We start from the raw sequence: 72,089 nt of genomic DNA, 5'->3' as shown, positions 1-72,089 counted from the left end.
CTTAGGAGGAATAATCACCCTTGTTCCATACATCAATGTTCCTTGACAGACGGACAGCTGTTCTCGTCTTGCTGAGAATGCCGGTAACAGTGGATCACCATGTGCTGGCCATCCCTTCACTGTCACTTCGTAGACCCGGGACAGTGTCGGGTCATTCCTGGTTTCTCTTTCAATACTTGCATTGGTGACTGGTAAACATTCGATGATGGTCGAGTGAAATAACTCAACAGGGTCAACCGTCGGTGCCTCCTCCTCTGTAGGTAGTGGCAGGCGCGACAGCCCATCAGCATTACCATGCTGCTTTGTACCTTTGAATTCGATCTGATATTGATGTGCCCCTAGGAAAAGGGACCATCTCTGGAGTCTCTGTTAAGTCTGTGTGTCCCAGTTATGCTTATTATAAATCACTGGACACAGACCACAAGAATAACTTTAACAGGTCTTTACTATTCGGAGGTCAGGGCTGAACTGCCCAGCAAATCCCTACACAACGTTTATATACTGGTGTGGTCACCACCAGTATTACAGTATACAGCAGCCAAGAGAAAGTAATACATCTCTTAAGGTAGTTCTCTTAAGGTGGAACAGGTTACATACACCACAGGTGGGTGTGTGATGGGTGAAGAGGGTGATGGGAGAGGTGCCTGTGAAGATCAGCGATCTTTTCACAGCCCAATGTGTGGCCAAGAGGTGCCTCTCACAATTGGAGTAGCTCCTCTACACATCCGTGAGTATCCTGGTGGAGTAGACCACCGGCCTCAGCCGGCCATGCCGCTCTTGGAGCAACACAGCACTCAGGCTGTCCCCGCTGGCTGCTACCTCCAGGAAAACTCTTTCCCCCCATCTATGGCCCCTAGAGCTGGTGCGGTCTGCAAGTCCTTCTTGAGCCTGATGAATGCTGCCTGGCAACCCTCATCCCAAGCCCACTCCACTCCCTTGTGTAGGAGTCGGAGCAGAGGGGCTGCTGTGGCTGCATAGTCTCCAATGAAGTCCCTGCAGTACCCGGCTAGCCCTAGAAACAACCTCACACCCGTGACTGTGTTGGGGACTGGTAACTCTTGTACCGCTTCTCTCCTAGCCTTATCTATGGCCCTTTCTCCAGCGCGTACGGTCAGGCCCAGGAATTTCACCTCCTGCTGGCCATAAGACAGCGCAATATGCTAAAGCCACAGCAGTACGATATGCTTTAGAAAATGCAGACCCTATTAAACCCACATTAATCTGTACGGATAGTGACTACTGTAAAAGAGGATATAACCAAGATCTCGTTTTCTGGAAAGAAACAAACTTTACCAATCATAAAGGTAAACCCATAAAACGTAAGTCATTGTGGGAAGACATTCTCCGTTCGAGAATGGAGAAACAGAATTGTCAGGTGATTCATTTAAATGTGCATACCACTGGGACAGTACACTCAAAAGGAAACAGTCTTGCAGATGAACAAGCAAAATGTTCGGTCTGCATGGCACCCCCTTGAGAGTGGCCTGCCAATATTAGTGTTATCACTCGGGCAGAATGGGCAGCTAATCAGGATGAGGAACTATTAGACCCAACAAAAGAGAATCCACTAGGATATCCATCAAAGTACTTTTACTCGGAAACCCTTACTGCTATTGTGCTAGTTAAGTTGCCCAAGGGAAACCGAGAAGTACCCCCGAGACACAAACGAGAACAGCTTGTAAAAGAAGCTCACGAGGGCATAGGTCAAGCACATTGTGGTGCCAGAACAATATTCTGCAAATTGACTCCCTTATATTGGTGGCCAGGCATGCTTAAGGCCTGTAAAACATACATGGCAAATTGTGAGCCATGCAATATAACCAATAAGTCAACACTAATTAAGCCACCACCATTGGCTTCTGTGAAAGCTGATGAGCCAATGGGAAAATTCTTTATTGACTTTATTGGACCACTTCCCCTGTCTTTGGGATATAGACATTGACATGAATCGGTCATTCATGGAAAGAAAGACTTGTGAAGTGATGCTGAGTGGCCTGCGGGTGGCGCTGTCCAGGGAGAGTATAAATACTCGGGCACGGGCCCAGCTTGCGCAGGGACATTCTTAACAGGAACTAGTGAAGGACACAACTAGACCTCCATGTTGTAAAGCAGTTGATTAAAGCTTTGTTCAACGCTTAGACCAAGTGCCTAGTAGTTTTCTTACATCAATTTAATCAACTGAAACTTGCTCCACGCTCTGAGTGATTTTAAGAACAGACAGCTACGAGTCAAACGGTAGAAGGGAACCAGACGTAGTAATCAATCCATCCTGGAGAAACTACTCAGACCCGTCCGTCTTGACCTGGACCCGAATTCACCTACAACTGCTAAGGTATGGAAACACAGGTATCGTACCTTCAGCAACTTCCTTGGGGCTTGTGGTGAGAATGTTCCTGATAAGTTACAAATGCTTACCAATTATGTATCTCCTCATGTGTTTGACTATATTGAAGACTGTGTAGACTATGACTCCGCTGTCCAAATACTGCAGCAACTATATGTTAAGGCCACAAACAAAATTTTTGCTCGGCACTTACTGGCCACAACTCGACAACAACCCAGGGTATCACTTGACGCATTCCTTCAAAAGCTTCGTAGGCTCAGCAAAGACTGTAATCTCAAAGCTGTCTCAGCTGAGCAGTACCAGGAGGAATTAATTTGTGATTCTTTTATTAATGGAATTGCGTCTCCCTTCATACGCTAGTGTCTGTTGGAGAATAAAACCCTCGAGTTACAAGCTGCCTATGACCAGGCATGTTTTCTGGACTTAGCAAAAAAAAAATGCAGATGCCTTTCTTTTACCACATGCACGGACTGCTGCTATCACTTTTAGTGACTCCTCCGATTAGCCTTAGGCAGAAGCCCTCACTGAGGATGACTCTATCCTAGCTGATGATGACCCGACCCTACCAACATCTTGGCAATCTAAAAAGAAGTGTTTCTTCTGTGGAGGTGCATTTCACTATAGGAAATTTTGTCCTGCTCGTAATGCAAACTGCAATCATTGCAGTAAGAAAGGTCACTTTTCTAAAATATGTCAGTCAGAAGCCTCCCCTGGGGTTACAGTTGCTGTCTATAAAACTGCTCCTTCCCCAAGAGCCACTACTAATGTTACAGCTGTCATCTATAAAACTGCTCCTCCCCCAAGAGCCACTGCTAATGTTACAGCTCTCAAGTATAAAACTGCCCCTCCTCCCATCACAGCTGTTTTTCCCCAAAGCCTGTCTCATGCAGTCATGAAGGTTTCGGTAAATGGACACATTTTGAGTGCACTAATCGAATCATGTAGCTCTGACAGCTTCATCAGTGAGCTGGCTGTCAGTAAGTTAAAATTGCGTATTTACCCCTCGGACAGGGAAATTGCAATGGCTCTGACGACACTGACCACCAACTCTTCTGGCTTTTATCTTGTCGACCTTATTCTCAATGGCCACACTTATTTTTCCACCCGGCTTGGGGTGCTCAAAAACCTATGCAGTGATGTGCTCCTGGGACAGGATTTCCAGAAGCAACACAAATGACTCACTTTCGAGTTTGGAGGGTCAAAGCCGGAGCTTACTATTTCCAAAGTATTGTTTTGTGCGCTTTCGGCGGCTTTGTTCGACAAGCCTTCCTTGTTTGCCAATCTTTCCTCCCGATGTAAGCCCATAGTCACTAAATCACGACGTTTCAGTCAAGATGACCTATCCTTTATCGAGGCAGAAATCTCTCACCTTCTAGTGGACGGTATCATTGAGCCATGTTCATCTCCCTGGCGGGCTCAAGTCATCATTGTTAAAAATCCTCTGAAGCAACACAAGAAATGTCTTTGCATCGATTAGTCGCAAACTATTAACCAGTATACCGACCTGGATGCCTACCCACTACCACACATCGATGACATGGTCAATAACCTTGCCAACTACAGGGTATTTTCAACTTTTGACTTAAAGAGCGCATACCATCAAGTACCATTAAAGGACTCTGACAAAAAGTATACGGCCTTTGAGGCCAATGGTCGGCTTTACCAGTTTTGTCGCCTTCCATTTGGGGTCACCAATGGGGTGGCCGTCTTTCAACGGGCAACAGGTTAAACAGGAGAACTTAATGGACACTTTTCCATATCTGGATAATGACCCAGAAATTCGGCTCTCCCCGGGTGAGTACGCATGGGGTACTCACCCGTAGGCCGAATGGAATTGCCGGTTTCCTGCATGCACTGCGCATGTGCGGGAAACAGGCACTTCCGATCCTCTGAACGAAGAGGTTCAGAGGTCGAACGCGCGCGCAGGGGAGTCCGCGCGTGCGCTTTGAACTTAGTTTTTTTTTACAGGTTTTCCCGGGAGGGTAAGCCTGCAGGATTTACACATTTAAAAAGCAGGCGTAAGGCTTGCTTTTTGCAAGGTAAGTGGTCAATTAATTAAAATTAAAAAAAAATTTCCACAGGTTTATTATTTTTAAATACTTTAAAGCAAGGTAAGTTTATTTTTAGCCCCGTTATAATATAAAATTATTTTTTTCAAAAATTTAAATTATTGTTTAAAATAGTTATTTAATGTAATTTATAGTTTATTTAAAAAGTGTGATTTAAAAACAAAAATTATTTGAGGGTTTACTGCTATTTTGGGCCCGTAGTATTTATAAGTTTTGACAGGTCTACCTGTCAATCTTATGAATGGGCTTTTCCCTCCTCCGATTGGCTGCCCATGGCTTACGTGATCCCAGGGGATGCATCGCACTAACTACGCCCCTGGGACATGCAAGCAGAGCGCGTCGGCAGCTGGGCCAGGCCCCGGAGCGGAATTCCACGGGGCCCTACAGCTCAACTGCCGGCGCGCAATGTAAGTGCAGGTCGGGGGCTTACACCCACGGGAAGCCCCCGACCCGAATTTCTGGGCCAATATCACCATTGCTGATCATGACCAGAAGGAGCATGATGCCAACCTCCAGAAATTTCATGACGTTCTTCGTCGCCGCAACTTAACCTTAAATGAGTCCAGATCTGTGAAATCAGTACCATCAGTCAACATGCTTGGCTACTGGGTGGGCAACGGTGTCATCAAACCAGATCCGGAGCAACTTCATCTGCTTCAGGAGCTCCCTCCTCCTATGAATCTCAGCTCTCTTCGTCGGGCACTTGGCATGTTAGCCTATTATGCGAACTGGATACCCCACTTTTCCGACAAGATCCAGCCCCTGCTTCACGTGAAGTCATTTCCGTTGGACGCGATGACTATTTCAGCTTTCAACCTCAAGCAACAACTGGAAAAAGCCAAGCTTCGTTCTATCGATGAAAACCTTCCTTTCGTGGTCGAGTGCGATGTGGCGATCTCGGCTACCTTGAATCAAGGTGGTCGACCCGTTGCATTTCTGTCCAGAACTTTGCAGGGTAGCAAGCTCCATTATCCTCCTGTCGAGAAGGAGGCTATGGCTATCATGGAAGCAGTACGTAAATGGAGTCATTTTCTCGCTCGTCGCCATTTCACGCTTATAACCGATCAGCGCTCCATGGCCTTTATGCTGGATAACCGGAAATGCATTAAGGTCAAGAATAACAAGATACAGCTCTGGAGAATGGAATTGGCTGCCTTTGGCTACACCATACATTATCGACCCAGCAAAGATAATGTGGCCCCGGATACCCTCACGCGTGCATTCTGCTCTTCCATTTCAACTTCGACTCTTGCGGATCTTCACACTGACTTATGCCATCCTGGCGTTACCCATATGTTACACTTTGTGCGCTCTAAAAATCTCCCATTTTCTACGGAAGACGTGAAAAGAACATGCTCCACTTGTAGAATTTGCACGGAATTAAAACCGCAATTCTTCCGTCCGTCAGATGGCTCGCTTATACATGCTTCACAGCCTATGCAGCGATTCAGCATTGACTTTAAAGGGCCACTGCCTTCTTCAACGCGAAACACCTACTTGCTTACTATAGTGGACGAATATTCACGCTTTCCCTTTGCTTTCCCCTGTCCCAATATGCTTACTTCCACAGTGATCAAATGCCTCGATCAGGTCTTTTCCCTTTGCGGTATGGCCAATTTCATCCACTCTGATCGGGGTCCCTCCTTCATGTCAAGCGAACTCAAAAAAGTTATCTTTCCCAATGGGGAATCACCACAAGTAAAACGACACCGTATCATCCTATTGGAAATGGACAGGTTGAAAGATACAACGCTATCATTTGGAACGCTGTTCGTCTTGCACTGATCTCACACAACCTATCAGACCAGCAGTGGGAAACTATGCACCCTGACGCGTTGCATTCCATCAGGTCTCTCCTTTCTACAGCCACCAATGTTACTCCTCACGAACGATTCTTCGGGTTCCAGCGCCGCTCCACTCATTGGACGTCCCTACCATCATGGTTGGCAACTCCTGGCCCCGTGCTGCTCCGAAGGTTTGTCCAATCCTCCAAGAGTGATCCCCTCGTCGACGAAGTGAAACAACGGATGCCAATCCTACATACGCGTACATGAGGTACCCTGATGGCCGGGATTCCACAGTTTCACTTCGGGATCTGGCTCCCTGCCCAACTGGTCCCACGGACCCAATCGATAGAGGGATCCATATTAATGAAGCCGATACTCTGCATTCCTCCGAGGATGACGCCCTACCTGGGACATCAAGGGATCTGCCAGCCACTCTGCCAGATCAACCCGGGGAACAGAGCGCTCCCCGCGGGATGACCACCCGAAGCCAGGACGCCAGTCAATCACCGACTACTGAGCAGGATGAAGCCAGCTCTGCACCTGTGGGGACCCGCACCCGGAGTCACGATCTCCCCAGTCCCCCTCAGGTCGATCAAGGCGACACGGGCTCTGCCAGCCCGCAGGTATGAACCACGAATCAAGCGACCCAGGGACCAAGACACAGTCTGAGGAGACATGTCGTCCAGCAACAAACGGAGATCCAAACGACTGCGGCTATTCGTAGTCCGATTAATCCGATAGAAGTGTTAGATCCGTGGTTCAGTGGATAAAGAATTACACGGATGCTGTACTTAAACAAACAACAGGTCTTTACTGGAGGAGGGTCATCTCTAGACTGGAGTACAGAGGCATGCGAACAGCTTATATACCGGTGTGGTTACTGCCGGTACTGTTGAGTCTGTGTGTCCCAGTTATGCTTATTATAAATCACTGGACACAGACAACAAGAATAACTTTAACAGGTCTTTACTATTCGGAGGTCAGGGCTGAACTGCCCAGCAAATCCCTACACAATGTTTATATACCGGTGTGGTCACCACCGGTATTACAGTATACAGCAGCCAAGAGAAAGTAGTACATCTCTTAAGGTAGTTCTCTTAAGGTGGAACAGGTTACATACACCACAATCCTCCCTTTTTAGCTTAACAGTTATATCCCCATTTAACATAACATAATAACATATAGATATATATATATACAACTTCATGCAAAACAGTTCAAAGATTCAGTCTCTGAGGAGGCCTCCTGATCCGAGTTGGATAACGCCTTTCAGGGGTCTCTAATTCTCGTTGCTGGGGTGACTCATCTAGTTGATCTCTTATGGATTGGACATCATCCTCAGGTACATTCACTTCTGAGGTAGATGCTTCAGGTTCACTAACTTCTTCCACGGTTGTCTCTGCCGTAACCATGGGTTCGACCCTTGTTCTCGATTCTACCAGTTGGTCAGCATGACGTCGTATTACATTTTCACCAATATCTACCGTGTACATCAGGGGTCCTTGTCTGGCCCGAATTGTTCCAGATTGCCATTTCTCATTTTTATAGTCCCGGGCTAACACTGGTTGTCCTATTTCGAAACTCCGAGTGGTCTTGTTATTTATATGCTGGAACTGTTTGTTTTCGACTTCCCTCCGCACATTTGGTTTTAACAAGTCCAACCTGGACCGCAACCTCCTGTTATAGAACATCATGGCAGGACTTTGGTTTGTCACTGCATGAGTGGCATTTCGATATGCCAGTAGGAAATTGTCCACCTTGTGTTGTAGTGGAATCTGATCTTCGCTCATGGCCTTTATTGCTTTTTTGAACGTTTGTACAAATCTCTCGGCCAACCCGTTTGTAGCCGGATGATATGGGGCAGAGGTATAATGTTTCACCCCATTCTTCATGAATTTCTGGAATTCTTCTGACACGAACTACGGCCTGTTGTCTGAACATATTTGTTCTGGCAATCCATTTCTTGCAAATATCGTTCTTAGCACCGCGATCGTCTTTTCCGAGGTAGTGGTAGTCATCTTAATCACTTCTGGCCATTTAGAATGTGCGTCCACCACAATTAAAAACATGGAGTCCATGAATGGACCAGCAAAGTCAATATGTACACGTTGCCATGGGGCTGAAGGCCATTCCCAATGATGCAGCGGTGCAATCGGAGGTGCATTTTGAACTTTTTGGCACCCTGAGCAGCTTTTCGTCAGATCCTCTATCTGTTGGTCGATACCCGGCCACTACACATAAGCCCTAGCAAGGCTTTTCATCTTGACTCCCCCAAGATGACCTTCATGCAGTTCCTTTAGAACTCTCTCTCTTAACTTAGGAGGAATAATCACCCTTGTTCCATACATCAATGTTCCTTGACAGACGGACAGCTGTTCTCGTCTTGCTGAGAATGCCGGTAACAGTGGATCACCATGTGCTGGCCATCCCTTCACTGTCAATTCGTAGACCCGGGACAGTGTCGGGTCGTTCCTGGTTTCTCTTTCAATACTTGCATTGGTGACTGGTAAACATTCGATGATGGCCGAGTGAAATAACTCAACAGGGTCAACCGTCGGTGCCTCCTCCGCTATAGGTAGTGGCAGGCGCGACAGCCCATCAGCATTACCATGCTGCTTTGTACCTTTGAATTCAATCTGATATTGATGTGCCCCTAGGAAAAGGGACCATCTCTGGAGCCTCTGTGCTGTCATCACCGAAACACCCTTCTTAGGGTTAAAAATGGATACCAACGGCTGGTGGTCTGTCAGTAGCGTAAACTTTTGGCCCTGCAGGTAATGATTAAACTTCTTTACTCCCCACACAAGGCGGAGAGCCTCCCTATCTATCGGAGCATAGTTGCGCTCAGTGGAGGTCAATGATCTGGATGCGAACGCAACTGGCCTCTCCAAGCCATTTGGCAACTTGTGTGAGAGTACTGCCCCAATACCATATGGAGAAGCATCACAAGCCAAACGAATAGGCAGCGTTGGGTTGAAGTGAGCCAACACTTCCTGAGGTGATCAATGCCTTGCTTTTGCAAAAGGCCCTCTTACAGTCCTCGCTCCGCTTCCATGGTACTCCCTTCTGCAAAAGAGCGTTCAGCAGATGCAGCACCGTGGATAAATTTGGCAGAAACTTATGGTAATAGTTAATCAACCTTAGGAACGACCTCAACTGGGATACATTATCCGGAGCGGGAGCCTTCACAACAGCTTCGATCTTGTCAGGAGACTTATGAAGCCCCTCCTGGTCAATGACATGACCACAGTACAAGATCCGCTTCTGAAAGAACTCACATTTCTGGCGATTAACTCGAAGTCCATATTCTTTCAATCTGGTGAGCACCAGTTCCAAATTTGCAAGGTGTTCCTCATCATCATCTCCTGTAATCAGAATATCGTCCAGGTAACATTGTGTGCCTGGAATTCCCTGTAATACCTGCTCCATGGCCCTCTGCCAAATTGCTGGAGCCGATGCCACTCCAAAAACCAGTCTATTATACCGATGCAAGCCTCTATGCGTGTTAATCGTGAGATACTGGCGTGACTCTTCCTCAACTTCCGTCTGTAAGTACGCCTGCGCCAGGTCTATCTTGGTGAAGTGTTTCCCGCCAGACAACGAAGCGAAGATATCCTCAATCCGCGGAAGCGGATATTGCACCGTGTGAAGCACCGGATTAACAGTGATCTTGAAATCTCCACAGATGCGAACCTTCCCCGGTTCCCCCGGCTTGTTGCTCGATGAACGCTTCATGACGGGAACAATGGGCGTGGCCCACTCACTCCAGTCCACCTTAGACAGTACTCCTGAACGTTCTAGCCCTTCCAGCTCAGCTTCCACAGCAGGTCGTATCGCATAAGGTACCGGTCTGGCTTTGAAAAATTTCGGGTTTGCATGTTCTTCAATCTTGATGTTTGCCGTAATTCCTCTCAGTGTTCCCAGTCCCTGTTGGAACACCTCTTTAGCATCGTCCAATATTCTGGACAATCGTTTAGGTTTGACATCTTTTTTACCGGAATCTACCGTTAGTGCTTTTAAGGAATGCCAGTCCATATTTATTTTCCTAATCCACTCCCGTCCCAGTAGTGGTGGACCTCCCTCAGGTAGCACATATAAGTCCATTCCTCGGCTTTCTTTGCCCTTGTGGACCACCTTTACCTTTATCTTTCTGATGGGGTATACTCTTTGCCCCGTGTATGTTTTCAATACAATCTCCGTATCCCGTAGGGGAATATGTGGGAATAACCTTTTGTAATCTTGCTTATTCATGACCGTCAATGCCGATCCAGTGTCCAATTCCATCTTCACTTGGACTCCTGCTATCTGAAGTGTGACCCAGATAGTTTGGAGGTCTGCTTCATTACCCACATTGTGTACTCTTAGACAACCCAGTTCCTTACTGCTGGAGTCTGAATCTGACTTCTGTTCATCCGAACTGTTCTCTGTCACCTTGTGTACCTTTCTGCACTTTTCCTGCGGTGACTTTTTGTTGCTGGTCTTCTTTCCTGACCGGCATACTTTAGCTATGTGACCAAGCCTGCCACATTTTCTGCATTCCTGATTTTTGAACCAGCACTGGTTCTGATCGTGCGTTGTCTTTCCACAACGATAACACTTTACTGCACCCCAGGCCATTTGATTGGTGCTGAGTTCGATGACCTTAGCTGCTTTTCCGCAGTGCCTCTCGTTGCGGCTTCGTGCGATGCTGCAATAGTGACAGCTTTATCAAGCGTAAGATCATTCTCCTCTAGCAGTCGCTTTTGAGTTCCTTCTTTTAACAATCCACACACAAATTTATCTCTCAGCGCATCTGCTATTCCTGTTCCAAACTGACAGTACTTTGATAGCTTACGCAGTTCAATTAAGAATTTAGCGTTGCTTTCTTCTTTCAGCTGCGTTCTTCTGTAAAATTTAAATCGTTCCGCTATCAGCAGCGGTGTGGGGTTTAAATGATTTTTCAGGACAGTAACAATATTCGCGAAAGTCTGATCCGCCGGTTTATCTGGTGATACAAGGTGCTTCAATAGCCCGTACGTCTTCGCACCCATTGAGTTTAATAAGGTTAGTGCTTTCTTATCATCTGGTACCTCATTTGCTTTACAATAAACTTCCATGCGTTCTACATACGTGGCCCAATCTTCGACATCGCTATCAAAAGCATTGATGTTACCATGTTTAGGCATCCTTGCAAGTTTCTTTAAATTCTCTTTTTCCCAAAATGGTGGCTTCCCGCGCTTGTCTTCTTCCCCCGCCTACTAAAATGGCGGCTTCCCGCGCTTGGCAGTTTTTCCCACGCTCGTCATCTTCCCCCGCTGGCTGCAATGGCGATTGCCGTGCTGCTGCTGTTCTCGCCTCCCCAGTGGTTCTCAATTCCCTGACGCTGCTTTTTGCTCTCCCGCGGTTCCCGTGGGCATTCACGCTTCCCCTGCTGTTGCGCCTCTCAGCCCCGCTTGCAGGCCGGTCCTTTTCACCGGCCGCGGTCGAGTTCTCCGCCCTTATTCCTCCGTTTTCCCTCCCCTACTCCACAGCCAATGCGGCCAACTTTCTGCTCGTGTCGCTGATCGGCTTACCCACCACCATGGTAGAAGGGATGATCACTGCCTGTCGCTGATGGAGGGCTTCGTGGTCAGAATTTTTCTTTTTAATCCGGGTTCTCGATGCCTCCCGTGCGATGTGGTGCTCAGCAGGATGATGAGGGCGGATGCCTCTTCTCGATGCCCGTTCTGAGGACGAAGCTGCCTTGGATGTAAAACTGCCGCAGGGTAAGATCGGACTCGTCGCCACTGTTGAGTCTGTGTGTCCCAGTTATGCTTATTATAAATCACTAGACACACAACAAGAATAACTTTAACAGGTCTTTACTATTCGGAGGTCAGGGCTGAACTGCCCAGCAAATCACTACACAATGTTTGTATACCGGTGTGGTCACCACCGGTATTACAGTATACAGCAGCCAAGAGAAAGTAGTACATCTCTTAAGGTAGTTCTCTTAAGGTGGAACAGGTTACATACACCACAGGTACTACAGTATACAGGAGCTGTAAAAAGTAGTTCTGACTTAAAGCACATACACTACAATTCCTCCCTTTTTAGATTAATAATACCCCCTTAATATTCAAACAACAATTACATTTTTACATTTACATTCAATTACAAAAAGTCCATTTATAGATTCAGTCTTTGGGGCGGCTTCCTGACCCTTTCGGGATAGCGCAGAGGCGATTCTGACCCCTTTTCATCGGGTAGTTCATCGGGTTCCACTGCTACTGGGTCTGAAGTAGATGCTACCGGTATGTCGGGTTCATCCCCAGGTACTCGAGACATCGGGTTGACGCCTTCCTGTGACGCCAAGATCTGATCGACGTGGCATCTCACAATGTTCTCCCCGACATCCACTGTGTACATTAATGGCCCCTGCCTTGTACATATCGTTCCGGGTTGCCACTTCTCTGTTCGATAGTCATGGGCCAAGACTGGTTGCCCTACATTGAAGCTCCTTGTCGGCTTCTCGTTGATGTGCTGGAATTGTTTGTCCTCAACATTTCTTCGCACATTTGGTCTGAGCAAATCCAGATGAGATCTCAACATTCTGTTAAAGAACATCATGGCCGGGGTCTGGTTGGTAACTGCATGTGTCGCGTTTCGGTAGGCTAATAAGAAATTGTCCATCTTATGCTGTAGTGGAATTTCCTCGTCGCACATGGCCTTTATCGTCTTCTTAAAGGTTTGTACGAACCTCTCAGCCAATCCATTGGTGGCTGGATGATGCGGGGCGGATGTGGAATGCCTTACCCCATTCCTTTTCATGAATTTTTGGAACTCTTCGGACACAAACTGTGGTCCATTATCAGAGCAGATCTGCTCTGGCAAACCGTTTCTGGCAAATATGATCCGTAGGACTGCAATCGTTTTCTCTGTAGTGGTTGAAGACATCTTTACCACCTCAGGCCACTTTGAATGAGCATCCACTGCTATTAAAAACATTGAGTCCATGAATGGACCAGCGAAATCAATGTGCACCCGTTGCCATGGAGAGGAGGGCCACTCCCATGGGTGTAGAGGGGCATGTGGTGGTGCATTTTGGACCTTCTGGCATCCTAAGCAGCTCTTAGTTAGGTCTTCGATTTGTTGATCGATTCCCGGCCACCACACATAAGCCCTAGCAAGGCTTTTCATTTTCACTCCCCCCAGCACTCGCTCCCTTAACTTGGGTGGAATCACCACTCTGAATCCACACATCACTGTCCCCTGGCATACTGACAGCTGTTCTCTTCTGGATGAGAATGCTGGCAACAGTGAGTCGCCATGTGTTGGCCATCCCCTCACCGTCAATTCATATACCCGTGACAGTGTCGGATCATTGTGGGTCTCCTTCTCTATATCCGCGTTTGTTACTGGCAATTGTTCAATTATCGACGAATAAAATATTTCGATAGGGTCCACTGCTGGTGCTTCCTCCACCGTAGGCAGTGGCAGGCGCGATAGCCCATCAGCGTTAACATGCTGTTTCGTGCCTTTATATTCTATTTCATATTGATTCGCCCCTAGAAACAGGGACCATCTTTGTAACCGCTGTGCAGTCATTACTGGCACGCACTTCTTAGGATTAAAGATGGAGACAAGTGGTTGGTGGCCAGTCAGCAAGGTGAACTTCTGCCCATGCAGATAGTGGTTGAATTTTTTTACTCCCCATACTAGGCTGAGGGCCTCCCTGTCAATCTGGGCGTAGTTGCGCTCGGCTGAGGTTAGTGACCGAGATGCAAAGGCCACTGGCCTCTCCAACCCGTCTGGGAATTTGTGCGACAGCACCGCTCCAATGCCGTAGGGTGATGCATCACATGCCAAACGAATTGGTAGTGCTGGGTTGAAATGGGCCAACACCTCTTTTGATGTGATCAATTCTTTACACTTCTGGAAAGCTCATCTACGTTCGTCATCCCACTTCCATGGTACCCCTGTTTGCAGTAGGGTGTTCAGCGGGTGTAGTACCGTAGACAAATTTGGTAAGAACTTGTGGTAATAGTTTACCAGCCCGAGGAACGACCTCAGTTGTGACACATTTTCCAGTGCTGGAGCCTTGACTACTGCCTCAATCTTGTCAGGGGACTTATGTAACCCCTCTTCATCGATGACGTGGCCGCAATACGAGATCTGTTTCTGGAAAAACTCGCACTTGTGGCGATTAGCTCGTAGCCCATATTCCTTTAATCTGGCGAGCACCTTCTCCAAGTTAGCGAGGTGATCACCGTCATTTTTGCCCGTGACCAAGATGTCATCCAAATAACACTGGGTCCCTGGAATCCCTTGCAGGACCTGATCCATCACCCTTTGCCAGATAGCCGGAGCTGAGGCTACTCCAAACACCAGCCGGTTGTATTGATAGAGACCTTTATGGGTGTTGATCGTAAGGTAATGTTTCAAAGCTTCTTCTACCTCCATCTGCAAGTACGCCTGGGCTAGATCAATTTTGGTGAAGCGTTTACCACCAGATAGCGAGGCGAAAATATCCTCAATTCGTGGAAGCGGATATTGCACCGTGTGAAGGACTGGGTTCACTGTCACCTTAAAATCCCCACAGATGCGGATCTTCTTTGGTTCCCCAGGCGTATTACTCAATGACCTCTTCATTACAGGGATGATGGTTGTAGCCCACTCGCTCCAGTCCACTTTGGACAGTACTCCTGAACGTTCCAACCCTTCCAGCTCTGCTTCAACTGCTGGTCTGGCCTTCAGAAACTTTGGGCTTGCATTATCCACTATTTTAATTGTTGCTGTTATTCCTTTTAGTGTTCCGAGCCCCTCCTGGAACACTTCTTGTGTGTCAGTTAGCATTTTTGACAGTCGTCCAGGTGTGACGTCGTCATCCTTTTTGGCGTTCTCCTTCAGTGCCTGTATGGAATGCCAATCTAAATGTATCTTCCGGATCCATTCACGTCCTAGCAGTGGTGGTCCTCCATTTGGCAATACATATATATCCATTTTAGGTATTTCCTGACCTTTATATGTCACGTTCACCCTTATTTTTCCTTTGGGGTAGACTTTTTGCCCCGTATACGTCTTCAAGACAATCTCTGTAGCTTTCAAGGGTATGTGTGAAAATAGCCACTTGTAGTCTCTTTGATTTATGACTGTTAGAGCTGACCCTGTGTCCAATTCCATTTCCACTTGGACTCCGTCTATCTTGAGTGTAACCCAGATAGTCTGGTGATCCTCTATTTCGGTTACATTATGTAGTTTCAGACAACCCAGCTCCTTGCTTCCGGAGTCTGTGTCACTTTTCTGTTCGTCTGAACTACTGTCCATCACCTGGTGTACCTTTTTGTACTTCTCCTGTGGAGATTTCTTACTGTTGGTATTCTTCCCAGACCTGCAGACCCTTGCTATGTGTCCTGCTTTCCCACACTGTCTGCACACTTGGTCCTTGAACCAACAATCTTCTTGGTCATGTGTTGTTCTGCCGCAGCGATAGCACTTCCCTGTTCCATAGGTCATTTCGTTGGTGCCGTATTCTTGCGGTCTCTGTTGTATCTCTACAGCACCCCTTGCGGCTGCTTCGTGTGACACTGCCATACTGAAAGCTTTGTCCAGATTAAGGTCCTTTTCTGATAGAAGCCATTTCTGGGTTCCTTCACTTTGTAGCCCACACACAAACTTGTCCCTAAACGTGTCTGCTAGTCCCGCTCCAAACTGGCAGTATTTCGATAGCTTGCGCAGTTCCGTTAGGTACTCAGCATTGCTTTCATCTTTGTGTTGGTTCCTTTTATGGAACTTAAATCATTCTGCTATCAGCAGCGGTGTGGGGTTTAAGTGGTCCTGTAGGATTTCTAGTTTGCTTTCAAAATTCTTGTTTACCGGCTTCTCTGGGGTTATTAGATTTCGCAGTAACCCATAAGTTTTTGCACCCATGGAATTTAACAGAACCAGTGCTTTATTAGCATCTGGCACTTCATTCGCCCTGCAGTACACCTCAATACGTTCCACATGTGTCGCCCAATCTTTGACTTCATTGTCAAATGTAGAGATACTGCCACTCTTCGGCATCCTTGGTTGTGCGTTAACTATCACCAATGGCGCCTCCCGCGCTTCCCCTTCTTCTCCGCTGGCACAGAATGGCATCTCCCGCGCTTTCCTTCCTTCCCGCGCTCGCCCTTCTTCTCCGCGGCTCAATGGCGTCTCCCGCGCTCTCCCTGCTTCTCTGCGGCTCAATGGCATCTCCCCTTGCTTCGCCCCGCGGACCCTGATCAGCCCGTGATCCCTGGCTGTGCTCTGCGCGTTCTTCTCTTGATATTTGTCGACGCCGCTCGGTCTAGAACCCGGCTGTTTCTTACCCCCTCTCTCTCCGGTTTTGCAGTATTTTTCCACGACGCCGCTCGGTGATCAACCCCCGGCTGCGCCCTGCTCTCTTCACCCTTTTTCGTACCCCACCGACGCTGCCCAGCTCTCTCTCTCTGCCGTCGGTCGGCTCCAGCCGCCACTGCTCGGGAAGGGTCTGCTCAGGACCTGTCGTCGGTCTCTTACTGCTCGTTGTGGCTGGGGAACCAAGCCCGGCTCTCCACAGCCTGCCCAGCGAAGTTGGATCTCTGCCTGACTGCTGGGCGGTTGCTCGCGGTCGACACCCGTGTTCCTGGACTCGACTATTTAAAAAAAAATTTTTTTTTAATGTTGCAGGTAGATTCGCATCAACACTCGTCGCCACTGTTAGATCCGTGGTTCAGTGGATAAAGAATTACACGGATGCTGTACTTAAACAAACAACAGGTCTTTACTGGAGGAGGGTCATCTCTAGACTGGAGTACAGAGGTATGCGCACAGCTTATATACCGGTGTGCTTACTGCCGGTACTACAGTATACAGGAGCTGTAAAAAGTAGTTCTGACTTAAAGCACATACACTACAAGAAGGAAGTCACCGGGCTAGCAATCCTTCAGGCGGGAAAAAAGTCATTCATGGAAAGAAAGACTTGTGAAGTGATGCTGAGTGGCCTGTGGGTGGCGCTGTCCAGGGAAAGTATAAATACTCGGGCATGGGCCCAGCTTGCACAGGGACATTCTTAACAGGAACTAGTGAAGGACACAACTAGACCTCCATGTTGTAAAACAGTTGATTAAAGCTTTGTTTAACGCTCAGACCAAGTGCCTAGTAGTTTTCTTACGTCAGACATGTTCTCGTTTGTGTAGATGGATGCACTTCCTTCTGTTGGCTGGTCCCCACAAAAACTGTTTCGGAAAACGCACTTGTCAATGCTATTACTGACATAATTACTGTAGTTGGTGCACCCAAAATCTTACACACCGATCAAGGCAGAGCCTTTGTCTCCAAGGTCTTCAGAGACTACTGCGAACAAAGGGTTAGAGCACAGCACGCCACATCATCCGCAATCAGCGGGGCTGGTGGAATGTAAAAACAGGGAAGTAAAAAAGCTATTGGTCAAACTGTTGAGAATCAGGGGAAATAAGTGGACCGCCGTCATTCCGGAGGTGCAGCTATCACTTAATAATGTGTCCGCATCAGCATCAGGGACAGTGTCCCCTAAAACTCCATATTATCTGATGTATGGGGTTGAGATGCATCCACCACTTACCCATAGTTCTTTTATTGCCTCTACACTCTCTGATTCCTTGACCCGACAGCAACAGTTAGATTTTTAAAAATATATAACAGAGGAGATTCATCAAATTGATCAGAGGATAAGGGAGGCAAATAGGCAGAAAAAATTGACAAGCAAAGCATGGCAACCCCTAGCAGGAGAATGGGTACAGGAAAAGAAGTTCGAGCAAAAACCTGGTTTAAGACCGAAGTGGAAAAAACCTGTTCAAATACATTCCGTTATTAACAAAAGAACAGTTAAAATACATATTAATCAGCCAAATGGCAAGCATATTCTTAAAACTGTCTCCATAGACAATCTCAAAAGATGTCCTGCGGGATACCGACATGGAGGAACAACACAAGGTGCAGTTGTACACTGTCTTTCAAGACCCAGCTTGGAGCACGACACAGGAAATTGATGCGATCGAACTACTGATGATGGTCAGCCAGACGGTGTCGCCGACTCTTCCACACGATGCTTGGCAATGCCTCAGGAATTAGATTTGCAAAAAGCCACAACCAAAACAAATAAAGATCAACGAGTTACTTGAACGAAGGAGGAAGACACCGCGGATGGAGAAGGAATCAAACTGAGCTCCTGGCAAGGCCGTTACGAAAACAAGAATCTGTCCTCATGCTGGATCAATGATACAGTGTGTCAAACTTCAGCCAGTTCTAAATGACGTCTCCTTGACTCATATGAATAACTCACCTCTACGGAATGTACATCTGCCAATTGGACATTCTAAGTACATGTTGTTTCACTAATTACATGACAATGTACCTATCATCCTTTTAATTTGTGTTCAATTTAAAATAGGGCAAAACATTGTCCTGGGATGACTTAAAAGGAATTTTCATGTAGCACATGATTAGGCTCTTGATTAACATTGACCAAACTCTGCCCTGATGTTTGAGCTCATTTTTTGGTCAAGAGGGGGGAGTGAAGGAATAAGCCATATAACCTATTCAGAAAAATACACCATTCTATGAAAGAATTCTGGCCTTACTAAAACATGACAAACTGGATCTAGAAATCTAGAAACCGAACTATGAAAAAGCTGTGAAAGCATTCTGGTTATAGAGACAAGATAGTTGTTGACACTGAATCAATAACCTTATTGAAACAGAAGGTTAAAGGCTCTGGTAGTCTGAACCTTTCGGAATCAAACAATGGTTCACCCTGTACAAGGTGTCTTTGTAAAGAAGCACATAAAAGTAAGAAACATCTGCCTTTGTAAAAATGACATCAAGTAAAACAGACTTGCCGTTACACTGTTTCTTATGGTAAATTTAGAACACCTAGAGAAGAGACATAATTTTGTAATGCTACCAGCTGAGGTGACTAAGAGTTGCAGGGGTCAGCAGAAAAATGACTAGAGATAATGATCTTACATCAGCAGAAAACCTTAAACGAAATACCACTGGAAAAGGGTATAAATATTTGTAGTGTATGTGCCTTTAAGAGCCCCCTGTGTACTGTAATGCCGGTAATGGCCACTCAGGCTATATAAGCCTGTATATTGTGTTGTATCAGTTAGTTCCCCTCCAGACTTTGTTCAGTAAACACCTGTGAAACCAACTCCTGTCTTCAGTGTCTCTATTAACACACAGACACAACAGTGGCGACGAATTGGAAACGGACTTACCTGCAATTCGGCAGCACCTCAAGGACATCGATTCCTCTGACGTCCAAAGTCGAAGAAAAGCAAGAAAAAGAAAAAAGCTGTGGTTTCACCAGCTAGCCGAGCTGGTGGCAGGTACTGCAATAATCCTTCCTGGGCATCGGGCTGGGGCTCCAGCGGCTGGCTCTGCAGCGAGGCCAAGCAGCGAAGGCGGAGGCAAGCAGTAACAGATGGGGAGGGAGCACTCGGCCGGCGCTGCAAGCAGGTCGGCGTTCAGACCTAGCAGAGAGAGTCCAGCGGGAACGAGTCTGCACCTGTAAATAAATAAATAAAAAAATAAAAAGCCGCAGAAAACAGCGTTGTCATCAGCAGCAGCGGCGGGGAAGCGCCATATCTTTTCTGCAGAAAAGAAAGAAAAGCGCGGGAAGCGCCATTTTTTTTCCAGGATGCCTAAGGCTGGCAATATTGATGCTTTTGATAACGAGATAGAGGATTGGACCACATATGTGGAAAGAGTGGAGGTATATTGCACCGCAAATGGAATAGAAAATGATAAAAAAGCATCAGTACTTGTAATCTAATGGGCGCAAAGACATACGGGCTGTTACGAAACTTAATCACTCCAGCCAAACCAAAAGACAAGAATTTTAAAGAAATTGTTGATACCCTACAGGAGCACTTAAACCCAACACCGCTGCTGATAGCGGAACGATTCAAATTCTTCAAGAGGAATCAACACAAGAATGAAAGTAACGCTGATTACCTCACCGAATTAAGAAAGCTATCAAAGCACTGCCAATTCGGGGCAGGACTAGCAGATTATCTTCGAGACAAATTCGTCTGCGGTCTACTAAGTGAAGGAACACAGAAAAGGCTGCTTTCTGAGAAAGATTTAACACTGGACAAGGCTTTCAGTATGGCTGTATCATACGAAGCAGCAACAAGAGGAGCTGCAGAGATACAGCAAAAGCCACAGGACTTCAGCACCCATGAAATGACACAGGGTTTCGAGAGATATTATCGCTGCGGCAGGTCCACCCATGACCAGAGGGACTGCTGGTTCAAGGACAAAGCACGCAGGCAATGCGGAAAGATTGGACACATTACACGGGTATGCCGATCTGGACAAAAAGAATCCACGGACAGGAAAAAAAAAATCAATAAAGAAAAGTATAGAAAGGTACAAATGATGACGGACAGTAGCTCCGAAGACCAGAAGAGTGATAGCGACTCCGAAAACAAGAGACTAAGCTGTCTCAAATTACATAATGTAATTGCCAAAGAAGATTACCAGACCATTTGGGTTACCCTCACGATAGCAGGGTCCCCAGTTAAAATGGAGCTAGATACAGGATCAGCTCTGACCGTCATAAATCGACGGGATTACGAGCAGCTATTTCCGCATGTACCTTTAAAAGACACATCCATTATCTTGAAAACGTATACGGGGCAGAAAGTATACCCCAAGGGAAAAATAAGGGTGCCTGTTGTATACAACGGCAAGGAAATACAAAAGTTGTATTTATACGTTCTACAAGATGGTGGTCCACCGCTGTTGGGACGTGAATGGATCAGGAAAATACGTTTAGACTGGCACTCCATTCAGGCACTGACGGTGACCAGTAAGGAAAAAAATGACGATGACGTCATACCTGAACGATTAAAAGACATCTTGGCCAACGCCAAAGAAGTGTTTCAAGAGAAACTAGGAACCTTGAAAGGCATCACCGCCTCAATAAAAGGTGGAAGATGCGGCAATTCCCAAGTTTTTTAAGGCAAGACCGGTGCCATACGCAATTCGTCCAGCAGTCGAGGCAGAGCTGGAGAATTTGGAAAAGGCAGGCGTATTATCCAAAATAGATTGGAGCGAGTGGGCAACACCCATCGTCCCAGTCATGAAGAAAACGTTGAATAATGATAAATCTGAAGAACAGAGAAAAATTCGCATCTGTGGAGACTGTAAGAGTTTCGCAAAATTCCCCTGAAAACAAGAGAAACATTGGTCCACATCGTGGATGAAGATTTATGTGGTTTTGAATTGCCTCTGGGTCAGATCAATGTTTTGAATCATGCTCAGAGCCATGAAAGACTGCTGGACTAGACTACAATGGAGTCGAGGAAATTCATGGAAATATTCACAAACATTGAGAAGGAACATCTTTTAAGGCTTGTGCTTTTGAGCCCGGTCAAACACAGAGGTTTACAGCTTGTAATGTGTTTGTGTGAAAGACCTGTCAATTAAACCAGGGAGGTCAGGAGTTACCTACTTGACCCGAGGTCGATTATGGCTGGCTTTGTTTAAACAAGCAATTCAGCAGCCAATCACAGTCCTTTTGTTTGTGGACTGGAACTTTAGGCGGGAATTTTTCCAGCCAGAGCGGCAGCAGCACAGGTATAAAGATAGCTACTGAGAAGCTATCGGGCTCTTCTCTTTTTACTTCGCTGGATCAGGTGAGCAGAGTGTTTTGACTCCTAAACAAGACAACCTAACAAGGACTTTGGGGTGGTGATTTAAGGGAATTGCTAAGATTGTTTAAATAACATTGTAGCCACTGTATCCCTCGTTTTTGCCGTGTGTACCCCTTGTTATATACTTTTATTTATTTACTGTGTTCGTGTGGTATAGTTTATATTTGATGATGGTTCCTTAGTTTAATAAATTTTGACTTTGCTCATATCCAAACAAATTGTCCGCTTTAACATCATTAATTGTAAGTCCTCCAGTCAGAACTGAAAGATGGGGTAGCGATTCGGAACCACTGTTAAAATTGGTTTACAGTGCAGCAGGCAAAAAGGCTGCTGGCCAGGTATGTTACCATAAACCAGGAAATAGATGCCCCCCCTACAAGACTTCAAGGTGACTGTAAACCCGGTCCTTCACACGGTACAGTATCCTCTTCCGAGGATAGAAGATATTTTCGCCTCACTATCCGGAGGGAAACGTTTCACAAAAATTGACTTGGCACAGGCATATCTACAGATGGAGGTTGAAGAGGCCTCTAAAAAGTATCTCACGATAAATACACACAAAGGCCTGTACCAGTACAATCGACTGGTTTTCGGAGTAGCATCCGCTCCAGCTATCTGGCAAAGAGCTATGGAGCAAGTCCTCCAAGGGATTCCGGGGACTCAATGCTACCTAGACGACATCCTTGTAACAGGAGAAAACGACAACGAGCACCTTGCCAATTTGGAGCAGGTGCTCACTAGGCTGAGAGAACGGGGCCTACGAGCAAATCGCCCCAAGTGCGAATTTTTCCAGAATCAAATATCACATTGTGGCCACATAATTAATAACGAAGGGCTGCATAAGTCACCTGAAAAAATTGAAGTGGTCATAAAAGCACCAGCACCTGAAAATGTCTCACAATTAAGGTCGTTCCTGGGATTAATAAATTACTTTCATAAATTTTTACCGAACTTATCAACTCTTCTGCACCCTCTTAATGAACTGCTACAAACAGGAGTAATTTGGAAATGGAGCGAAGACTGTAAACGTGCCTTCCATAAATGCAAAGACTTAATCACGTCCAAAGAAGTTTTGGCTCATTACAACCCATCACTGCCAATCAGACAGGCGTGCGATGCATCCCCTTACGGCGTAGGTGCGGTATTATCGCATAAATTCCCTGATGGCTCGGAACGGCCGATAGCTTTTGCATCACGCTCATTGAACTCAGCTGAGCGTAACTATGCCCAAATCGACAGGGAAGCACTCAGCCTGGTATGGGGAAGTGAAGAAATTCAACCATTACCTACACGGACAAAAATTTACCTTGTTGACCGACCATCAACCCCTCATCTCCATATTCAACCCTAAAAAGGGTGTTCCCATTATGACAGCGCAAAGGCTACAGAGGTGGTCCCTTTTTCTAGGGGCACACCAATATAACATAGAATACAAAGGATCAAAACAGCATGGGAATGCTGACGGTTTATCGCGCCTACCGTTGCCAACGGTAGAAGAGGCACCTACCGTAGACCCAGTGGAGATTTTCCACTCTACCATAGTCGAATGTCTACCAGTAACAAATTCTGCCATTGAAAGGGAAACTAGAAATGACCCGACTCTCTCACGAGTCTACGATTTAACAGTGAAGGGATGGCCAGCACATGGCGAACCACTGTTGCCAGCATTCTCGCAAAGAAGAGAACAGCTGTCAGTGTGCCGAGGAACCTTGATGTGTGGATCCAGAGTGGTGATTCCACCCAAACTCCAGGATAAATTTCTAAAGGAGCTTCACGAGGGGCATCTGGGTGGAGTAAAAATGAAGAACCTAGCCAGGGCGTTTGTATGGTGGCCAGGTATCGATGGAGACATCGAAGAAATGACCACGAGCTGCCTAGGATGCCAGAAGGTCCAAAACGCTCCACCACAAGCCCCTCTACATCCATGGGAGTGGCCCTCATCTCCATGGCAAAGGGTACACATCGACTTTGCTGGTCCATTTATGGACTCAATGTTCTTAATCGCGGTTGATTAACACTCCAAGTGGTCGGAGGTAATAAAGATGTCCTCCACCACCACGGAAAAAACCATCACAGTATTAAGGACCATATTTGCCAGGAATGGGCTGCCTGAACAGATCTGTTCTGATAATGGACCGCAATTTGTGTCCGAAGAATTCAGGAAGTTCTTAAAATACAATGGGGTTAAGCACTACACGTCCGCCCCATACCATCCCGCCACCAATGGATTGGCTGACAGGTTTGTCCAGACCTTCAAGAAGGCCATAAAGGCCATGGGTAATGAAGACATAAAACTTCAGCATAAGGTGGATAACGTCTTGTTTGCATACAGGAATGCAACACATATGGTTACAAACCAAACTCCCGCCATGATGTTCTTCAATGGAAGCCTAAGATGCCGGCTGGATTTGATCAAGCCAAACATCAGAAGGGATGTGGAGAACCGACAATTTCAAGGCATGAATGAAAGGCCAACTAGAACCTTCCAGATAGGTCAACAAGTTTTGGCCCGGGACTACCGCACCGAGAAATGGCAGCCTGGAACTATCTGCACACGACTAGGACCGCTGATGTATACCGTGGACATTGGAGAAAGCATAATAAGGCGTCATGCTGGCCAAATCATAGAGTCAACCGAAAAGGGACAACCTACACCACAACTCTATACGCCTAATGATGAAGTAGAGATACCCATAGTATCTACCTCCAATCCGGTGATACTGGAACCCGATGAACCCGACACTGGCATTCAAGCCGAATCAGCCTTGCCAAAAGTACCTACTACACCACCAGAAACTACTACACCACCGAGGCGTTATCCGGACTGTGTCAGGAAGCCTCCAGAGAGACTGACTTATAATTGATTAACTGCAGCAATGTGTAGATTATTTTTCTTGTAACATGTAATTAATGATTACTTAAAATATTATGTACTGGTTGGCTAAAAGGGGAGGAATTGTAGTGTATGTGCCTTTAAGAGCCCCCCTGTGTACTGTAATGCCGGTAATGGCCACTCGGGCTATATAAGCCTGTATATTGTGTTGTATCAGTTAGTTCCCCTCCAGACTTTGTTCAATAAACACCTGTGAAACCAACTCCTGTCTTCAGTGTCTCTATTAACACATGGACAACAATATTGAACTCTCAAATGGGATAGGAGACTTGCTTTAAAGGGGTAAAGCAATTCTCAGCTTCAGAGGTGGCTCTGTAAGTCTCCAACTCTTTGTACCTCAGGGGTCAAAGGCATTTGATTTTGGTGGATATCCTGTAGAAAACGAAGAACTGTAAAACTGTAGTGAAGTTAAGATTTGAGATTAAGGTTCTCTGATAATAGAGTTGTAAGCTCTCTCTTTTTGGAACTGTTAATGTTGCGATTGACTCACCAACTGTAAATTACATGTCAGTTCTTTATTAAATCTATATATTTTTAGAATTGTCTCACATAAGACTTCTGTATCAAACTCACAAACTCAATCTCTGTACACTCTTTGGTGAGGAGTTGCAGAATTCTGAGGGAGTTTTCCGGACCATCATAATATCCGGAATGTTAAGTCTAGCTAAACTTATTAAAAGTGCTATCTGGAGGATGGTAACATTTTCAGGTTGTTCCTTTCCTTTAGAGAGAGATAGTCCGGACCTCTAGACCCAATTAAGCGTCCTTAGGATTCAGTTACCTCAAACTTTAGTTGAAAATGAACGTCTGAGGAATACGCCTGATCTGGGGTAGCCCTAAAGGGGCTAGGACTAGTAATTATCCCTTCATGCCTTCTTGGACGGATCTGTGTGCACCTTTGGAAGTGTCTTAGTGATTTCCAGTGATTGGTGAGACATAACATTCCCCCCCCCAACCTCCGCCCCCCCCCAATGGCGATAAGCGTGAAAGGAATGGCTTGGACATTGTTAGGGATGCTTTGTGGTGCTGGTGCCAACCTGATACATCATGTGGCAGCAAGGGTGTACAGCGGCAAGTGAAGTAAATCTGGCCATAGTGAGGCCATCCCTGGCATCCCAGGCAGCAATGTGGTCGGGTGATGATGCCCTGTGTCCAGTGCAGCATCAGTTGATTGCGGAGAAGGTTGGTATGGATGTTGGTGCTGCTGGTGTGCCCAGTGATGCTGGTGTTGGGGCTGATCGTGTTGGGTTTCTGATGACCAAGGTGATATTTTTTCAAGGGCACCGATGCTGATGGAATAGATGACAGGTGAGGTTGAGATGACAGAAATAATCTGTCAATGTTGAGATAGGTTGTTCGAAGGAGGTGACACTGGATAAAGAGGTTACTCCAAACACTTCAAAAGTGCATAAAGCTCAAAAGTAGGCTCCAAATCATTAATGCTCCAGCTTCTAAGATTGGGAAGTGTATAGCTGTGAAATGGTAGGTTTTAGACCACTTTTGCAGCTTTCACCTATTCACAGCAATCCACAGTCATTGAGAACCCGACATACTTACCTGACGTGATAGCCGCTCTCCGGGAACCTCGTTGAAAACCTGGGAAAATGGTAAGTACATGGGAAAATGGTTCTTAACTACCTATTAAGAAGCTTTTAACTATCTAAATTGGCTGACCCGCCGCTTGGTGCCGGGTCTGTTCAGGGTTGACAGCCCCGACACTTGGGAAACTGACAAGGAGGCGGGTTTACAGCAGGATACAAACCTGTTGTCAATCTTTGTGATTTTGACAGTGGACCCGCCTCCAAACCCGCATGCTTGAGCGCCGGCAAAATTCAGCCCGTAAGTTTTCTAAATGATCTTTTGGGGCTAGGAGGAGCACGAAGCCTACTCCTGGCCCCACAAAAATCTTCTGGCTCACTGCCAGTCCTTCCATGCCTCCATGCCTCACCATGAAAATAGTCTGTATCTCCCACTGGTGCTATTGGTCAGAACATAGCTGATGCCTCATCCACCACCTGCCCAATTTGCATAAGACTTGAAAATCGCCCCCATTGTCTTTTATGCTGTCCTGGTCAGATATTGTTGATTTTCTCTCTTCTATCTCAGTTATTGCTTCATTTAGTCAGTCACCACAATACAACTTCTTAGTATCTACAACATCCACTTTTCTTCTATCTCCATTCTCGTTGCTCTTTTCATTTTGTTCCTGTTAGTCCACCAGTGCTTTAACCTTTCAGCTGATTGTCTTTAATTACCAAATCCATGTACATGTATATTTGTTTTTGTATCTGCTTTTCCTTCTACATTTCACTTCACAACCAGATCATGGTTGTTTCTAAACTCCTGTAAGACTCGTTTAAAGCTTATGTTGTTTATTCATGTTCTCATAGAAACCTAGAACATAGAAAAATAGGAGCAGGAGTAGGCCATTCGACCCTTTGAGCCTGCTCCGCCATTCAATATGATCATGGCTGATCCTCTATCTCAATACCATATTCCTGCTCTCTCCCCCATACCCCTTGATGCCTTTTCTTGCTTTTTTTTTTGCATTTCCCACAATTTGATTTACTTCTTATAATTAGAATTCTCCAATCCATTCTCCAGTACTAAATTTGTTCCTTGACATCACCAATTGCATTCAGCTTTAAGCCAATGCTTGAATCTTTTCCATGTGGCTTTTTCAACTCTATGTATCATTGTAATAATCAGGACCCTTCACGTTCCACAATTCCCCAGCCTTTTTTGCTTCTTCCCCCCTCTGTTGAACAGATTTCTTTCATTACCAATTCTCCCCATTGTAATTGTATTAGAATTAAAACCTGGGGTCGTGTTCTGAATCCGAGCCTTTTCATTCGTTTGCAGCTCATTAAATCCACATGCAGTGCACACCTTTAACTGCTAAAGATATCTTTGTAACCCCCCTCCAGCCCCACAGAGCTCCCAGATCTCTGCTCACCTCCAATTCTTGCGCATCCCCGATTTTCATCGTTCCACCATTGGCGGCCGTGCCTTCAGCTGCCTAGGCCCTAAGCTCTGGAATTCCCTCCCTAAACCTCTCCTCCTCTCCACTTCTATATCCTCCTTTAAGATGCTCCTTGAAACCTACCTCTTTGACCACGCTTTTGGTCACCTGTTCGATTATCTCTATGTGGCTCACTTATCCATTTGATAGCGATCCTGTGAGGGCGTTTTATTACATTAAAGGTGCTGTATAAATGCAGGTTGTTGTTGTTGTAAGGATACGACTGAATTATCTAACCCCATTGATCTGACTAGTTTTGCAGAAGCCCCGAGTGCAGCTTCTGAGCCTCAATGCTCTGCTCAATCTTTGATGTAAAAGAGCCAGTGCTTACAAGTTGTATCTCATCGTACAGGGAGCAAAGCCTCGGCATTAAGTGTTTCCTGTTTAAAATTGCAGCAATGTAGCTGATAGCTTGTTCAATGTGCTGGTGAGCTTAGTGTAAAATGTCTGCCAGTAACACTCGCTGGTCTCACCATCACTTTAAACACAGTGGGAGATAAAACATTGTAATTTTAAACTCTCATTTGAAAGAAGCCACAGTGCTTTGAATGTGCTGCTCACCACACTAGAAATACAGCACTTAAAACAAAACACCAAGTTTAGCTCCATGTTATTTAACACCGAGCTGTCTCACTTGGCTAAGTGAAAAGCCAGTTAGGTGTCAAGTGACAACCATTACTATAAGCAGCTGAGCAGCACATTGGGAGCAGAAAACAGTGAGTACAGTAAAAAAAAAGAAAGATTTGCCTTTATATAGCGCCTTTCACGACCACCGGACGTCTCAAAGCGCTTTGCAACCAATGAAGTACTTTTGGAGTATAGTCACTGTTATAATGTGGGCAACGCGGCAGCCAATTTGCACACAGCCACGTCCCCCAAACAGCAATGTGATAATGACCAGATAATCTGTTTTTGTTACGTGGATTGAGGGATAAATATTTGCCAGGACACCGGGAGAGCTCCCCTGCTCTTCTTCGCAATAGTGCCATAGGATCTTTTACATCCACCTGAGAGAGCAGACGGGGCCTCAGTTTAACATCTCATCCGAAAGACAGTAGACTACTTTTAAATAGTATATAATGACTAATCTTGCAAATAAAAAACCACCAATTTAGCACTGTTTTATGCCACATCTTTAAAAAGTATTTATTATATCAAAGTTCCCCAGCCCGAGGATAGAGTGATTACTATATAAATGCAAGCTGTTGGTGTTGATTGTGGAATCTCCATTTCTCATTCTCATGCCGTGGTAGGTTTTGCCACAGAAATTGGTCTTGATTTTGCTGCAGATTCCTAGTGTAAGGTTCAAAAATTTCTGCACAGCCCCAGAACACAAGGAAAGTCATTTTTTAAATGATTTTGGGAACATCACAGAAGGAATCTGGAAAAGGGGTAAAAGTGTGGTTGGGCCAAACAGAAGGATTTCAAGGAGTTTAATTTCAGGAAGAGATTTTTGGACTGTTTTCAAGGTTATTGGGCAAAAGGGATTTAAAATAAAAATCCCAGGAAGAGTTTGGCTGGTTTTAAAAGACATGTTCAGGCTTGCAAAAGGCTGGAACAGCGGGGAGGCGGGGTGGGCCCCTGAGGTTTGGATATTGGACTGTCTAAGGAATGTCCAGGGCCGCCCTAGTTTTACATAAGGACAATGAAGCCTGTTTTCCCGCCAAGCCAGGTATCGAGTAAACAGGACATGTCCCCAGCCATACAAAAGAAAGAACATTAGCCTTACAGGTCACCATAAACAAACCACAGTCCAGAGTCAATTAAAGAGATTGACAAATGTTTTGCATTTTAAAACTGGTTTCAAGGCAATCCCAAAACCCATTAAAGACCAATTAAGCCTAGATGAACCATCCCCTAAACTCGTTAAGTTTGGATGGGTCATCCCCGAAGCTCATTAAAGTTTTAAAGGACATTAAAAATAATTAGCCTGCCAAATTTAACAAAGGAAACCAAGATTTGGTGGTCAGATAAGCCAGGCCCCAAATTAGTATAATTGAGGCCTGCCTTTTCAGTTCAACAGTCGAGTGCAGTACAGGCAGACAGACGAGACCAGCAGAGACAGTTCAAACGGACAGCCAGTCTGAGTTCAAGTTCAGCCAACCAGCTCAAGAGAGAGATCATCATCGGAGACTCGAAGGAAGAAAGAAGAAAAGGAGATCGCGGCAACCAAAGGCCTACAGAAACCAACAGGAGCCAATATTACCACCAACCAGGTAATATTGGGCCAGCGCGACCAACAAGGAACCCACCACCGAAAAACTCACGAACCAAAGACTTGTTTCCACTCTACAGGCTAGTCTGACTTACCCCTGGGTAAGATTTGGACACAAAAGACTCAAAAACTAGCCCTAACCAAAGAAAATTGGGTACTTACCCGATAGATCCAACAGCGCGACTAACCGCATCAGCGGACCAAACCAAACTGAAGACCCAACGCAGGTGCAGTCTTCTACCACGTCCGAGGTATGGCAGGCCCCAACTGCCACAACTTAAGAGAACCCCAAAATCGCGAACATCTACAACTGTCAAGAAAGTCATTTTTGGTGAGCATTTGCTGGTCCTCTGGATTCCAGCCTAGCTAGTGTAGTGGGGTTGGGAGGGAAAGGGATTTTGTACATTGTAATTCTCCCTCGCTTATTCCATGTGTTCCCCACTCTTTTAAAGTGTAAGTTTTATTGTATTGTATATCTTCCTGTCTCAAAATAAAGATCTGAATTCTTTTTGACTAACCCAGGTGTCTGTTGCAAGTTTATTACGACCCCCAAATAAGTCCAAAGTCTAGAACAAAAGGGAGTGGGAGCAATTCAAACCGCTCAAAGGAATCAGAGGTGAAGCTGACAAACAACACCCACACACCACCCCCTACACTAGGGAGCTTGATAATTACATTTGAATCCCGTCTTGCGTACATCTATTTTTTTTTTTGCTTGTTTTTTTCAGTTATTCAGCCTCGGGGATTTTGCAGTTATTATTGCCATTTTCTTAAAGTTCTCCCCCATCGGTTATTAACGTACAGCTATGCACATTGCCAATTTCCAAAATTGTTGTCACATTTGTAGGGGGTGGTGTGTGGCGCGTGCACTCAGTCAGCTTCGCCTCTGACCGTCCCTTGAGTGGTTTGAATCGCTCCCACACTCCTGGGTTCTAGACACCGGACTTAGGTACAGGCGGCGATACAGAAAATCAAGTAGACAAGTAGTTTGGTGTAAGAAAACCAAGATTTTATTAAAAGCAGAATATAACAATGTTGTATCCGTGTGTTAATAGAGACACGGAAGGCAGGAGTAGGTTTCACAGGTGTTTACTGAACAAAGTCTGGAGGTGAACTAACAGATACAAGACGATATACAGGCTTATATAGCCCGAGTGGCCATTACCGGCATTAAAGTACACAGGGGGGCTCTTAAAGGCACATACACCACAATTCCTCCCCTTTTAGACAACCAGTACATAATATTTTAAGTAATCATTAATTAATATGTTACAAGAACAATAATCTACACATTGCTGCAGTTAATCAATTATAAGTCAGTCTTTCTGGAGGCTTCCTGACACGGTCCGGATAACGCCTCGGTGGTGTAGTAGTTTCTGGTGGTGTAGTAAGTTCTTTTGGCAAGGCTGATTCGGCTTGAATGCCAGTGTCGGGTTCATCTGGTTCCAGTATCACCGGATCGGAGGTAGATACTATGGGTATCTCTACTTCATCATTAGGCATATAGAGTTGTGGTGTAGGTTGTCCCTTTTTGGATGGCTCTATGATCTGGTCAGCATGGCACCTTATTATGCTTTCTCCAATGTCCACGGTATACATCAGCGGTCCTAGTCATGTGCAAATAGTTCCAGGCTGCCATTTCTCAGTACGGTAGTCCCGGGCCAAAACTTGTTGACCTATCTGGAAGGTCCTAGTTGGCCTTTCATTCATGCCTTGAAATTGCCGGTTCTCCACGTCCCTTCTGATGTTTGGCTTACATAGAAACATAGAGATAGGAACAGGAGTAGGCCATTCGGCCCTTCGAGCCTGCTCCGCCATTCAATGAGATCATGGCTGATCTTCGTCTGAGATCATAGCTGATCTTACCAGTTCAGTACCCCGTCCCCGCCTTTTCTCCATAACCCTTAATCCCCTTAGCCTTCAGAAATATATCCAATTCTCTCTTGAAAATATTTATTGAATTAGCCTTCACAGCCCTCTGTGGCAGGGAATTCCACAGGCTCACCACTCTTTGAGTGAAGAAATTCTTCCTCATCTCTGTTTTAAATGATTTGCCCGCTATTTTTAGACTGTGGCCCCTGGTTCTGTGCTCCCCGGCCATTGGAAACATTCTCTCTGAATTCAGCCTGTCCAGGCCTGCCATAATTTTATATGTTTCGATGAGATCCCCTCTCAATCTTCTAAACTCCAGTGAGTACAAGCCCAAACTATTCAATCTCTCCTCGTAGGTCATTCCCGCCATTCCAGGTATCAGCCTGGTGAATCGCCGCTGCACTCTTTCCATGGCAAGAACATCCTTCCGCAGATGGGGCGACCAAAACTGTACACAATACTCCAGATGCGGTCTCACCAGCACCTTGTACAGCTGTAGTAAGGTATCCCTATTCCTATACTCGAACCCCCTTGATATGAAGGCCAACATACCATTTGCCTTCTTAATCGCCTGTTGCACCTGCATGCTCTCCTTCAGTGACTGGTGCACAAGAACACCCAGGTCCCTCTGCACTTCCCCATCTCCCAATCTATTGCCATTTAGATAATAATCCACCCTCCTGTTTTTACCCCCAAAGTGGATAACCTCGCATTTATCCACATTATAGTGCATCTGCCACGTATCCGCCCATTCCCCCAACCTGTCCAAATCGCACTGTAGCCTCCTGACATCCTCATCAGAGCCCACCCCTCCTCCTAGTTTAGTGTCGTCAGCGAATTTGGAAATATTGCATCCAATTCCCTGATCCAGATCATTTATATATATTGTGAACAGCTGGGGTCCCAGGACAGATCCTTGCGGCACCCCGCTGGTCACTGCCTGCCACTCCGAAAATGAGCCGTTTATTCCAACTCTCTGTTTTCTATCCGCCAGCCAGTTCTCTATCCACGTTAATACTTTGCCCCCAATCCCATGAGCCTTAATTTTGCATGATAATCTTTTGTGTGGAACCTTATCGAAGGCTTTCTGGAAGTCAAGGTACACCACATCCACTGGCTCTCCCCCATCTATTTTACCAGTTACTTCCTCAAAAAATTCCAGCAGATTAGTCAAACACGATTTACCCTTTGTAAATCCATGTTGACTCTGTCCGATCCTTTCCCCATTTGTCAAGTGCTCCGCTATTTTATCCTTAATAATGGACTCTAGCATTTTGCCCACAACCGATGTAAGGCTTACTGGTCTATAATTCCCTGCTTTCTCTCTACCCCCCTTTTTAAATATTGGGGTAACATTAGCTACCCTCCAATCCACGGGTACTGTTCCCGAGTCAATGGAGTTCCGGAAGATGATCCTTAGAGCATCTGCTATCTCCAGGGCCACCTCCTTAAGTACCCTAGGATGTAGTTTATCAGGCCCCGGGGATTTGTCGGCCTTCAGTCCCCTCAACTTACCCAACACCATATCCCTAGATCAAATCCAACCGGCATCTTAGGCTTCTATTGAAGAACATCATGGCGGGAGTTTGGTCTGTAACCACATGTGTTGCATTCCTGTATGCAAACAAGAAGTTATCTACCTTATGCTGAAGTTTTATGTCTTCATTACCCATGGCCTTTATGGCCTTCTTGAAGGTCTGGACAAACCTGTCAGCCAATCCATTGGTGGCGGGATGGTATGGGGCGGACGTGTAGTGCTTAACCCCATTGTATTTTAAGAACTTCCTGAATTCTTCGGACACAAATTGCGATCCATTATCAGAACAGATCTGTTCAGGCAGCCCATTCCTGGCAAATATGGTCCTTAATACTGTGATGGTTTTTTCCGTGGTGGTGGAGGACATCTTTATTACCTCCAGCCACTTGGAGTGTGCATCAACCGCGATTAAGAACATTGAGTCCATAAATGGACCAGCAAAGTCGATGTGTACCCTTTGCCATGGAGATGAGGGCTACTCCCATGGATGTAGAGGGGCTTGTGGTGGGGCATTTTGGACCTTCTGGCATCCTAGGCAGCTCTTGGTCATTTCTTCGATGCCTCCATCAATACCTGGCCAGCACACAAACGCTCTGGCTAGGTTCTTCATTTTCACTCCACCCAGATGCCCCTCGTGAAGCTCCTTTAGCACTTTATCCTGGAGTTTGGGTGGAATCATCACTCTGGATCCACACATCAAGATTCCTCGGCACACTGACAGCTGTTCTCTTCTTTGCGAGAATGCTGGCAACAATGGTTCGCCATGTGCTGGCCATCCTTTCACCGTTAAATCGTAGACTCGGGAGAGAGTCGGGTCATTTCTCGTTTCCATTTCAATGGCAGAATTTGTTACTGGTAGACATTCCACTATGGTTGAGTGGAACATCTCCACTGGGTCTACTGTAGGTGCCTCTTCTACCGTTGGCAACGGTAGGCGCAATAAACCGTCAGCATTCCCATGCTGTTTTGATCCTTTGTATTCTATGTCATATTGGTGTGCCCCTAGGAAAAGGGACCACCTCTGTAGCCTTTGCGCTGTCACAATGTGAACACCCTTTTTAGGGTTGAATATGGAGATGAGGGGTTGATGGTCAGTCAACAAGGTAAATTTTTGTCCGTGTAGGTAATTGTTGAATTTCTTCACTCCCCATACCAGGCTGAGTGCTTCCCTGTCGATCTGGGCATAGTTACGCTCAGCTGAGTTCAATGAGCGTGACGCAAAAGCTATCGGCCGTTCTGAGCCATCAGGGAATCTATGTGATAATACTGCTCCTACGCCATAAGGGGATGCATCGCACGCCAGTCTGATTGGCAGTGATGGGTTGTAATGAGCCAAAACTTCCTTGGACGTGATCAAGCCTTTACATTTATGGAAGGCATGTTTACAGTCCTCGCTCCATTCCCAAATTACTCCCGTTTGTAGCAGTTCGTTAAGAGGGTGCAGAACAGTTGACAAGTTCGGTAAAAATTCATTGTAGTAATTTATCAATCCCAGGAACGACCTTAATTGTGAGACATTTTCAGGTGCTGGTGCTTTTATGACCACTTCAATTTTCTCAGGGGACTTATGCAACCCTTCTTCATTAATTATGTGGCCACAATATGATATTTGTTTCTGGAAAATTTCGCACTTGGGGCGGTTTGCTCGTAGGCCCCGTTCTCTCAGCCTAGTGAGTACCTTCTCCAAATTGGCAAGGTGTTCGTTGTCGTTTTCTCCTGTTACAAGGATGTCGTCTAGGTTGCATTGAGTCCCAGGAATCCCTTGCAGGACTTTTTCCATAGCTCTTTGCCAGATAGCTGGAGCTGATGCTATTCCGAAAACCAGTCGATTGTACTGGTACAGGCCTTTGTGTGTGTTTATTGTGAGATACTTTTTAGAGACCTCCTCAACCTCCATCTGTAGATATCCCTGTGCCAAGTCAATTTTTGTGAAACGTTTCCCTCCGGATAGTGAGGCGAAAATATCTTCTACTGCACCGTGTGAAGGACTGGGTTTACAGTCACCATGAAGTCCCCACAGATGCAAATTTTTCTCTGTTCTTCAGATTTATTATTATTTAACGTTTTCTTCATGACCGGGACGATGGGTGTTACCCACTCGCTCCAATCTATCTTGGATAACACGCCTGTCTTTTCCAAATTCTCCAGCTCTGCCTCGACTGCTGGACAAATTGCGTATGGCACCGGCCTTGCCTTAAAAAACTTGGGAATTGCCGCATCTTCCACCTTTATTGAGGCGGTGATGCCTTTCAAGGTTCCTAGTTCCTGTTGGAACACTTCTTTGGCGTTGGCCAAGATGTCTTTTAATCGTTCAGGTATGATGTCATCATCATTTCTTTTCTTACTGGTCACCGTCAGTGCCTGAACGGAGTGCCAGTCCAAACGTATCTTCCTGATCCATTCACGTCCCAACAGCGGTGGACCACCATCTTGTAGAACGTATAAATACAACTTCTGTATTTCCTTGTCATTGTATACAACAGGCACCTTTATTTTCCCTTTGGGGTATACTTTCTGCCCCGTATATGTTTTCAAGATAATGGATGTGTCTTTCAAAGGTATATGCGGAAATAGCCGCTTGTAATCCCGTCTACTTATGACGGTCAGAGCTGATCTTGTATCTAGCTCCATTTTAACTGGGGGCCCCGCTATCGTGAGGGTAACCCAAATGGTCTGGTAATCTTCTTTGGCAACTACATTATGTAATTTGAGAGAGCTTAGTCTCTTGTTTCCGGAGTCGCTATCGCTCTTCTGGTCTTCGGAGCTACTGTCCGTCATCATTTGTACCTTTCTGTACTTTTCTTTATTGATTTTTTTTCTGTCAGTGGATTTTTTGTTTCCAGATCGGCATACACGTGTAATGTGTCCCATCTTTCCGCATTGCCTGCATGCCTTGTCCTTGAACCAGCAGTCCCTCTTGTCATGGGTGGATCTGCCGCAGCGATAACATCTCTCGAAACCCCGTGTCATTTCATGGGTACCGAAGTCCTGTGGCTTTTGCTGTATCTTTGCAGCTCCTCTTGCTGCTGCTTCGTATGATACAGCCACACTGAAAGCCTTGTCCAGTGTCAAATCTTTCTCAGAAAGTAGCTTTTTTTGTGTTCCTTCACTTAGGAGACCGCAGACGAATTTGTCTCGTAGAGAATCTGCCCGTCCTGTCCCGAATTGGCAGTGTAGGGTATCAACAATCTCCTTAAAATTCTTGTCCATCGGTTTGGCTGGAGTGATTAGATTTCGTAACAGCCCGTATGTCCTTGCGCCCATTAGATTTAGAAGTACCGATGCCTTTTTATCATCTTTTATTTAATTCGCTGTGCAATATTTCTCCACTCTTTCCACATATGTGGTCCAATTCTCTATATCATTATCGAAAGCATTAATACTGCCAGCCTTAGGCATCTTGGGGGAAAAAAAATGGCGCCTCCCGCGCTTTCCCGCTGCTGCCAACGCTGTTTTCCGCGGTTTTTATTTACAGGTGGAGACTCGTTCCCGCCGGACTCTCTGGGACTTTTCCCTCCCTCTGCTTGTCCAAACGCCGACCTGCTTTGCAGTGCCGGCCGTCTCCCGAGTGCTCCCCCCCTCTGTCTGTGTTTGCCTCCGCCTTCGCTGCTCGACCCCGCTGCAGAGTCAGCCGATGGAGCCCCAGCCCGTCGCCCAGGAAGGATTATTGCAGTACCTGCCACCAGCTCGGCTAGCTGGTGAAACCACAGTTCTTTTTTTTTCTTGCTTTTCTTTGACTTCCGTCTGATGAATCGATCTTCTTGAGGTGCTGCCGAATTGCAGGTAAGTCCGTTTCCACTTCGTCGCCACTGTTGTATCCGTGTGTTAATAGAGACACGGAAGGCAGGAGTAGGTTTCACAGGTGTTTACTGAACAAAGTCTGGAGGCGAACTAACAGATACAAGACAATATACAGGCTTATATAGCCCGAGTGGCCATTACCGGCATTACAGTACACAGGGGGCTCTTAAAGGCACATACACCACAAACAATCTTATGGAAAATTACTGGTATGAAAATAGAGGCATACTTATACTTATATGGGAATGGGGAACACACGGCACATCGAGGGAAAAACAACTACATTAACAATCCCCTTATCCTTATCCCACCCCCTATACCTCACTAGATTAAGCTATGAGGGGCCAGGAATTCATGCTCACCAATCCAAAACCTGTTGCTTTAACATTGTGAGTTTTGAGGTTTGGTCTTCTGTCCTTTGGGGTACTCCGTCACCACGTGGTCTCAGGGCGCGGTGCTGGAGTTGTTGCTGCGACACACCTTTCCTCTCCTCAGCTACCGTCATCGTCTCATCGCGATGGGTTCTCTTCTTCTTCTTCTCCCTCGGGTGGTCGTCGGCGGTGACGGGGTGGTTGGCGGGTTTTACTGCTTGTTTGATTTTACCACCCAAGCATCGCCAGCATATTCATCGTGGGCGTGGACACCTGCGTTTAATGCCAGCTTATTCGCAGTGTTCAAATGCCAACTAATTCTCACTGTCCATACACATACTTTCTTCCCCAAGCACCAGCTTATAACTAGGCGTTTGGTTTTTACCAATGCGTCTTCTGCTGCCCTTCTCTGCTCTTGTCGGTTTTTACCTTCTTCTTCGTCTCGTCTTGTCTCGTCTCGTTTCGTCTGCCCTTTTTTGTGGCCTGTGTGACTTTGAACTCGGGTCTCGTTCTCCTCCCGCATTTGGTATGGATGTACTTGGTTGTTACACAATGCGGGGAGCGAGAAGAGAACCCGCCACGAGGCCAGGGCACGAGTACGAGCGGCAGCAGCCCAAGACCAAACAAGAGGTCAGAGTCAAGAGAGCGATTGCTACTGATGGGCCTCTAGTTATACCCGTTCTTCCACTCCTTATCTGTGCACCAAATCAGGTCAGTCCATTGTTTAACTTTTGGCGGGCTGTTTTAAATGATTACAACCATTTGTTTTAACGACTTTAGGAGTGGTTGTCTCCGGGTCTAATGGCCCCGATGTTCTGGTTGCTTTGTCATGGATGAGACTTGATTGTCCCCATCCTACCTTGATGGCTACTATGAGCTGTTATCGATTAAACATGCAGAAAGCTAATGGCCACAATCATGGACCCATCTAGCTTGATTCGATTCAATTCAAATAAATGCGTATTCTGTGTTTACTTTGTCTGGCTGGGCTCCAAAGAGTCTCTGATCACAGATTCCTGCATTTTAATGTTTCGTCTCCAGGCCTGCTTGCTGGCAGAGCCTTGCTTTTAAAAATCCTGTCAATGTTGGTCACGAGGTTTACAGAAGCCATTTTGGGTGCCCTGTGTTTAATAACTTGTCCAAGACAGGGTCCCTTGATCCGTAACATGGGGAGTGCGGGAATTTTGAGAACCCTGCAGCTTACACGTTAATAATGGAAGCACTGCATCGCCCAGCAAAACAAATGTAATTGTGCATCATGTTTTGTGTCATATGCGCACAAAGGGGCCAATCTTCCTCGCCACTGACCAGGAGACGCGCACAAAAGGGCCAATCTTCCTCGCCACTGACCAGGAGCAGTGCGACTGCAGCCCACCACACATCAGAATAACGTGTGATTTTCCTGTGGGCCCTCAACTGCATGTAGAGGAAGTGCACGTGGAGATCTCCAATTGGTGGAGGACCCCCAGGTGCCAGGAAATCCACATTCAGTTCAGATATTAAAGGCAAGAGCCTGATTAAAGGGGCATGGTGCAACAGGAAGCCCACGCAAGAAGCTGCTGGGGATCTTGGCAATTTTAGTGGTCCTGAGGCTCATGGAAGCCGGTCGCTGAAGGTCAAAGTCGGTCCTGCTTGCTCTAAGATCTTTATATACAATCATTGCTACTTGACACCGAACTGGAATTCTCACTTAGCCAAGAATTAGATAGCTGCCAAAAGCCACTCAGTACAAATTGGAGTTTATAAATGAAATGCACTGTGACTCAAATGTGTCGATTAAAAATTGTGGACCCGGCTCCCGTTTCAGCAGAACAGGAAGTGGTGCTTAAAGCTGCACAACCCTGTAATTCAGCTCTGCGCATTGCAGCTTTTAAAGTCGCATTGCTAATAGTCGTCGGTCAAAATAACCCGTTCCGTGCAAAAGGTGCATACATGTTCGTCTCATCATGTGTTAAATGACATGGAGCTAAACTGGTATTTTTTTTTTTTTAAATGCTGTATATTGCGGAAGCATTGTTCTAAGTGGTTTAAGTGGATCTAAATCTAATCTTTACTGAAGTGTTCCCTGGAATGTATCTGCTCTTCTTGATTTTTAAGTTCCATCTCTTTACTGCTTCTCTGAAAGGCTTGAATTGCATCAGGACCCTGAGCAAAGCAAAAGACGTCACATTCTGCTGATCAGAGTGATGGAGATCTGTGCTGTGCCCTGCTATGGGAAGAAAAGTGTCAAAGATAGCAGAACAGAATGTGTGGGAGGAAGTGTCACAGCAACTGAACTCTGAAAGCACATGTAAACTTCATATGGCTGCAGTACCATGAAAAGTTCACAGACCTCATCAGAAAGGACAAGTAGGCCACCAGCTGGCTATTCTTTTCACCTAGAAAAAGATGATTGTTCTGTGAACTTCCATGTATTCTGTCCCTCACAATCTGTATTCTTCTGCACAGGCCCTGCAATCCTTTGGCTTCACTTCTCTACCTCTTCGATGCACGTTACTGATTCCCCCAGCGCAAGCGTGTCCATTGATAAATGCCCCCTAGTTTGCATGCCACCTCATTTGCATGATTTGCTTCTCTCTGTTGCCAGCCCCCTTCTAGAAAGAAAGCTGGGGCCTCGGTGTAACGACTCATCCAAAAGACAGCACCGCCGACAATGCAGCACTCCATCAGTACCTGTGAGGGTAAGGATGAGGGCTGCAGGGAGGATGGCCAGAATACTAACCATGGCACTGTGGAGCAGGAGGCAGTTCAAAGGAGGAAGGAGCAGCATAGAAAGGTTGCAGTCATAGCGGATTTGATGATTAGGGGGATAGACAGCATCCTCCGCAATCATGACCGAGAGTCCAGGAGGGTGTGTTGCTGACCTGATGCCAGGATAAAGGATAGCTCAGAGCAACTGGAGAGGAATTTGGAAAGGGAAGATCCAGTTGTCCTGGTCCATGGCGGGACCAATGACATAGGGAACAACAGGGAGGAGGTCCTGCTAAGGGAGCATCAAAAGCTAGGAGCTAAACACAAAAGCAGGACTCCAGGGGTGGTAATCCCGGGATTACTACCTGAACCACGTGCTAATTGGCATAGGGATAGACAGATCAGGAAGGTGGCTGCGTGGCTGAAAGCCTGGTGTGGGAAGGAGGGGTTCCATTTCATAGGACATTGGCACTAGTATTGGGACAGGAAGGAGCTGTACTGCTGAGACAGGCTCCACCTGAACTGGAATGGGACCAAGGTCCTTGGGGAAAGTATAACATTTTGAACTAGTATGATGGAAGGAGGGATCTGGTGGAAATAACAAAAGCCTGAATATAAAAGAAATAGGAAATGAGAGTAAATGTCAGACCAAGGTAAGGAATAAAGGTAACATAAATGGTCAGAGAACAGATAAAGTTAAAGGACATAAGTATAAAATAACTGTTAACAATAAAATGAGGGGAACAATTAATAAAAACAAATTAAATTGCCTGTACAGCAATGTACACAGCATTCAAAAGAAAATGAGTAAACTGGAGGCAATAAGTTGTAGAAAGGAACCAGATGTAGCAGGGAATAACTGAAACATGGCTACATAAGGAACAGGACTGGCAGTTAAATTTGCAGGATATAACATATTTAGAAAGGAAAGGAAGAAGGGGGTGAAGTAGCTGTACTAATTAGAGATAACATAAAGGCAGTAGGCAAAATAAGGATATAACTAACATTAAGATAGAAACAGAATCCACATGGATTGAGATAAAGAATAAGAAAGGATTGATCACGCTAATAGGGGTATACCATAGACCACCTAATAGTGGTAAGGAAGTGGATGAAGAAATATGTAGGAAAATCTATGAAATAAGTAAAAGACCACAGAATAATTGTCACGGGGGAAATTTCTACTATCCCCCAAATAAACTGGCAAGAAGAGGTAGTGAAAGGGGAAAAGGGAATGGAGTTTTTACAGTGTGTTCAGGACTATTTTCTTATCCAGTACATAAGAAGCCCAGCAAGAGATGAATCACTGCTGGATCTAGTAATGGGAAATGAGCCAGTGCAGATAAGAGAAGTAATTATAGGGGAACATCTAGGGAATAGCAATCACAACATCTTAAGGCTTAAGAAATTATTGAGAAATATATAACTAAGACTAAGACAAAAGTAATAGATTGGGAAAAAGTTAATTTTGAGGGTATGAGAATGTAACTAGGGAAGATAAACAGGAAATACATACTGACACACAGAGTTAGAAAATTAGTGGGAAATATTTAAAAATAGAGTTCAGGAGAACTGTATTCCACTAAAAGACAAGAACAAGCTAGCCAATAATGAAACAGCATCGATGAATAAAGAGATAAGGGCAAAATTGAAACTAAAGTAAAAGACATAAGTACATAGACAATAGAGGAAAGGATGATCACATGGAATATGGAGAGATTAGGACAGAAGTCAAAAAAATTACGAAGGCAAAGAGGAACTACAAAATTAAATTAAATCAAAGAATATTAAAAGAAATAGTAAAGTATTCTACAGACACATAAATAACTAAAGGAAAATCAGGATAGGGATAGGACAACTAACGGATGCACAAGATAAATTCACAGGTAATGACAGTGAAATGGCAGAAATATTGAATAATTATTTTGCCTCAGCATATACCAGGGAGACTAACAAAGTGGACATGACATTAGAAAAAATATATCAAGACATTTAAGATAGAAAGGACGGAGATAATTGATAAATTAATCAAACTAAGAAAGGGTAAAATCCCTTGTCTAGATGGATTGCATCTGCTCATATTAAAAGGTGTTAGATTCATATATATAAACATTCAATAGAAAAGGGAATAGTGCCAGAGGCCTGGCGGACAGCTAAAGTTATTCTTATATTTACAAAGGGAGATAAAGCAAGTTCAGGGAACTATAGACCAATTAACTTAACATCAATGGTTGGAAAAATAATGGAATCTTTACTTAAAGATGTAATAGAAAAACTTCTAAAAATTGAAAATATAATGAGCTGGCATTTGCTTAAAAATAATGGCATGTGAACATCATACACCATTATTAATATACACATCAACCAGTAACTGGTGGCGAGGAAGAAATACCCTGCGAATTGCAAATCGACACACGTTGTTAGACCATTTGCATTGCCCCGTCATTAGCTTCACGAAGTTACTGCATTTGCACATTACATAAGAACATAAGAAATAGGAGCAGGAGTAGGCCAATCGGCCCCTCGAGCCTGCTCCGCCATTCAATAAGATCATGGCTGATCTGATCCAAACCGCCAATCCACTATCACAGAACCATCTCCTGAATCTAACAGAATTAGACACACGAAATAGGAGCAGGATCAGGCTACACGGCCCCTGGACCCGCTCCGCTACCCACAGGGCCATGACCGATCCGAACCTAGACTCATGTCCAAATTCCTGCCCGCTCCCCGTAACCTTTAATTCCCTTTACTTCTAGGAAACTGTCTATTTCTGTTTTAAATTTATGTAATGATGTAGCTTCTACAGCTTTTTGGGGCAGCATATTCCATGGACCTACCACCCTCTGAGTGAAGTAGTTCCTCCTCATCTCAGTTTTGAAAGAGCAGCCCCTTATTCTAAGACTATGCCCCCTAGTTCTAGTTTCACCCATCATCGGGAACACCCTCCCCGCATCCACCCGATCCAACCCCTTCACAATCTTATATGTTTCAATAAGATCGCCTCTCATTCTTCTGAACTCCAATGAGTAGAGTCCCAATCTACTCAACCTCTCCTCATATGTCCATCCCCTCATCCCCGGGATTAACCGAGTGAACCTTCTTTGTACTGACTCGAGAGCAAGTATGTCCTTTCTTAAGTATGGACACCAAAACTGTACGCAGTATTCCAGGTGCGGTCTCACCAATACCTTGTATAACTGAAGCAATACCTCCCTATTTTTATATTCTATCCCCCTAGCAATGAAAGCCAACATTCCATTGGCCTTCTTAATCACTTGCTGCACCTGCATACTAACCTTTTGAGTTTCGTGCACCAGGACCCCCAGATCCCTTTGTACTTCAGTACTTTCCAGTTTCTTGCCATTAAGATAATAACTTGCTCTACGATTTTTCCTGCCAAAGTGCATAACCTCACACTTTCCAGTATTGTATTCCATCTGCCAAATCTCTGCCCACTTACTTAGCCTGTCTATGTCCCCTTGCAGGTTTTTTATGTCCTCCTCACTCACTACTTTCCCTCCCATCTTAGTATCATCTGCAAACTTTGATTGCCCATTAAACACACCACAGGGTTAGGTCTAGTAATTAATAGTGCAAGTACCCTTTTAACAATGTGATAATTGTTAATGATTGCCAATCAATCTCTCTGGCCCAGAAAGTGAACAATTAAAAGTGTGGAATCTCATTCCTTCAGATAGTGAATTGTTGGAGATTAAAAAAAAGTCAAACTTAAAATGTAAAAAATGTTTCTTACTTTTCCTTTCTGTCCCTTTTTTCTCTTTCTCTTAATTTAATCTTTCTTTCCCTCTCTTTCTTTTCCTTTCTGTACCTGATTTGACATTGAATTCACCCTCCTTCTCAGTCCTTCCTCTGTTTATTTCTCAATCCTTAAATCTCATTTGTTAAGGAGAGACACTGTTTGTCCTGTCATTCACCTAGGTCCCAGATGCCCTGTTGCCCTCGCTGCACTATTATTAGCTCCATCCCAACAACTTATAGGGCAAAAACATTCTAAGCAGAAGGGTGCAGGAAAAGTCTAACTAACTGGGCATGCCATGATCCAGCAAACTCCAGCCCATAAAAGAATAGTCAGCATGGATTTCAAAATGGAAGGTCATGCTTGATCAACCTTGTTGAATTCTTTGAACAAGTAACAGAAAGAGTAGACAAGGGAAATGTAGTGGATGTAATATACTAGAATTTCCAAAAAGCCTTCGATAAGGTACCGCATAGTAGACTCATGACTAAGGTCAGAGGGTGTGGAATTAGGGGGCATGTAGCAGAATGGATAGCAAACTGGCTACAAAACAGAAAACAGAGAGTAGGGATTAAAGGTAGTTCCTCAGACTGGCAGAAGGTGGGAAGTGGTGTTCCACAGGGATCGATGCTGGGACCACAGCTGTTCAACATTTACATAAATGATTTGGACTCGGGAATCAGGAGTACAATATCAAAATTTGCGGACAACACCAAATTGTGGGTTATAGTTAATACCGAGGAAGACTGCGATAAAGTACAAGAAGACATTAACAAACTTGAATAATGGGGAATTTCAGCCTGGATTATCTGCTCAAGTCTTGGCATGGGGACTGAATAAATAGCAACTCAGTAGCAATATAGATAAATGCGAGGTGGTGGATTTTGATAGGAGGAATAGGGAGGCCACCACACTTAAAATACTGAGTTCGGTTCTGGTCTCCATATTACAAAAAGGATTTAGAGACACTGGAGAAAGTGCAACAAAGACTTCCAAGGATGATACCAGAACTGAAAGGGTATAACTATCAGGAAAGACTTAACAAGCTGGGGCTCTTTTTTCTAGAAAAAAGAAGGTTGAGATGTGACCGGATAAAGGTCTTTAAACTTATGAAGGGGTTCGATAGGGTAGACATAGAGAAGATGTTTACACTTGTGAGGGAGTCCAAAACAAGGGGCCATAAATAAATCCAATAAGGAGTTCAGGAGAAACTTCTTTAACCAGAGAGTGTCATAGAGTCATAGAGTCATACAGCACGGATAGAGGCCCTTCGGCCCATCGTGTCCGCGCCGGCCATCAAGCCCTGTCTAATCTAATCCCATATTCCAGCATTTGGCCCGTAGCCTTGTATGCTATAGCATTTCAAGTGCACATCCAAATGCTTCTTAAATGTTGTGAGGGTTTCTGCCTCCACAACCCTTTCAGGCAGTGAGTTCCAGACTCCAACCACCCTCTGGGTGAAAAAGTTCTTTCTCAAATCCCCTCTAAACCTCCCGCCCTTTACCTTGAATCTATGCCCCCTAGTTATTGACCCCTCTACTAAGGGAAAAAGCTCCTCAGCATCCATCCTATCTATGCCCCTCATAATTTTGTACACCTCAATCATGTCCCCCCTCAGCCTCCTCAGCTCCAAGGAAAACAAACCCAATCTGCCCAGTCTCTCTTCATAGCTGAAGCGCTCCAGCCCTGGTAACATCCTGGTGAACCTCCTCTGCACCCTCTCTAACGCGATCACATCCTTCCTGTAGTGTGGCGACCAGAACTGCACACAGTATTCCAGCTGTGGCCTAACCAGTGTTTTATACAGCTCCATCATAACCTCCTTGCTCTTATATTCAATGCCTCAGCTAATGAAGGCAAGTATCCCACATGCCTTTTTTACCACCTTATCCACCTGTTCCGCCGCCTTCAGGGATCTGTGTACTTGCACACCCAGATCCCTCTGACCCTCCGGCTTGCCTAGGGTCTTTCCATTCATTGTGTATTCCTTTGCCTTGTTAGTCCCCCCAAAGTGCATCACCTCGCACTTTTCCGGGTTAAATTCCATTTGCCACTGTTCCGCCCATCTGACCAACCCATCTATATCGTCCTGCAGACTGAGGCTACCCTCCTCGCTATTTACCACCCTACCAATTTTTGTATCATCCGCGAACTTACTGATCATACCCTTTACATTCATATCCAAGTCATTAATGTAGACCACAAACAGCAAGGGACCCAGCACCGATCCCTGTGGTACCCCACTGGCCACAGGCTTCCAGTCACAAAAACAACCTTCGACCATCACCCTCTGCCTTCTGCCACTAAGCCAGTTTTGTATCCAATGTGCCAAGGCACCCTGGATTCCATGGGCTCTTACCTTCTTGACCAGTCTCCTGTGTGGGACTTTATCGAAGGCCTTACTGAAATCCATGTATACCACATCCACTGCGTTACCCTCATCCACACACCTAGTCACCCCCTCAAAAAATTCAATCAAATTAGTCAGACATGATCTTCCCTTGACAAAGCCATGTTGACTATCCCTGATTAATCCTTGCCTCTCCAAGTGGAGACAAATTTTGTCCCTCAGGATTTTTTCCAATAATTTTCCTACCACTGATGTTATGCTCACTGGCCTGTAGTTCCCCGGTTTTTCCCTACTACCCTTCTTGAATAATGGTACTACATTAGCGGTTCTCCAGTCCTCTGGCACATCCCCTGTGGCCAGAGAGGTCCTGAATATATGTGTTAGAGCCCCCGCAATCTCCTCCTTTGCCTCACACAGCAGCCTGGGATACATTTCATCCGGGCCTGGGGATTTATCCATTTTTAGGCCAGCTAAAACCGCCAATACCTCCTCCCTCTCGATGTTAATATGTTCGAGCATATCACAGTCCCCCCGCCCTATTTCTATGTCTACATCGTCCTTCTCCATAGTGAAAACAGATGCAAAAAATTCATTTAGAACCCCTCCTACATCTTCCGGCTCCACACACAGATTGCCACTTTTGTCCCTAATGGGCCCTATTTTTTCCCTAGTTATCCTCTTACCCTTAATATACTTATAAAACATCTTCGGATTTTCCTTTATTTTGCTCACCAGTGTTATTTCATGGCCCCTCCTTGATCTCCTAATTTCTTTTTTAAGTATCCCCCTGCACTTTTTGTACTCCTCTAGGGCTTCCTCCGTCTTTAGCCTTTTGTATCTACCAAAAGCCCTCCTTTTTTTCCTAATCCATTCTCGTATATCCCCTGACATCCAAGGTTCCCTGTGGTTTTTGGAACCACCCTTGACCTTTACGGGAACATGTTGCCATTGTATGATCTCAATCTCCCTTCTGAAAGCCTCCCATTGCTCCGATGCGGATTTTCCTACAAGTAGCTGATCCCAGTCCATTTTGGCCAGATCCTGCCTTATCCTATTAAAATCGGCCTTCCCCCAATTTAGAACCTTTATTTCCGGCCCATCCCTGTCCTTTTCCATGGCCACCTTAAATCTTACCATATTATGGTCACTATCACCAAAGTGCTCACCTACTAGCACTTTTTCCACTTGGCCGGCCACATTCCCTAGAATTAGGTCCAGTACCGCCCCCTCTCTTGTAGGACTTTCTACATGCTGGCTCAAAAAGCTCTCCTGGATGTACTTTAAGAATTCTACACCCTCTGAGCCTTTCACACTCTGACTATCCCAGTTAATATTGGGGAAGTTTGCTAGCACTGTTGGGGGGGGTTTAAACTAACTTGGCAGGGGGATGGGATACAGAGGGGAGCTGAAATAGGGGGGGATGTGCTGCCAATTATAGAGAAAAAAACAAGTCAGCTTGGTAGACAGGGCAAATATATAAGGGCAAGGCTGGATGGCATCTATTTTAATGCAAGGAGTCTTGCAAATAAGGTGGATGAACTGAAGGTGTTGATAAACACATGGGAGTATGATATTGTTGCTATCACGGAGACATGGTTGAGGGAAGGGCAAGACTGGCAGCTCAATATTCCGGGGTACAGAATCTTCAGGCGAGACAGAGGGGGAGGTATAAGAGGAGGGGTTAGAATGTGGAACTTGCTACCACATGGAGTGGTTGAGGCAAATAGCATAGATGCACTTGAGGGGAAGCTAGATAAATACAAAGGAGAAAGGAATAGAAGGATATGTTAATATGGTGAGATTAATTAAGGTGGGAGGAGGAGCATAAACACTGGCATAGATCTGTTGGGCCGAATGGCCTGTTTCTGTGCTGTAAATACTATGTACTATACTGAAGTTTCAGCCTGGATTATCTGCTCAAGTCTTGACATGGGGTTGAACCCGCAACCTTCTGATTCAGAGGCTACCACTGAGACAGACTGACACGTAAGGGCTTATAACTGGCACTGTTCACTGTATAATTACATCCATACTGGTTTCATCTCTTACAGGAGAAAGCAGCACACAATCAAAGGGAAGTCTCCACAATGGGAGGTGGGCAAGTATCCATCAGGGACCTTGCTCCCTTCCAGAGAGTGGGCCATATTGATACAGTGCTACCAAGCAGGAAGAAATAGGAGCATGGGGTTTGTATCCCAAGGTTCCTTCCTCTGCACTTCAATCTAATAGCCTTTCAGAAGGACTGTCACACAATGTTTGCAGGAGTAGTAGCAATAAGTGATGTGCTTGCCTGTGCCACGTCAATATTACCATTCTCAGTTCTTTCTTGTACAACTGTCATTTATGTCTTTGCAGGATTTTCTCGACTTCCAGAGCCAGCCCCTCCTGGGACTCGCCATCAAGCAGTGCCAGGAGAAGTAGAAGTAGCAAGAGGACACCGAACTCCTCATCACTGCACACACCTTATCCACTCATCAGCTCAGATACATTTACCCCAGAAGATTCAGATCGATGGCAGTGCAGATGGTGAGTCACAGAATGCAGGTGGATAGGAGCAAGAGCATGTGGAGGAGGATGAACGGGGAGGGGGTGGGTGTCAGCAGAGGAAGAGCTCGCCTCCCTCCCAGCTGCTGAGATCAGAGAACCAAATCTCCATGGCCCAGCATTCAGGAGTAGAATGCTTTGCGAGCACAAGGAGTTGTTGGGATCATTGGTGGACCTGTCCAGAAGCTTCCAGTAAATGGTGGCTAGTTCGGAGAAGTCCAGCAATTGCCTGAATGGAGTTCAGCAGGTCACTTTACAGATCCCACACACCTCCTTGTATAGAGTGGCAACGCCAGGGTCATCTGCCGTACAGCCGCCCACCAGAGAAGCCACAGTGACAGCTCAAACATTTGCCAACTGGGTCTTGAGCTGCGCTATAACTGCATTAGCAGAAATGGACTGATAGGTTTGCCCAGATGAGATGTGAGATGGGGATAGCTGCTGAGATTGAAGCTACCAGGTCTGTGGACCCACAAATCAGGGGGCACAGTGACACGGAAGCTTCAAACATGGCGGGGATGGAAGTGGTCCTGAGAGATGCAGCTCTGTCTCAGAATAGCTGCACTTCCACTCGCCTCATCTGCTCACTCCCCCTGACTGTAGGCAGGCTGAGCCAGACAGTCCCTGCAGAGGCGGAGAGTTTACAGCCAGTAGCGGGCCAGTAAATCAGAGCACTATGTAGCAGTGACATTGCTGAGGCCCCTCTCCCAATCTCCTGTCAGTAAGAGTTCACGAAGAAGGAGCATTAGGAAGCATAGATAGACATGGATCTCAAATACCACCCTGGAAGAATTGGATAAGATGGAAGCATCATGGAGATAAGCAGTAGACCGTCACAGAGACAGCTCTTTGTAATAAATCACTGTTAGAACACTATCACTGTTCGAGTTGTTCATTTTGAATGCCGATAAAAGGGAAAACAAGTGCCAGTGTGTAAACTGATAGGAGGGGATGGGAGAGATTGCAGGAGGCAGTGGAGATTTGCTTCTTCAATGAAGATGAAGCTTCTGTGTAGATGGCTGGAAGGAGGATTCTTGCTGTTTGATCGGGAACTAGCTGGAGGTGACTCTCAACAGCATCAGGTCATTTATTCTGCAGCAGCTGTCAATGGAGCTTGTGGTTCTAGCTCCTCATCTGCCTCCAAATAAGCAATTTTGTGAAAGAGGGATACCACAGTAATGAACACTTCATCCATCAGAAAGTGAAAACGATTAATAGCATTGCAAAACAAGTACCGAAGCTGAAAAATCATTTCAGTTAAAATTTCAAAAATTGGAAACCTGACCCCAACCTGCCTCCAATGTGCCCACTTTTGGTTTTAACGGAGACGGGTTGGGGGACGGGCTACTAATCTGCTCTCAAGAAGTGGGTCAGTAATTTAAATATTTTAATGAGGCTGTGTGCCTCAAATTGTACCAGTTTTATTGGCTGCAGGCCTAGTTTTCCAGGGCTCGGGAAACCCGGCAGCTGGAAGGAGGTGAGAACAGCCAGATCCAGCAGGTAAGTGTCTTTCCAGCACTGCTTGTGGACCAAGGGGAGTGGGAGTGCTTTACCCCAGCCCCCCAAGCAAACCTGCCACCCCCCCCCTCCATGAACTGCCACCCTCCCTGCGATAGAATCACCACCGCCTGTGACTGGACCAACTCCCATGATCATGCCCCCTCACCCTGCGATCAGACCAGCCCCCAGCAATCGGACACCCCCCGACAATTGGACCACCCCCCCTGCGATTGGGCGCCTCCGCAATCTATAGACAGGGCTAAGCGATCCCACAATCAACAGATCAGATCAAAGCTCTGCAGTCCTGCCACATCCAGTCGTGAATGGTGGTGGACCCTTAAACAACTAACGGGAGGAGGGGGCTCCAAGAATATTTCTATCCTCAATGATGGTGGAGCCCAGCATGTGAGTGCAAAAGACAAGGCTGAAGCGTTTGCAACCAACTACAGCCAGAAGTGCCGAGTGGATGATCCATATCAGCCTACTCCCAAAGTCCCCACCATCACAGAAGCCAGTCTTCAGCCAATTCAATTCACTCCACATGATATCAAGAAACGGCTGAGCGCACTGGATACAGCAAAGGCTGTGGGCCCCCACAACATCCCAGCTATTGTGCTGAAGACTTGTGCTCCAGAATTAGCCGTGCCTCTAGCCAAGCTGTTCCAGTACAGCTACAACACTGGCATCTATCCGACAATGTGGAAAACTGCCCAGGTATGTCCTGTCCACAAAAAGCAGAACAAATCGAATCTGGCCAATTACCAGCCCATCAGTCTACTCTCAATCATCAGCAAAGTGATGGAAGGTGTCATCGACAGTGCTATCAAGTGGCACTTACTCACCAATAACCTACTCACTGATGTCCAGTTTGGGTTCCGCCAAGACCACTTGTCTCCCGACCTCATTACAGCCTTGGTCCAAACATGGACAAAGGAGCTGAATTCCAGAGGTGAGGTGAGAGTAACTGCCCTTGACATCAATGCAGCATTTGACCGAGTCTGGCATCAAGGAGCCCTAGTAAAACTGAAGTCAATGGGAATCAGGGGGAAAACGCTCCACTGGCTGTAGTCATACCTAGCACAAAGGAAGATGGTTGTGGTGGTTGAAGGTCAATCATCACAGCCCCAGGACATCGCTGCAGCAGTTCCTCAGGGCAGTGTCCTAGCCCCAACCATCTTCAGCTGCTTCATCAATGACCTTCCCTCCAACAAAAGGTCAGAAATGGGGATGTTCGCTGATGACTGCACAGTGTTCAGCACCATTCACAACTCCTCAGATAATGAAGCAGTCCATGCCCGCATGCAACAAGACCTGGACGACGTTCAGGCTTGGCCTGATAAGTGGCAGGTAACATTTGCGCCACAGAAGTGCCAGGCAATGACTATCTCCAACAAGCGAGAGTCTAACCACTTCCCCTTGACATTCAATGGCATTACCATTGCCGAATCCCCCACCATCAACATCCTGGGGGTCACCATTGACCAGAAACTTAACTGGACCAGCCACATAAATACTGTGGGTACAAGAGCAGGTCAGAGGCTGGGTATTCTGTGGCGAGTGTCTCACCTCCTGACTCCCCAAAGCCTTTCCACTATCTACAAGGCACAAGTAAGGAGTGTGATGGAATACTCTCCACTTGCCTGGATGAGTGCAGCTCCAACAACACTCAAGAAGCTCAACACCATCCAGGACAAAGCAGCCCGCTTGATTGGCACCCCACCATCCACCTTAAACATTCACTTCCTCCATCACCGGCACACCGTGGCTTCGGTGTGTACCATCTACAAGATGCACTGCAGCAACTCACCAAGGCTTCTTCGGCAGCACCTCCCAAACCCGCCACGTCTTCCACCTAGAAGGACAAGGGCAGCAGGTGCATGGGAACACCACCACCTCCAAGTTCCCCTCCAAGTCACACACCATCCTGACTTAGAAGTACATCGCGGATCCTTCATCGTCACTGGGTCAATATCCTGGAACTCCCTATCTAGCAGCACTGTGGGCATACCATCACCGCATGGACTGCAACGGTTCAAGAAGGTGGCTCACCATCACCTTCTCAGGTGCAACTAGGGATGGGCAATAAATGCTGGCATTGCCAGTGACGCCCAGATCACATAAAAACAAATCTTTTTTTTAATCGGACCCCTCTGCGACCTGCCAACCTCCGCGACCTGCTGACCCCCCCAACTCATGATCCCTTCCCCCAACCTCCGATCCCCCCAAGGCTTTTCCAATCTCCACCCCCAAGGCCTCGCCCCGGTCTCCACAACACAGTGCTATCTGGGCTGCTGGTTAGTGAGATTTAATAGGGTTACACAGCTTAGATCATTGCCTGCCTCTAATTACAGGATTAGATCTCAGGCTTATATTGTAATCATTCTGAAATGTGCCTAGTGTTCCAAAGTTTCTGATCCAAGAAGCTAAGGACAAGTATCGTTTCCCGTCAGAAGCACAAATCAACGGTCGCAATTCACTTTATTTCAGGCTGAGGATCTCCCGCCCGGCCTTCACAATCTCTCTCTCCCTCCCTCCCTCCTCTCCGCTCCCCGGCTGTGGCCAGGTGCTGCAGGTCTCCCCGCACAGCAATCTGGCTGGCTGCCTGCCGGGAAATTGATTTCTTTTTTAAAATGAGGTCCTGCCGTTAAACTTGGCAGGACCTCCAAGTTAACTGCGTTTCAATTGTAATTTCTGCAGCTGGTAAATCATTTATTTTGTGATTTTTTTTTTGTTGCCATTTTATCTACAGACACTTTTGCTTGTTTCTGACTGTTTCTGACAGGGTCAGATCACCCACCCACCCCTGCCCTAGGCTTGCCAACCCTCCAGGATTGTCCTGGACTCTCCAGGAATTGAAGATTAATCTTCAGGACACTGCAGCGAGTAACCGGGAGAAATATCACAGGGCATTAAACAAAATTGTGGTTTTTTTTCATTTTATAAAAATATTGCAGATGAGAAAAAAAGGCTGTTTCACTAACAGTCAAGATTAATCCGATTGGTAACAAAGGCCCCGATATTAATTGGGAGATGCATGGGAAGCGGGGATCCGATATCACGCGTAAGCTCAGCGCGTCTGCCTGTGGCTTTTTATCGCAGCCACCTCAATATCATTTTACTTCTGGGTTTCCCATCCAATCAGCGATGGCGGGCATGATGAGGACCCACCAGCTTGACGCAATCTCAATCCAGTATTTAAAGGACCGATCCAAAGGTGCAAGTTGGAGGAGTTGGAGTTGGCGTTGGCAGAGGACGTCTCACCGTGGAGTCCAGATGCTCAAAGGCTGTGCCCCGCTTTACTGACACCTCCTTTGATGTGCTGCTGCTGGCTGTGAGGAGTAGGAGAGGGATACTGTTCCCTGGCACCGGGAGGAAGAAGCCTGCAGCTGAAACCAAGAAGCCGTGGTTGGAGGTTGCAAAGGAGGTCAGCAGCAGGAGCATAGTGCCATGCTCCTGGATTCAGTGTAGGAAGTGATTTAATGACCTAACCAGGTCAGGAAAGGTAAGTACAGTGGCACATTCACCTACATCCTGCTGTGCGCATCACCTCACCCCTCACTCTGCCCCCTCAAGCCTACTCCATCACATTATTCCTCACAATCACGTACCTTGCAGGTGCACTCATCCTTCTCTGTCTATGCACTTCCTCTCATTCCCATCTATCCATTCACCACTCCTACTCACCCTCATACTTATGCAATTTTATGCCTCTCCCTCATAGTCTCCCACAACAAATGCACTCCATCCATTGGCTGAACACATGCCATTACTTTCACTCATACTGTTAGATCCGTGTATCTTGATGCGGTGTGTCCTTCAATAACTTGACAAAAGACTGCAGGGAACAATCAACAGGTGTTTACTGGATAAGGGTTACTCTAAAAACTAACTGTACAGATCCCTACTCAGGGTTCATATACAGGTGTGGTCACTGCCGGTACTACAGTATACAGGAGCTGTAAAAAGTAGTTCTCCCCTTAAAGGTACATACACTATAATTCCTCCCCTTTTAGACTAGCAGTACCATAACATTCATTTAACAATTAACACTTTTAACATGCAACATTAACTTAAAATAGTCCATTTATAAATTCAGTCTTTGGGGCGGCTTCCTGATCCTTTCTGGATAGCGCCTTTCCTAAGTGTCTTGCTCTTGGTGCGGAGGCGATTCTGGCCCCCTGTCGTCGGTTGGTTCATCAGCTTCCGATGCTACTGTTTCTGGGGTAGATGCTACCTGTATGTCGGGTTCATCACCAGGTACGCGAGACATGGGGTTGACTCGTTCCTGTGACTCTAGGATCTGGTCGACATGGCGTCTCACAATGTTCTCCCCAACATCCACTGTGTACATTAGTGGCCCCTGCCATGTGCATATCGTTCCTGGTTGCCATTTCTCTGTTCGGTAGTCGCGGGCCAAGACTGGTTGCCCTACATTGAAGCTCCTTGTCGGCTTCTCATTGATGTGCTGGAATTGCTTATTCTCAACATCTCTTCGTACATTTGGTCTGAGCAAATCCAGACGAGATCTCAACCTTCGGTTAAAGAACATCATGGCCAGGGTCTGGTTGGTGACTGCATGTGTCGCATTTCTGTAGGCTAACAGGAAATTGTCCACCTTATGCTGCAGTGGAATGTCATCATCGCACATGGCCCTTACTGCTTTTTTAAAGGTTTGTACGAACCTCTCAGCCAATCCATTTGTGGCTGGATGATACGGGGCGGATGTGTAATGCCTTACCCCATTCCTTTTCATAAATCTTCGAAACTCTTCGGACACAAACTGTGGTCCGTTATCAGAGCAAATCTGCTCTGGCAAGCCGTTCCAGGCAAATATGGTCCGTAGGACTGCAATAGTTTTCTCCGTGGTGGTGGAGGACATTTTGATCACCTCAGGCCATTTCGAGTGCGCATCCACGGCTATTAAAAACATTGAGTCCATGAGTGGACCAGCAAAATCAATATGCACCCATTGCCATGGAGATGAGGGCCACTCCCATGGGTGTAGAGGGGCATGTGGTGGTGCATTTTAGACCTTCTGGCATCCTGAGCAGCTCTTTGTCAGGTCCTCGATTTGCTGATCGATCCCCGGCCACCACACATAAGCCCTAGCAAGGCTTTTCATTTTCACCCCTCCCAGATGGCCTTCGTGAAGCTCATTGAGCACTCTCTCCCTTAACTTGGGTGGAATTACCACTCGGGATCCACACATCAAGGTCCCCTGGCATACTGACAGCTGTTCTCTTCTGGATGAGAATGCTGGCAACAGTGAGTCGCCATGTGTTGGCCATCACTTCACCATCAAGTCATATACCCGAGACAGTGTCGGGTCATTTCGGGTCTCCTTCTCTATATCAGCGTTAGTTACTGGCAAGTGTTCAATTATAGTCGAATAAAATATTTTGACAGGGTCCACTGCTGGTGCTTCCTCTGCAGTAGGCAGTGGCAGGCGTGATAGCCCATCAGCGTTTCCATGCTGTTTCGTGCCCTTTTACTCTATTTCATATTGGTTCGCCCCTAGATAAAGGGACCATCTTTGTAGCCGTTGCGCAGTCATCACCGGAAGGCCCCTCTTTGGATTAAAGATGGAGACAAGTGGTTGGTGGTCAGTCAGCAAGGTGAACTTCTGCCCGTGCAGATAGCGGTTGAACTTTTTCACTCCCTACACTAGGCTGAGGGCCTCCCTGTCAATCTGGGCGTAGTTACGCTCGGCTGAGGTTAGTGACAGAGACGCAAATGCTACCGGCCTCTCCAAGACGTCGTGGAATTTGTGCGACAGCACCGCTCCAATGCCACAGGGTGATGCATCACACGCCAACCGAATTGGTAGTGCTGGATTGAAATGAGCCAACACCTCTTTTGATGTGATCAATTCTTTGCACTTCTGGAAAGCTCGTTTACATTCATCATTCCACTTCCATGGTACCCCCGTTTGCAGTAGGGTGTTCAGTGGGTGTAGTGCTGTAGACAAATTTGGCAAGAACTTATGGTAGTAGTTCACCAGCCCGAGGAACGACCTCAGTTGTGACACATTTTCCGGTGCTGGAGCCTTGACTACTGCCTCAATCTTTTCAGGGGACTTATGTAACCCCTCTTCATCAATAACGTGGCCACAATACTGTTGAATCCGTGATTCTTAAAGTATGATGTTTTCCAATAAATAGACGGAGGCTGTAAATTAACAATCAACAGGTGTTTACTGGAGGAGGGTAGTCTAAAGACTAACAGTAAAGAGGCATGCTCAAGGCTTAAATACAGGTGTGGACACTGCCGGTACTACAATATACAGGAGCTGTAAAAGTAGTTCTCTCTTAAAGGTACATACACTACAATTCCTCCCTTTTTAGATTAACAGTACCCATAACATTCAAATAACAGTTAACACTTTAACATGCACATTAAACTGAAATAGTCCATTTATAGATTCAGTCTTTGGGGCGGCTTCCTGATCCTTTCTGGATAGCGTCTTTCCTGAGGTTCTTGTTCTTGGTGCGGAGGCGATTCTGGCTCCCTTTCGTCGGTTAGTTCATCAGTTTCCGCTGCTACTGTTTCTGGGGTAGATGCTACCGGTATGTCGGGTTCATCCCCAGGTACGCGAGACATGGGGTTGACTCGTTCCTGTGATGCTAGGATCTGGTCGACGTGGCATCTCACAATGTTCTCCCCGACATCCACTGTGTACATTAGTGGCCCCTGCCGTGTGCATATCGTTCCGGGTTGCCATTTCTCTGTTCGGTAGTCGCGGGCCAAGACTGGTTGTCCTACATTGAAGCTCCTTGTCGGCTTCTCATTGATGTGCTGGAATTGCTTATCCTCAACATTTCTTCGTAACATTTGGTCTGAGCCAATCCAGACGAGATCTCAACCTTCGGTTAAAGAACATCATGGCCGGGGTCTGGTTGGTAACTGCATGTGTCGCATTTCTGTAGGCTAACAGGAAATTGTCCACTTTATGCTGTAGTGGAATTTCATCATCGCACATGGCCCTTATCGCCTTTTTAAAGTTTTGTACAAACCTCTCAGCCAATTTATTTGTGGCTGGATGATACGGGGCGGATGTGTCATGCCTTACCCCATTCCTTCTCATAAATTTCCGAAACTCTTCGGACACAAACTGTGGTCCGTTATCAGAGCAAATCTGCTCTGGCAAGCCATTCCTGGCAAATATGGTCCGTAGGAATGCAATCGTTTTCTCTGTAGTGGTGGAGGACATTTTGATCACCTCAGGCCATTTCGAGTGCGCATCCACTGCTATTAAGAATATTGAGTCCATGAATGGACCAGCAAAATCAATATGCACCCGTTGCCATGGAGAGGAGGGCCACTCCCATGGGTGTATAGGGGCATGTGGTGGTGCATTTTGGACCTTCTGGCATCCTGAGCAGCTCTTTGTTAGGTACTCTAATTGTTGATCGATTCCCGGCCACCACACATAAGCCCTAGCAAGGCTTTTCATTTTCACCCCTCCCAGATGGCCTTCGTGAAGCTCATTGAGCACTCTCTCCCTTAACTTGGGTGGAATTACCACTCGGGATCCACACATCACTGTCCCCTGGCATACTGACAGCTGTTCTCTTCTGGATGAGAATGCTGGCAACAGTGAGTCGCCATGTGTTGGCCATCCCTTCACCGTCAAATCATACACCCGAGATAGTGTCGGATCATTGCGGGTCTCCTTCCCTATATCCACGTTAGTTACTGGCAATCGTTCAATTATCGACGAATAAAATATTTCGATAGGGTCCATTGCTGGTGCTTCCTCCACTGTAGGCAGTGGCAGGCGTGATAGCCCATCAGCGTTTCCATGCTGTGTCGTGCCCTTATACTCTATTTCATATTGGCTCGCCCCTAGAAAAAGGGACCACCTTTGTAGCCGTTGTGCAGTCATCACCGGAACGCCCTTCTTTGGATTAAAGATGGAGACAAGTGGTTGGTGGTCAGTCAGCAAGGTGAACTTCTGCCCATGCAGATAGTGGTTGAATTTTTTTACTTCCCATACTAAGCTGAGGGCCTCCCTGTCGATCTGGGCGTAGTTGCGCTCGGCTGAGGTTAGTGACAGAGACGCAAAGGCTACTGGCCTCTCCAACCCGTCTGGGCATTTGTGCGACAGCACCGCTCCAATAACATAGGGTGATGCATCACATGCCAACCGAATTGGTAGTGCTGGGTTGAAATGGGCCAACACCTCTTTTGATGTGATCAATTCTTTGCACTTCTGGAAAGCTCGTTTACATTCGTCATTCCACTTCCATGGTGTATTGATTTCTTTGTGGGTTCAATGACGAGACATTTATGAAAGAGAATGAGTTTTTATCTAAAGTCTGTTCAACTCTTTATACAGCATTTACAGGAGACATCATGCTAGTGATGCATCTAGAACAAAACCGAAACTAAACTGAACTGCCTTGCTTGTCTCTGTCACATGCCCTCTGCTGGTCAGGCACAAGCAATCAATACATGCAATCATGCTGGTAAGGCATCATAATCGAACAGGCAAATACCATCTCTATTTGCTGATATCATTACATCTCCTTTTCTTAAAACAAAAGTATTTTACTTTTAACTAACAACATGTTTTCTTTGTATTAATCTGCATTTTAACTGTAACACTTAATGAACTTACATTATCATTATCATGATCAAGGTTTTTTAACCTTGCTTTGTGTGTTCACATGAAATATGTCAATACACTAGAACTTGAAGAAAGAATAAGATAACATTACTTCCTTCGATAACAAGAGTCCTTAAATTTGCTCAATGAGTCTCTCAGGAGGCTTCACGTGTCTTGAGGATTTTCTGATTGATTGTCCTTGAATCTGAGTTGTTGCCTCAGATGATGGTTTCTCAGCTGTGTGATCAGGTTGTTCAACAGTATCAGTCTCTTGACCTGCTGTGGCTGGTCCCATGAGAAGATCTCGACGATTTCTTCGCAGAACAGCACCCTCATCTGTCTGAATGGTGTATGATCTTGGTTGAACTTCACTCAGGACAGTTCCCTTCTGAGTCCATGTGTTTGTTTTGTCTTTGAACCTTACTTGGTCACCAGTGTGGAGTTCAGATAGGTTTTGTGTTCCTCTGTCATAGTAGTACTTTTGCTTTTCTTTCTGTTGTTCTTTGAACTTCCTCACTTTCTCCCCCTCTTTTGTTTTCAGGAGGTTCTCCGGGATGGGTAGGTTTGACCTTAGCCGACGTCCCATAAGGAGTTGGGCTGGTGACATACCACACTCGAGCGGCGTTGTGCGGTATACAAGCATACTCTGGTAGAAGTCAGTTCCACTGTCTTTTGCCTTGTACATCAGTCTTTTCACTGTCTGGACCGATTCTTCCACTAGACCATTGGACTGTGGAAAGTGAGGACTTGACGTTGTGTGGACAAAGTCCCACTCTTTGGCAAAGTGTCGGAAACTTGCATTGTAAAACTGGGGTCCGTTGTCTGTGAAGACCTCGCTTGCCACGCCATGTCTGGAGAATATGGCTTTCATACATGTTATCACAGCATCTGCAGTGGTGGTGTACAGTCTACAAACCTCTGGATACAGGGAGTAATAGTCTGTGACTACAAGATAGTCCTTTTTTCTGATTCTTTTTACTTGTACTGTTGATCATTTTCATTCCAGTATGATAAAATCTCTCCGCCTCCTGTGCAAGTTTTCTTTGACTGGCTTCTTCGTCAGTTTCACAAAATCCCCACTTGTGGTCCCGATTGTAATTATAGGTTGTTGCGCACCAGAATCGGTCATCATCTCGTCCATCAGTAGTACAGCTCAAGTACTCCTGGTCCATAAACAGGAAGGGAAATACACAGGGCTCACCATCAGCAGTGCCACCAATTGCTGTTGGATGTTTTTTAACATCTTCCATATCGTCAGTGGTTAGACTTTCTTCATCAGAAGTAGAATGCTGGTGTTCTTCATCTTTACCTTCCCAGAGATCCTCTGTGGAGTCTATGATCTGCCCAGCAACTACACGGGCGCCAGTTGGACGATCTTTTTGATCACCCTGTTGATCGGTCTTGGACTCCAGTGATTCATCAATTTCTTGTACATCCCCTGAAACCGGCTTCAGCGGCCACACCAGGAGCGGCAGCAGCGGCCAGATGCGGATCTTCCGGATTGGATTTCCACTCATCTTCCCCCTGCCCCCCTCGATCTAGTCTCCTGTAAATGCTGTATAAAGAGTTGAACAGACTTTAGATAAAAACTCATTCTCTTTCATAAATGTCTCGTCATTGAACCCACAAAGAAATCAATACATGCAATCATGCTGGTAAGGCATTATAATCGAACAGGCAAATACCATCTCTATTTGCTGATATCATTACACATGGTACACCCGTTTGCAGTCGGGTGTTCAGTGGGTGTAATACTGTAGACAAATTCGGCAAGAACTTATGGTAGTAGTTCACCAGCCCGAGGAACGACCTCAGTTGTGACACATTTTCCAGTGCTGGAGCCTTGACTACTGCCTCAATCTTTTCAGGGGACTTATGTAACTCCTCTTCATCAATAACGTGGCCACAATACGAGATCTGCTTCTGGAAAAACTCACACTTGTGGCGATTAGCTCGTAGCCCATATTCCTTTAATCTAGTGAGCACCTTCTCCAGGTTGGCGAGGTGATCACTGTCATTTTCGCCCGTGACCAGGATGTCGTCCAAATAACACTGGGTCCCTGGAAACCCTTGCAGGACTTGATCCATTGCCCTTTGACAAATAGACGGAGCCGATGCTACCCCGAACACCAGCTGGTTGTATTGGTAGAGACCTTTATGAGTGTTGATCGTGAGGTATTGTTTTGAGGCTTCTTCTACCTACATTTGCAGGTACGCCTGGGCCCGATCAATTTTGGTGAAGTGTTTACCTCCAGATAGCGAGGCGAAAATATCCTCAATCCGTGTAAGTGGATATTGTACCGTGTGAAGGACTGGGTTCACTGTCACCTTAAAATCCCCACAGATGCGGACCTTCTTTGGTTCCACAGGCGTATTACTCAACGATCTCTTCATTACAGGAATGATGGGTGTAGCCCACTCGCTCCAGTCTACTTTGGACAGTACTCCTGAATGTTCCAACCCTTCTAGCTCTGCTTTGACGGCTGGTCGGATCGCATAAGGCACCGGTCTGGCCTTAAAAAACTTTGGGCTTGCATTTTCCTCTATTTTAATCGTCGCTGTTATGCCTTTTAGTGTTCCGAGTCCCTCCTGGAACACTTCTTGTGCGTCAGTTAGCATTTTTGACAGTCGTCCAGGTGTGACGTCGTCATCCTTTTTGGCCTCAACCTTCAGTGCCTGTATGGAATGCCAATCTAATTGTATCTTCCAGATCCATTCACGTCCTAGTAGTGGTGGTCCTCCATCTGGCAATACATATAGGTCCATTTTGGGTATTTCCTGGCCTTTGTATATCACATTCACCCTTATTTTTCCTTTGGGGTAGACTTTTTGCCCCGTGTACGTCTTCAAGACAATCTCTGTGGCTTTCAAGGGTATATGTGAAAATAGCCGCTTGTAGTCCCTTTGGTTTATGACTGTTAGGGCTGATCCTGTGTCCAATTCCATTTTCACTTGGACTCCGTCTATCTTGAGCGTGACCCAGATAGTCTGGTGATCCTCCATTTTGATTACATTATGTAGTTTCAGACAACCCAGCTCCTTGCTTCCGGAGTCTGTATCACTTTTCTGTTCGTCTGAACTACTGTCCATCACCTTATGTACCTTTTTGTACGTCTCCTGTGGAGATTTCTTGCTGCTGGTTTTCTTCCCTGACCTGCAGACTCTTGCTATGTGTCCTGCTTTTCCACACTGTCTGCACACTTGGTCCTTGAACCAACAATCCTTCTGGTCGTGTGTTGTTCTGCCGCAGCGATAACACTTCCCTGCTCCATATGACATTTCATTGGTGCCATATTCTTGCGGTCTCCGTTGTATCTCTGCAGCGCCCCGTGCGGCTGCTTCGTGTGATACTGCCATGCTGAAAGCCTTGTCCAGCGTAAGATCCTTTTCTGATAGAAGCCGTTTCTGGGTTCCTTCACTTTGAAGCCCACACACAAACTTGTCCCTTAATGAATCTGCTAGTCCCAATCCAAACTGGCAGTGTTTTGATAGCTTGCGCAGTTCCGTTAAGTACTCAGCATTACTTTCGTCTTTATGCTGGTTCCTTTTCTGGAACTTAAATCTTTCTGCTATCAGCAGCGGTGTGGGGTTTAAGTGGTCCTGTAGGATTTCCACTATGCTTTCGAAATTCTTATCCACTGGCTTCTCTGGGGTTATTAGTTTTCGCAGTAAGCCATAAGTTTTTGCACCCATGGAATTCAACAAAACCAGTGCTTTCCTAGCATCTGGCACTTCATTCGCCTTGCAGTACACCTCAATGCGTTCCACATATGTCGCCCAATCTTCGACTTCATTGTCGAACGCAGTGATACTGCCACTCTTCGGCATCCCTGGGTGTGATTAAACTGTATAAAATGGCGTCTCCCGCGCTCTCCCTTCTTCTCCGCTGGCACAAAATGGCATCTCCTGCGCTTTCCTTTCTTCCCGTGCTCGCCCTTCTTCTCCGCTGCGGCTTCTAAAATGGCATCTCCCGCGGTCTCCCTTCTTCTCTGCGGCTCAATGGCATCTCCCGCGCTTCCTTTCTTTCCCCCGCGGACGCTGTTCAGCCCTTGAGCCCCGGCTGTGCTCTGCACATTCTCCTGTGTGCCTCTCTCGTTGCCGCCGCTTGGTCCTGAACCCAGCTGCTGCTTTACACGCTCTCTCTTTTTGTTTTCCGTCGACGCCGCTCGGTTTTCAACCCCCGGCTGCGCCCTGTGCGCTTCACCCTCTCTCTTACCCCGTCGACGCTGCTCGGCCTTTTCTGTGCCATCGGTCGGCTCCAGCCGCCGCGCTCCGGGAAGGGTCTGCGCTGTAGCTGTTGCCAGTCTGTGGCTGGATCGTCGTGGCTGGAGAACCAAGCCCAGCTCTTAACAGCCTCCCCTGCGATGTTCACTCTCTGCCGGATGACTGGGCGGTTGCTCGTGGTCGACGCCCGTGCTTCTGGCCTCGACTTTCTTCCACCGTCCTCCCGGAGCGAATCCTTGAAAGGAAATGCAGAGTTGCAGGTAGATTCGAATCGACCTCGTCGCCACTGTTGAATCCGTGATTCTTAAAGTATGATGTTTTCCAATAACTAGACGGAGGCTGTAAATTAACAATCAACAGGTGTTTACTGGAGGAGGGTAGTCTAAAGACTAACAGTACAGAGGCATGCTCAAGGCTTATATACAGGTGTGGTCACTGCTGGTACTACAGTATACAGGAGCTGTAAAAGTAGTTCTCTCTTAAAGGTACATACACTACAAATACGAGATCTGCTTCTGGAAAAACTCGCATTTGTGGCGATTAGCTCAGAGCTCATATTCCTTCAATCTAGTGAGCACCTGCTCCAGGTTGGCAAGGTGATCACTGTCATTTTTGCCCATGACCAGGATGTCGTCCAAATAACACTGGGTCCCTGGAATCCCTTGCAGGACTTGATCCATTGCCCTTTGCCAAATAGCTGGAGCTGATGCTACCCCGAACACCAGCCGGTTGTATTGGTAGAGACCTTTATGAGTGTTGATCGTGAGTTACTGTTTCGAGGCTTCTTCTACCTCCATTTGCAGGTACGCCTGGGCCAGATCAATCTTAGTGAAGCGTTTCCCTCCAGATAGCGAGGCAAAAATATATTCAATCCGTGGAAGCGGATATTGTACCGTGTGAAGGACTGGTTTCACTGTCACCTTAAAGTCCCCACAGATGCGAACCTTCTTTGGTTCCCCAGGCGTATTACTCAATGACCTCTTCATTACAGGAACGATGGGTGTAGCCCACTCGCTCCAGTCCACTTTGGACAGTACTCCTGAATGTTCCAAACCTTCCAGCTCTGCTTCGGTGGCATAGTGGTTAGCACTGTTGCCTCACAGCGCCAAAGACCTGGGTTCAAATCTGGCCTCGGGCAACTGTCTGTGTGGAGTTTGCACATTCTCCCTGTGTCTGCGTGGGTTTTTTCCGGGTGCTCCGGTTTCCTCCCATTAGTCCAAAGATGTGCAAGTTAGGTTGATTTGGCTATGATAAATTGACCCTTAGTGTTAGGGGATTAAATACATGGGGTTACGGGGATAGGGTGGGATATGTGTCGGTGCAGGCTCGATGGGCCAAAATGGCTTCTATCTGCACTGTGGGGATTCTGTGACGGCTGGGTGGATCGCATAAGGCACTGGTCTGGCCTTAAAAAATTTTGGGCTTGTATTTTGATCGTCGCTGTTATGCCTTTTAGTGTTCCGAGTCCCTCCTGGAACACTTCTTGTGCATCAGTTAGCATTTTTGACAGTTGTCCAGGTGTGACGTCATCATCCTTTTTGGCATCTACAGTCAGTGCTTGTATGGAATGCCAATCTAGCTGTATCTTCCGGATCCATTCACATCCTAGTAGTGGTGGTCCTCCATCTGGCAATACATATAGGTCAATTTTTGGTGTTTCCTTGCCGTTATATATAACGTTCACCCTTATTTTTCCTTTGGGGTAGACTTTTTGCCCCGTGCACGTCTTCAAGACAATCTCTGTATCTCTCAAGGGTATATGTGAGAATAGCCGCTTGTAGTCCCTTCGGTTTATGACTGTTAGGGCTGATCCTGTGTCCAATTCCATTTTCACTTGGACTCGGGCTATCTTGAGCGTGACCCAGATAGTTTGGTGATCCTCCGTTTTGATCACATTATGTAGTTTCAGACAACCCAGCTCCTTGCTTCCGGAGTCTGTATCACTTTTCTGTTCACCTGAACTACTCTCCGTCACCTTATGTACCTTCTTGTACTTCTTCTGTGGAGATTTCTTGCTGCTGGTTTTCTTCCCCGACCTGCAGACTCTTGCTATGTGTCCTACTTTTCCACACTGTCTGCACACTTTGTCCTTGAACCAGCAATCATTATGGTCGTGAGTTGTTCTGCCACAGCAATAGCACTTCACTGTTCCGTATGACATTTCATTTGTGCCATATTCTTGCGGTCTCCGTTATATCTCTGCAGCGCCCCGTGCGGCTGCTTCGTGTGATACTGCTATGCTGAAAGCCTTGTCCAGCGTAAGATCCTTTTCTGATAGAAGCCTTTTCTGAGTTCCTTCACTTTGAAGCCCACACGCAAACTTGTCCCTTAAAGTATCTGCTAGTCCCGTTCCAAACTGGCAGCGTTTCGATAGCTTGCGCAGTTCCGTTAAATACTCAGCATTACTTTCATCTTTATGCTGGTTCCTTTTGTGAAACATAAATCTTTCTGCTCTCAGCAGCGGTGTGGGGTTTAAGTGGTCCTGTAGGATTGACACTATGTTTTCAAAATCCTTTTCCACTGGCTTCTCTGGGGTTACTAGGTTTCGCAGTAAGCCATATGTTTTTGCACCCATTGAATTCAACAATACCAGCACTTTCCTCTCATCTGGCACTTCATTCGCCTTGCAGTACACTTCTATGCGTTCGACATATGTCGTCCAATCTTCGACTTCATTGTCGAACGCTGTGACACTGCCACTCTTCAGCATCCCTGGGTGTGGTTAGACTGGCTCAAAATGGCGTATTCCCGCGCTCTCCCTTCTTCTCCGCTGCGGCTCAAAATGGCATCTCCCGCGCTCTCCCTTCTTCTCCGCTGCGGCTCAAAATGGCGTCTCCCGCGCTTTCCTTTCTTCCCCGCTGACGCTGCTCGGCCCTTGAACACCGGCTGCACTCTGCGTGTTTTCCTTTCTTCCCCGCTGACGCTGTTTGGCCCTTGAACACCGGCTGCGCTCTGCGCGTTTTCCTGCGCGCCTCTCTCTCTCGTTGCCGCCGCTCGGTCCTGAACACTGGCTGTGCCCTGTGCGCTCTACCCTCTCCCTTCTCCCGTCGCCACTGCTCGGCCTTTTTCTGTGCCGTCGGTCGGCTCTAGCCGCTGCTGTCTGGGAAGGGTCTGCGCCGTACCTGTTGCCAGCCCGTTTCGCTGGACCACCGTGACTGGAGAACCAAGCCCAGCTCTCAACAGCCTCCCCTGCGATGCTCAAGTCTCCACTGGATGGTCGACGCCCGTGCTTCTAGACTCGGCCTTCTGCTTTCACTTTTCTCCAGGAGCGAATCCCTGGGAGGTGATGCAGAGTTGCAGGTAGGTTTGAATCTTCTCGTCGCCAATGTTAGATCCGTGTATCTTGATGTTGTGTGTCCTTCAATAACTTGACAAGAGACTGCAGGGAACAATCAACAGGTGTTTACTGGATGAGGGTTACTCTAAAAACTAACTGTACAGATCCCTACTCAGGGTTTATATACAGGTGTGGTCACTGCCGGTACTACAGTATACAGGAGCTGTAAAAAGTAGTTCTCCCCTTAAAAGGTACATACACTACAGATACGTCTTTCCGTCCTTGCAGGATAAGAGAGCACAGAACCCCAGGGAGAGGAAGAGGTGGCCCTTCACAGATTTCCCAATTGAGAGGAGAAGGCACTGGAGATCAGTGGAGTCTCGGTGTGCCTGGCTGTCAGAGAGGGGCAGATGGCGAGTTCCCAGCTACCTGGTGACACAATTAAATTAAAGCCACCAACATGTTGACTTAGTTTCTACAGCGAGTGAAATATGATGATCATCATCATGATAACTTGCAACATATTCTTACCTTGCCAGGACTAGTTCATATCTTTTATCTCTGACAGGGCCTTCAGATGTGCAACAGAAGTTGTGGGGGTTGCTGATGATGAATCCTCAGAGGAGCTGAGTTCTTCCGAGGGTGCACCGTCACAAGACTCATGCAGACCATGCACCAGCTCAGATACTCACACTTCAGTGAGACCAGTAAGGCAGACAGTTTGGTTTTCACCTGGTGACTCACACTTCACAAGTGAGCAAGAGCAGATGGTGGTGACAGGGACAGCTGTGGAGAGTCCATGTCGGAGGGCACCAGCTCTCTCTAAGCTCTGCACAGCTGGACACAGATGCTGTACCCTGCGGGGCTGTCGATGAAAAGGAGAATCATTCAGCAGATAATGTGTGATGTACTGACAGGCCTCTAAAGTGGACTCACCACGTTTGCAGAGAGAATGGAGGAGTCCGCCTAAGTAAATGTTGGTCCCTTAGAGGACGAGGCTGGGAAATTAGTGGTGGGGAACATGGAGATGGCAAAAACGCTGAACAAATATTTTGTATCAGTCTTTACAGTAGAGAAAACTAAGAATATCCCAACACTGGACAAACAGGGGGCTATAGGGGGGGAGGAGCTAAACACAATTAAAATCACTAAGGAGGTGGTACTCGGTAAGATAATGGGACTAAAGGCGGATAAATCCCCTGGACCTGATGGCTTACATCCTAGGGTCTTGAGAGAAGTAGCGGTAGGGATTGTGGATGCATTAGTGGTAATTTTCCAAAACTCCCTGGATTCAGGAAAGGTCCCAGCAGATTGGAAAATTGCTAATATAACGCCATTATTTAAAAAGGGAAGTAGACAAAAGGCTGGAAACTATAGACCAGTTAGCCTAACATCTGTGGTTGGAAAAATGTTGGAGTCCATTACTAAGGAAGCAGTGACAGGACATTTGGATAAGCATAATTTAATCGGACAGAGTCAGAATGGTTTTATGAAGGGGAAGTCATGTTTGACAAATTTGCTCGAATTCTTTGAGGACGTAACAAACAGGGTGGATAAAGGGGAACCAGTGGATGTGGTGTATTTGGACTTCCAAAAGGCATTTGACAAGGTGCCACACAAAAGATTACTGCACAAGATAAAAAAAATCACAGGATTGGGGGTAATATACTGGCATGGGTGGAAGATTGGCTATCTGACAGAAAACAGAGAGTTGGGATAAATGGTTCACTCTCGGGTTGGCAATCAGTGACTGGTGGTGTTCCGCAGGGGTCAGTGCTGGGACCCCAACTCTTTACAATCTATATTAACGATTTGGAGGAAGGGACCGAGTGCAACGTATCCAAGTTTGCCGACGATACAAAGATGGGAGGAAAAGCAGTGAGTGAGGAGGACATAAAAAACCTGCAAAAGGACATAGACAGGCTAAGTGAGAGTGCAGAAATTTGTCAGATGGAATATAATGTTGGAAAGTGTGAGGTTATGCACTTTGGCAGAAAAAATCAAAGAGCAAGTTATTATCTAAATGGAGAGAAACTGCAAAGTGCTACAGTACAAAGGGATCTGGGGGTCCTGGTGCATGAAACACAGGTTAGTATGCAGGTGCAACAGGTGATCAGGAAGGCCAATGGAATCTTGGCTTTTATTGCAAGGGGGATGGAGTATAAAAGCAGGGAAGTCTTGCTTCAGTTATACAGGGTACTGGTGAGGCCACACCTGGAATACTGCGTACAGTTGTAGGATTCGCAAAATTGGACTTTATATTAATAAGGGTCAAATGGCAGAAGAGGCCGTGATTTTAAAGACTGTTTTAAAAGAAGCCCAGAAAAAGGGGCATACAAAATGGCCACCATACCATGTGACCAGCTTATTGGGACACTTTAAAATGGTTCCTGCGCAACCTCAGACAGATTTGTGGATTCAACCTACAGCAAGTTCTGGAAGCTGTTCCTGAGAGAACGAAACCAGACCCACACGTATGCATATGGATTAGATGCAGATCCAGTCAAGATCGGCCTGGAGACAGAGGCCATCAAAATGTTGCCCCAGACAAAAGGGGACAATTTCATATTCATGAGAACAGCACCCAGGACTAGATAACGAGATCAGCAGGCCATTAAAAACAATGGAGGTCATTTCAGACCAGAGATGGGCCTGCTACCAGCCGTTTAAGACATTAAAAAATATAATGGCTACCCCACTGTGCTCGCAGCCCGCCAAAAATAAAACAAAGACTAACCTGATTTTGGGCGGGAAGTGAAGCCTCTGGAAGAAAGGTATATCTGGAAGACTTTTTCGGCAGTTGAGACAGCAAAAAGCACTTGGGACGAGCTGGCAGCTGGAGGACACGCAGGCACACAGGCAGACATGCCGAGTTGGGGAGCTGGAAATACGCAGCTTGAATCCGGACACCCAGAAGAAGGAGCAGTCAATCGCAGGAGGAAGAAGAAAGCCAACATCGAGAAGGCCGTCTCGAAACCGGCGTTCCGCCCCGGGGAAGCACATCGGGAGATCATCGACCATCCCCGGGCCGTTGCTGGAATGAGAGGCCATCGACCCAACTTGGGAGAAGAGACAAAAAAAGAAATAAAGGTCCCAAGCGAAGAAACCTTCCAGCCACCCCGGCTCGGGAGAAGAGAAAGGAAACTGAAGAAGCGATGGGAACCAGCCCAAGGCTCCTCTAACCAGAGTCGAGCCGATGATCCTCGACCCCGCCGACATCCAGGCCCGCCAGTGTCCAGCCGCCCCTGACCCCCACCTCAGGAGAGAGGTGTGGCGCAGCTAGCAGGGGCTCCACGATCCACGTGGAGACGAAACGCCTGAAAGGACCAAACACAGACTCGATTTCAAAACCTTGTACTTCCTAGTGGGATTGGTGAGCATGTTTCTGGCCCTTCACAGTCAGATCTAGGTAGGTTTAATAAGGGGGTGGATTTAAGGGTACAATTAACATGAGTTGTTGTCCCTCGATATTCCGTGTGTTTCCTTATTTCATGATAATCTTTGTAGAGTATAAGATGCCTGTATTTGCCTTAGTTAGTACTGTGTCGTTATGATTTGTTTGTGTGTTTTTCCCTCCCATGTACTCCCTTATCTGCTTGCATTTGATTTGATATTTTTCCTTATGCAATAAAATTTCATTTTGTTTCATCAAACTTGGTCTACAAGAGTTTTCTCTACATTGTAGTTCCTGCGCCTAAGTCCAGAGTACAGAATCTAAGGGGCAAGTGGGTCGAACCACTCAAGGTTTACTGTGCAAGAGAGAGAGGCCTCTGCAGAGAGAAACCTCAGGGAAACCTCTCGAGGAAAACCCCTTACAGAAAATGGCGACCGCGGCAGGACTCTGGCAGCAGGATTGCAATGTAGTAGATCCAAGTTTGAATGGTCGAAATGCAATGGATGAGAGGATAGCGGATTATGTCTTTGGCAAGGTAAATCTCACTAAACAGTGGATTTCCGATCTCTTGCTGGATGGGCGTCCGGTGGACGCAGCCATCAGGTGGACAGAGAGCAAAAAGCATAAGACGTCAGTGGAAAAGGCAGTGTGGCTGATGTGTTACAAGAAGCAGGTCCAGATCTTGGACCGCGTCGTTGCAGTACAGGCAGCCAAGATCACAACCCAGGCAGCAGAGATAGAGGAAAAGGCCATGGGTGGGGAAAAACTCATCACAGTGTTTCACACGCTGAATCAGGAACGCCAAGTGGTAGCTAGTCAACATCAGGCTAGGATAGAGTACCTGGAGTGCCAGGTTACTGAGGCAAAGATTAATGAAACGAGGATACGGGAGTAAAGCGCCCACCTTGCACAACAGCTAAGAGCGCAGGAGGAGAGAATAGTGGAGGTTAAGGCAACAAACAAGCTAGCCCTCGAGCACGGGTTTGAGAGCACAGACCACGGACCCTGCCAAAAGAACATAGAGGACCTAAGAACGGCCCTGGTTAAGGCAAGAGGCATGTTGTGTCTCATCAGCCCAAAAGCCATTCACATGGACTTTTTAAAGGAATCGAAACAGCCGATTCCAGCTGAGGTAATTGTGGTACCAGCCACCGAGCCCTCAACACCGCCGAGCTATAGTGAGACTTGGTCAGAAAAGGAAGGGGTAGCGAAAGAGGAGGTAGCCGAGGTGGAGTGTGTGGAAGAGCCACTGGTCGCAAAGCCGAGACCGGCACCAATGTGTCCCGCTCGGCACCAGAGGTTCGGTCCCAACGCTGCCGATGGCAGTGTCGGACCCCAGCAGAACCAACTCGTGGTGCCCTACGCTTGCCCACAATTAAGGTCCATGGTGAGCCACCTCACATGACTCACAGTAAAGGGAGATCCCTCGCTTCATTTCAGGGAGATAGAGGAAACAGCAGCCATTAATGACTGCGATGAACAGGAACAGGTCAAACTGTTGCTATTCTCCCTAGATCCCACAATCCTTCAGTGCCTCACAGAGCATGGTAAAAGGGGACGGAAAGGGTATGCGGATCTCAGGGAGGAAGTTTTAGAAGTAATGGGGGTGGACGACGGTAGTCCGTTCGACCACGTAGAAGGGACCATGCAGCTATCTGGAGAACCCCCACGGGTTTTCGCAGAAAGGCTGTGGCCAGTATATCGACGCAGCTGTCCGGGTATGCCTGAATGGGCTTTAATGAGCAACGAACAGTGGGTTCATTGGCTCTGGTGCTTGGTCACCAACGGGCCCTAGCCAGGTCATGGTTTGATCCCCAAGGTCCCGGTGTCACGGAAGAGACGGTACTCCGTCAGCTTAATGTAGCATATTGTGGCGGTACCACTGGTTGTCCCTTACATTGAGACACATAATTCCCTTTAACTTACCTTACTGTATGTTTAACTTACCTTTTGGGGCCGTTGCCCTATTAACTTACCTGTTGGGGCCATTGCCCCTTTAAGATGCGCCCTAGCGCGCTGACATCACGTCACGTACAACGTGATGTGTGCGCGCCGGCACAGCCCGGCCTAGCGTCTTCGGCCTCAACGGCCAGCCGACGGGAGCGACGCGATCTTCCACTCCCGCGGCAAGCACCAGCACAGCCCGGCCTAGCGTCTTCGGCCTC

This window comes from Somniosus microcephalus, chromosome 11, assembly GCF_052327205.1.
Source record: "Somniosus microcephalus isolate GS21.2 chromosome 11, FLI_Smic_1.0, whole genome shotgun sequence".
Lineage (NCBI taxonomy): Eukaryota > Metazoa > Chordata > Chondrichthyes > Squaliformes > Somniosidae > Somniosus > Somniosus microcephalus.
Note: the sequence above shows the minus strand (reverse complement) of the source record.